The following is a 70,910-nucleotide window of genomic DNA, read 5'->3' as shown; positions in this document are numbered from 1 at the left end:
ATGGGATTCATGGTGTAGCACTCCTAGATTGAGTAGAAATTGTTATGTGTGGTTTAAAAATGCACTTAATGAACTCATGTACATCATTAACATCAACTTGGTTTGCTAATTGTTTGATTATTACATAATTAAGTCACATAGATTTTCTATAATAGTCTCTTTTAAGCAATTTTTAGTTAGTTTGCCTAGTATGGGATTCATATAATCAATATTATAGCACTTCAAGATTGAGTAGAAATTATTAGGTGTGGTTTCAAATCATCGTTTTACACTTCTTAACTATGTTTAATTTACATAGTTAACTTAATTATATTTTAGGTATGCCAGACATTAATCCAAGTCTTTTGTGCCGAATTCGAATCTTGGTCTTAACACATAATTAACTCTGCCTAAAGGCTAAACCTCACTTTTTAAAGTCGGATCATTGATAATCAACTTTATTTTAAACTATGCTTGTTGTTGTTTTTCAAAAAACTATGCTTGTTGTTGCTTATATCTTACAAGGAATCTCTTGCTAAATTTTCAACCAAGGATTTTCACAATCCAATCTACATCATAATTCGTATTAGATTGGACTAGACAAAGGAATTTCAAATTCAACCTCTAATCCTTGAAAATGTTGATTTCAACTTTCCGTTCTAGATCGGCCGGTCATCGACAGTGTGACCTAATTTCCTTAAAACTCTAAGTAAGGTTTATGTTTAGTATCTATATAATTTTGTAATACCCTTAGTTTTTCAAAAATAATTAATTAATATAATTATCTTAAATTGCATCCTAATTTGATTTTTTTTGTAATGTATATAGATTTCTTCATTCATAGAAAGTTAATATGATTTTCATATTGATCTAATCAGAATAGATTTATGTTAACCTACAATTATTGTCAAAATTAAATCTAAGTTAGTTAAGTTATACTTGTAGTTTTCTTCCATACTTTATATTGCGATTAAAAGTGGTAAAAAATTAACTAAAAATGAGTGAAATAATACAAAGAATTTCTTTATTATATTTCTTTTTAAAAACATTGAGCAAAATATTTTAAGCTTCACCCTTCACCTATTTTTGAGCTATTGAATTAGAGCAAGATTAGTCTTAGGTATTAAGATTATACATGACATCATCAAATCACTTTTAAATTGTCTTAAGACAAAACTTCACAAAATTTATGCATTTATGAAGCAAATTCTTAACAAAGTTTTGAATGGAGTCTTGAAAATTCAAGACCCAACTTAAAAAACTCATCTTAATAATTTATATTGTATTTTTCCTATATACGAAAAAAAAGTTAAGTGTAAATATAATTGCAATTGACTGTTGTATTTATTTTTATTTATAAAATTGTTTGTTGTATTTTAATATAAAGTATTACTTTATTTGCTTTTTTTTACTGTATTTATTTTAATCTAAAGTATTCTATTATTTTCATCAACAAATTTAAATTATAAAAAAAATGTTAATTTTGTAGCAATGGTATTATGTGTGTGTATATATATATATATCACAATATTCATGTAATTTCATTATTATTTATAATTTTGTATCTAGTGGTTTGATATTATTTTTCAGCTATGTAAGATATATATGTAACTTACGACACCATTGCAAATATACTATTAGATATCTCATCTCCAATGGTGAGACTTGAGGGAGTTTTTTTTAGGAGAGAATATTTTTTGCAAATGATACCAATAATTTGGTATCTAAAAAACAACTTTCTTGTTGCTAATTTGAGTCTCGTTTAACAAAAAGTGTAGGCCCTTTATCAATATTATAATATACTTACGACACCATTGCAAATTATACTATTAGATATCTCATCTCCAATTGTGAGACTTGAGGGAGTTTTTTTTAGGAGAGAGTATTTTTTGCAAATGATACCAATAGTTTGATATCTAAAAAACAACTTTCTTGTTGCTAAGTTTAGATACTCAACTTTGAGTCTCATTTAACAAAAAGTATAGGCCCTTTATCAATATTATAATATATTCTGTAATTTATTTAAGTTTTACTTTTTTTTTAGGAAAAACTTACAATATGGATTTGGTGGGCCATAAATTGAAAGTAATATTAGTATATTTTTAGAGAGTCTCACCATTGAAAAATTAGACTTCACATGAGTTGTTCAATTCACTAGTAGAAAAATACAATAAGGCACCCCCAAAAAGGCACCGGTTCAGGCCAAACCGGTGCCCTAAACCGGCCCAAAATTGGGCGCAATTTTACACAAATAGAAAAGGCACCGGTTCAGCCCAAACTGGTGCCAAAAATAAAAAGGGCACCGGTTTGAACCGGTGCTTTTACGAACCGGTTCATTTAAATATTAAAAAAGAACCGCCCTTATAACTACCCCCAACCCTAATAAATTTCGGTCGTTCTCTCTCCTCTCCTCTCCTCGTTCTCTCTCCTCCTCCTCCTCTTTCTCTCTCCTCTCCTCCTCTTTCGCCGATCTCCTTCAATCCTTCATTCTTTATCTTTCTGGATCTCCTCCTCCTTTCTATCATCACTCGAAAACCACCAACAATTCGAAGACAACAACATGCAACACGGATTTTGAGGTTTTTCAATCGATTTTGAGGTTTTTCAATCGAATTTAATAGTTTTTTCTTCGATTTTGATTTTTTAAATTTCAAACTCTTCTTTCAATTGATTTTTGATTTTTTTTTTCAGCGATTTCTCGGGTTTTTTTTTTACGATTTCAATTTTTTTTCTGGGTTTATGATTTTTTTTTCGATTTCAATTTTTTTTTTTCGATTTCAACTATTTCGATTTCTGGGTGTTTTCGATTTGTGGATTTTTCTGGGTTAATTTTTTTGATTTCGATTTTGATTTTTTTTTTCTATTTCTGGGTTTTTTTTTTTTCGATTTCGATTGTTTTTTTTTCGATTTTGATTTTGTTTTTCGATTTTTGGGTTAATTTTCGGTTACAATAATCGATTTTGGTTTAATGCATGCGTTTTTGGGTTTGTTCTAGGTTTGTTGATTTTTTTTACTTGATTTCGATCCGTTAAAGATGCAAGATTTGTTCTGGATTTGTTGTTCTGGGTTTGTTATGGGGTTTTCTTTTTATTTTTCGATTTAAATTCGAATTTTTTTTATTTTCTGAATTTTTTTTTCCTGATTTTCGATTTTGGTTTTTAATATCTGGGTTCAATTTTGGTTTTTAAATGATGTTCTGGGTTTTTTTTTTTCTTATCAACTTATTTTCTTTTTTATTTTTCGATTTTTTTTATTTTATTCGATTTAAATTTGAAATTCTTTAATTTTCTGGGTTTTTTTTTTCCTGATTTTCGATTTTGGTTTTTATTTTTTGGGTTCAATTTTGGTTTTTAACTGATCTTCTGGTTTTTTTTTCTTTTCAACTGATTTTGTTTTTTATTTTTCGATTTTCTAGTTTTTTTTTTTAAAATTTTTTCGTAGCTTTATTAAATCACTTTAATTGATTTATTTTGGTTGTTTTATTTGGTGCAGGTACACTTAAATCAAAGAATCAAGATGCAAGTATATTGATTTAGATGTTGTATGGTTTTTTTTTTTTATTGTGAAGTTGTATTTTTTTTTTTTGATTTATATTGTAATTTTTTTTTATTTATATGTTGTAATTTTTTTTATTGTTCTATACTGTAAATTTTTGTTGATGATTATATATTGAATAGAGTATATTATATTGATTGTGATGTTTGATTTTTTTTTATTCTCATTTTATTTTAGTTTATTTAATTTATAAGTAAAAATAAATAAATAAATAAATTATTTTTGGCACTTTTGGCATCGGTTAACCGGTGCCAAAAGCAATGAATTAAATTTTATTGGGATTTTTTGGCACCGGTTAACCGGTGTCAATTAACAGTTTTGGCACCGGTTTGAACCGCTGCCTTTTTAAACCACTTTTTGGCACCCCTCACATTGGCACTAGTTCAAACCGGTGCCTTAGGCCGGGTTTGAATCGGTGCCAATTTTATTTTTTCACGTAGTGATTGGAGGTAAAAAAAACAACTCATTTTTGCATTTTAATACTCAAAGTTGAGTCTTAGTAATGGAGATAGTCTCAATACTGGTTTGATTTTATTAAGAAATTAGATTTCACATGAATTGCTAAATTGAGAAGTAGGTTGGGTATCACCATTGAAGGTTAAAAAAAAAAAAATCGCTCTATATTTCAATACTCAAAGTTGAGTCTCATCAATGGATATGGTCTTAGAATTTAAGGGAGGCTTAGCTATTTCAACCCTCAATTCAGCAACTAATCAATTATCATGATATTATACCATAATAAGTTAAGCAAAATCACATATTCAACTCCTCAAAACTTCCAACTAACCATAGTATAGTATCATGGTTAAGTTGGAGTGTTTTGACAATTGATCATGCATTAGCCTCCCTTGACCTCATTTGCACCCAACCACTACAATTTCCAATCTTTACTTCGCCGAATCCCCACAGCCGTACCACCCACTCCGCCACCGCCAATCCAAGGAGTCGCCGCCACCGCAGCCACACATCAATCTTTTCTTCCATGCTTGTTTTGTACCCCTGCTGCTGCTTAGATTTTCCAAAGTCAACCTTTCCTTTTACATGCGTTGACCTATTATAATTACTTGTAATGAGCACTTCGATTTCATTTCTTTTAATCGCTTTCATACAAAATGATACTGAAATATTAGGAAAATTTGCAAATTGCAGCCATTTAAAATTCGTATTTTGCAAATTGCAGCCATTTAAATAAAAAATTGCAAATTGCAACCCAAAAGTTCATATAAATTGTAAATTGTAGCCCGATTCAACTTTTTCATCGGTTTACAAGTTGAAAAATCTTCGACTAAGGTTTTAGGGGCCATTTTAGGGCTTAGGGAACCGAATTGAGCTCGGAATTAGCAAAAAAATAACGCAAGTATCTCGTTTTGCGTAACAAAAATGTATCGATTTGTGGGAAACTGTAAATATGAGACACTTACGTTAATTTTTTTATAATTTCGAGCTCAATTCGGGCTCTTAAGGGCTAAAATGACCCCTAAAGCCTTAACCAAAGATTTTTCAACATGTAAACCGATGAAAAAATTGAATCAGGCTGCAATTTACAATTTTTACGAACTTTTGGGCTGCAATTTGCAAAAAAAAATTTAAATGGCTGCAATTTGCAAAATACGAACTTTAAATGGCTGCAATTTGCAAATTTTCCGAAATATTATTTGATTTCTTAAGTACCTTGTTTTAACAAATACTTCATAAAGCATGTAAATTAATTTTTTTTTTAAGGCATTAAGGGCATGTTCTGATTTACTGAAATGAGTTGAACTGAACTTAACTGATTGGATTTGAACTGAACTGAATGTTTTATGAGAGAAGGAAATTAGGAAATAAACTAAATTAAATTGATTGAAGCAGAACTGAACTGAACTGAAATTAAGTTGAAGCGAACAAACCCTAAAACTCTATGACATGAACTTCAATAGCAGTTCATTCTAGTAACCCACTAATTGAATTAGCTATTCATTATGTTATAGGAGCAATTCAACCAAAAATATAAAGTTGATGGTGAAAGTCTAGGATTAGTTTATATGCTAAATTAATTTTTTTTTTTCCAAGTGATTATAGTGAAAAGTTAATTGCCATGTGACATGCATGTCTTTCGTAATTGAGTTACAATTTTATCTTTGGTAAAATCCGTAAAATTTACTAGTGGTCTTGTGACATTAATTAATCAATTAATCAATCAAAGCCTTAATCTCATAAGTGAAATCGACAGAGTGGTTTTATTGCATAATTAAAACATACGGCTTTTTCACCAAATGCCATTGAGAACTTTAAAAATTCATGACCAAATACCATCGGACTTTTTAGAATTCACCAAATGACACTCAGTTTTAAAATAATTCACTGAGTGCCATTAATGACTAACGACTGTTAACTCTGTTAGTCATTAAGTTTTAATCATGACACATGTCATGATATGATTGGTTTATTTATTTTAATTCATAAACTTTAATTGAAAAACAAAAAATTAAATAAAAAAACCAAAAAAAAACCCCAAAATTTTCCCAGCCATCTTCCCACCACCGTCAAACCCTAGCCCCTCCCCTTATCTCGCCGGAAAACGGCCGGTCACCCCCTAACCACCAAAAAACGGCCGATCGACCCTTTAGCACCACACCTGACCCACCGCCGACCCCCAAAACCACCCACACAACCTGCCCCGACACTAAATACCACCAAAAAGAGCTTTGATTTAAACACCCAGCGTTTTCCAACTACCGTGCAAAACCACTGCTCCTGTCCTCCACCCTTGAAACGTCGAAATCGACCATAGAATCGACCATTCTAGATTTCCACGGTTGATTTCGGCCGTTAGAGGGTGAAGGGTTTCCACAGTCAGGTTCTATTATGGGTTTCCATGGTCGGTTGTGGTGGCTATGGTGATGCATCGTGTTGGTTGCAGGGGCTGGGGTGGGGATCAGCGCAGGGGTCGTCGGCTAAACGAAGTTTTGTGGGTCAGCGTATGGGTTCTGGAGTCGGGTAGCAGAGTTTTGGCGTGAGATGGTTGTGGTGGTTTTTCGGGAGGAGGAAAGCGGGATTAAGTGGAGTCGACGGTTTTGATGGGGTCAAGGGGTTTCAGCGGGAGGTCAGGGGGTTCCGGCGGGTTTCGAAGGAAGGTTAGGGGAATCTGGCAGGAGGTCAAGGAGTTCCGGCGGTTGGCTTTGGGTTGTCGGTTGGCTTTGGCAGGTGGTTACGGTGGTGGGGCTAGGTTGGTTAGGATTTAGAGTATTTTTAATTTTAATTTTATTTATATTTTTTAAACCAATAACCGATTGACACGTGTCCACATGTGTCATGATTAAGCCTTATTAATGGCACTCATTGAATTATTTAAAATCTGAGTGGCATTTGGTGAATTCTGAAAATTCCGATGGCATTTGGTGAATTTTTAAAGTTCTCAGTGACATTTGATGAAATAGTCGTAAAACATATTACCTAGACATGCTGACATGGGTAGTGATAGATAGTCTATAACACAAATTATGAAAGGAGCTTACTAGGGTTTTGGCCATCTTTTAGCTAGTATAATAAGGAAAATGATTCTTTCTTTTATGAAAGGTTTTATAGAGGTGTTAATGCTCTCAAATCTCACTCTCAGTTTAAATGGAAATAAAGTTAATTAACATGAATTTACATTGTTATTATGGAGTTATGATGCTGCTTTTGATTCTAGGTACTAATAAGGAGACAAACAAGATTAATAGAATTGATTAACCCACTTTTAACTATCAAAATCACAAATTCTACTTTGTTTTAAACAAGTGTGAAAAGGTGGAAGTCACAAAAAGATCAGAAAGTACAAGGGAAAAAAAGACTAGAATTATTACTATTTCCGATTTTTTTAGTTGCAACTTTGGGGTATTTTTTGTGAGACATAAAATATTCTAAAGCTGCAACTAAAAAAAATCGGATGTAGTATTATAATATATAGGGTACTTTTACTATCTCCATACCAAAGTAATTGACAATTTGACTTTAGCCATGATACATGAACTTTATTTTGACTAACTTTTGTAAATTATATTTAAGAAGTAAAGTCATATGGAACTTGTTAGATCATTCTCAATATATATCTTCAAACTATCAACTTTCTACTCCATGATTAGAGTTATTTACATAATGACAAACGCAACAAAAAAAACGTGTCAACAAATTTCGAATAGAGAAAGTGCCTCTAGCTTCCTTATACGACCCTCAACGCGATGTTTGGAACTCATTTGGTGAGGAGTCAAAAGACAACAACACATTAGCCATTTGGCCATATAAGGAATAAAGTGTTTTGCTATATAGATAAATTAGCGAAATATAATTCCGGTTGAAACTAAAAGTGCAAGGAAAGGATGTATAGTACTTCGTATATGATGAGCTAAAAAAAAGTGCGAAACTTGTTAGATTCTACACTACACTTTTCTCCTACATAGTCCCCCACAAATCCAAAATATAAGTAGTACTCACTCAATAACATAAAACTAGATGCTACTAATCTATTTTTTTCTTCTTCATAAAGGTAAGAAAAAGAATGAAAACACCAAGGGACCCTCCTAACGAGGGAATTCTTAATACCTCAAGAAAAAACGAATATTAACTAGACTGTTGTTACATGAAATATTATTCAATTTGTGTGAAACTAAGGGCTTGTTCTCATTGACTGAACTCACCTGAGCTGAACTGAACTGAACAGAACATTTTATAAGAGAAGGAAATTAGGAGATGAACTGAACTGGACTGAATTGAATTGAATATCAACGTATGAGAACAGACCCTTAAATGCTTGACATCAACAATTATGCTAGTAGCTCTATTAACTTTTCTATAGATGTAACAAATCGCCTATTATTGATCTAGTAGAGAAAGATAAGTTGTTTAATATGAAACTCTACCTTTGGTTAAATGTTTTTCCAAAACCAAATATTCAAAAAGCTCATAATAACCAAATATATATGTATTGGCTTGGAAATCAAATTATAACACTCTAAATTAATATAATCTACTGTAATTTTACATTATCACAAAGTTCAAAATAACTAGAGGCCAAGCATAGTTTTTATTTATTTTTATTTTTTTATAGGCCTTGACAAGTTGACAATCAATCCAATATACTACCTCCATTACACATTATTTGCAACGATTCGGCATAAAGTAGAGAGGGAAAATGTCTAATCGTTGCAAATAATATGTAACGGAGGTACTAACATCTATCAAGTTTGTAAAAAAACAAAAAAAAAAAAACATCTATCAAAGTGAAAGTTAAAAAGTGCAAGAGGCTTTTGTAAAAGGTATCTAGCTAAGTGTTTAAAATATTGAAGTGATAACTTTGCTGCATGAAGAAGTTACGTAATATTGAGGTTTATGATGTAGACTCCATTGTTCTTTGATGACCATTCACAATGATGCAATTAATTTTCTTGAAATGATGACCCTCAATTAAAATCAAGTAGCAAATCACACAACTTTAGGGTTTTGAGAAGAAGATATAGTCGCTTCCTTGGTAATTGCATGCCTCTAATTCCATTGCATATGTTTGTATATTTTAATACTTTATGCACCCTGCATTTTTTTAATTAGTGTTCTATTAGCACTTTTTGCATTTTTACTTGACATACTTTGACTAATGTTCGCATTTTTTTTCCTTGGATGTTCTCACGATATTTTAACTCACGATATTTTTTCTTGTTTCCTCCTTTCATGTTTCCGCTCTTCCAATCCCTTCATTGATGGGCTCTTGTAGTTTAATTGAAGGCTAATTTGGACAATTTTTATTACTTCTTTGTCGACGTATATTTTGAGTAGCTAAATTTCACTGTACATTCGAAGTTAACATCATTTTTATGTAATTGCTTATTGATTGGTTTTGCAATATTGTTCATGAGAAGGTTAATAGTGGAGGTTTTATGACGTAACAATGGCCGTTATGCACAAACGCTTGTAGCTTAAGAGCCTGAACTGAACTGAAATGAAATGAACTGAATATTTTATAAGAGAAGGAAATTAGGAGCTGAACTGAACTGAGCTGAGCTGAATTGAATTTCAACGTATGAGAACATGCCCTAACTCTATTGCATTTAGGATCAGTCGTACCTTTTAATAATGTGTACAACTGTACAAGTGTATTACTAATATACCATCCTTCAAGGCTCTATGTGTTTTAACGGAAAACAATAATTTGGAAAAATGATTCTACATGTAAAATAATTTCAAGGGAAAACATAAACGTAAAAATAGTTTTCGAGAAAAGGGAGTTATGCAGAAGGGAGAAGATGGACGAGAGAGGAGGTAAAGGATGTAATGAGTAGGGAGGAAAATGTGACATACCTTCTATTAAAAGGAAAAATTTCCAACTCTCTTGTACCAGGTCATTACAATGGTACTAATGGGACATACCTTAATTGGCAATTACCAAGACTACCAGTTAATTATGCCACTAAAAACCCCATAATTAGGATTAGTAAAGAATTAATTGCTTTTCTGCAAAGCCGCGCTACCAAACCTGGCCTAACATGCCTTAGATTCAAATTAAAATATCTAACACCACATCATTTTGATTAAGGTTATCAACCATCAAGTAATGACAAGTACTAACCTAAAAAAACAAAATTCAAATATTAATAATAATCTTTAAGGAAAAAAGACATAACAGTGACACTAATTAAATAATTAATTATACAGTAAATAAATCAAAAAGTAAATCCAACACCTGTAAACCTACTTCACGTTTAGCCAATGGCAATGGAGTCAAATATTCTTATTAAATTCATTATAAATATAATAATCATTAAATAATATTATATCACAACTAGATTCAAAGAACAAATTTTCATTATTTTTTTCTTCTTTTGAATAGATATTTTGACAAAAATAATATTCTAATGTTGTCCCCTTCAAACTTCAATAGTTTAGCAAACCAAAATAATCAGGTCTGATGTATCCTACTAGCTGGTTCCAGGAATTTATTTTAAGTAATATCTGCTTCATATATTAATTTATTACTAACTATACATTGTTTGCAAAAAAATGATCACTAACCTAGACAATGTGGTATAGAAAATTATCTAATAGGATTTAAGCTGCAGCAGATTGATCGTCTTCATGATCATCGAGATTCAAAGCGTGCAGCAACTTTGGCCAGGATTCTGGAATTCCACCAGGAAGATCAAACTGCAACAGTTTGCCCCGCATGCGATAAAATTCCTCCACAGGTCGAGTCTGCACATATATATCAAGCTCACGTGTTAATCTTGCTTAAACATGCCAAAAATACAAGATTCATCTCCAGCATTCACCGGCATCACAGCCTACTTCAAGATTATTATTTTGTTTTATTGATATTTTAAGAAGACAAGAAACAACCATAAAAAAAATTGCCTTTCTGAGATGGGATGCAGGAATGGAGACAAGAAACAAAAAATTATCAGAGCACTTGAGATTGAATAGTAGTACCAATTCATCGTATATCCGGAGTCTCTCCCTCACAACTTCTTCTTTATCATCAGCGCGACTGATAAGCTTTGAGGCACATTCAGCTGGAGGGAGAAGAGGAGCCATGTACATTCCAGGGCTTTCATCATCACCCTTGATGTCAATGCATGCAACATTGTAATTTCCACCACACTGACTACAGATTCTTCTACCAAGGCATTTTGCAAGTAAGGCTTCTTCACGGAGCTTAAGATTCACCACCAAGTCAATATCAATAACCCCCTCCAAAATTTCCTGTCACAAACAGCAAATAAAATGAAACAAGCATGTATATCAATAAACAAGCATGTATAGGAGAAGGAACTTACCTCTTGCAGAAAGAATATAAATAAATAAACAATTAATTACACCCTTATAAATTACATCTTGCAAGAAGAATATTAAATTTTGACTTGAAAACCTAATCAGTACAATGTATACTACCAAATACAGATCAAACTTACCTATTGCAGAAGCCTTGCATGCTTTCAGATGCTGTAATCATAAACTCTTGATGTGGCTGAACAGAAGATGTGTCCAGCAACATTGAGAAATGACAGGCTTACAGCCTAGTATTTGACCTTCCATACAATGATGTATACTTCTCATTTAGCAATTGCATATCATGGAGTAGTTCATTCATCATTACTTCATAGTAGGGTTTAATAAGAAAAACAGGGTCAAAATTGGCGATGAAAAAGAAAGATGTGCTTGGACCAGGAAGATAGCCAAATATGGAGAGATACTGAAACTTTGAAGGGTAAAAACAGTAGTATTGTACAATGTTCTATATCTCCTCTTGTGCATCATAAATTAAGCACATATATTTACCTGTCCTCAAAGGAAAATATATTTTGGATGCTCTGTCTCTCATTTCAAACGCACCAAAGTTAGATGTTAGAAATAATTAGCTAGCTCAACATGCAACAGCCATCCATAAGAAGATGAGATGTATCATCACCAGAAAATTCAGGGAGGGTGCATCTCCTCTGCATACCAGTCAAATCGAGCCTAATGAAGTAATGAACTAATGTATAACACATAGATAGTAGGTTAGCCTGGTGTTACAGTTCTTATATTCCACATGTCAATCAGATCAGTACTACTTGGGATGTGGTAGAACAGGTTCAAGAATGTGTTTACCTATTCTTTGCAAAACATGTCCAAAACTGTATTGACTTACCATGTATTAATTCCAAATTGTTGAGAATCATGGTCACGCTTTGGGGAGGGGATTAGCAAATAGGTAACAGTGGTCCAATTGTATCATTAGACATTTGTTATTACTCCCAAAATAGTATCATCTAATGTAACTACGTCTCTTATCAAAATAACAATCCTGTGAATAAAATTTCCCTGAAGGACACCATTTTATGTGATTTAGCATTTCCTCCATAGTCCATAACGTTGTTACCTACAGGCTACTGCAGCAGTTTCAGCAAGTGAACATATAATGAGCATGCAATTCGTTTCTCACAAGTCACAACGAATTCCATTTGATAGAATATTATAGATCTGGCAAATGGGTCATTCCGGTTGGGTATGGGTCGGGTCATTTCGGGTCGGGTCAAGTTCGGGTCAAAAGGTTATCGGGTCAAGTTCGGGTCGGGTATCGGGTCAACACTTTGGTTCGGGTCAATTTTCGGGTCGGGTCAGTTCGGGTCGGGTCAACTTCGGGTGATTCATTTGGTTAAATTCAACTCTTTATATTTATTTATTTATTTATTGACGAAAAACTCACTATATTTATTGAGGCTATTTTTTTCGTGGAACATAGTAATTGTTTGACTTATATTAAGCTCTTTTTTTTTTTTTTTTTTTTGTGTGTGTTTAGATTGAGAATCACTTTCAGTATCTCCTGAAACTAAAAGGGATGCTCTAACTAATTGAGTTATACCTCACTCTCTTATTGATCTTAGTTTTAATACGTACTCATATTATCATTGTCATTGTTGTAATAATTTCTTTGAATTATTCTTATACTCTCTCCGTCCCAAATTACTCTTAACGATTTGACATTATGCACTATTTACACATCTCACTTTGACCGTCTTTTTAGCTATTATATGAAAGCCAATGTAGTCATGTAAGATGTTGTTGGGTCTATTTTAATGTATAATTTCCTAATATAAACTTTTTATAACTTATACAATTATTTACTAAAAGAAGTTAAAGGTCGGGTCATTTTCGGGTCTCGGGTCAATTTCGGGTCGGGTCATCTCGGGTCGGGTCGTTTCGGGTTGGGTCATTTCGGGTTTTGGGTCAAGGTCAGGACAGTTCCACTTCGGGTCGGGTATGGGTCGGGTCGGGTTAATTCGGATTTTGGGTCAATTTCGGGTCACTGAATTCGGGTCGGTTTCGGGTCATGGGTCGGGTCATTCGGGTCGGGTCATTGGGTCTGGGTCAAGATTGCCAGGTCTAGAATATTACACACATGATTTATTATTGCACCAGTAAAAAAGAGGGACTGATTAGCATAAGAAAACCTCTGGGGTGCTTGGTTCATTTAGGTATGAAGTATGGGTTTTACCTTGCGTTTATTTGAGAAAATTCTTAAACCCACAAGGTATGGGGTTTAGAAACCCAGTAGAGGAGGTGGGTATGGATCATACAATACCTTCCAGAGTTTCAGGTATCAAATAAAAGAAAGATGTTCATTCCCGAACAACACCAAACACATGGTATTAACTATTAAGTATCAAGTTCCAACCCAATACCGCCTTAATCTCATTCTTGATTCTAAATCCGTACCACTACGCAAATCGTTTTGACCCGCTTCACAAGTCCATCAAAACAATATTGTGCAGCTATAAAGCCTCGTCCCTTTGCCAACTTATCATTTTATATTAGAGGAGACAATAGAGGATATCTCTTAGGCCTTGGCCCAAAACTCTAGTTAATAAGCAATCCGAATAGAAAGAGAAAGGACTAAGAGCGAGAGAGGGGCAGCTCATAAATAATGGATTAATGGTAAAGGTTATCTTGCTATGAGGCAATAGATAACCCAATATCTAGAATCGCAATCTAGCAAGAAGAGGCAGGCTGTTATGATGCTTTGCTTTCTTCCACCATAGCATCTCAATTCTCACCACAAAGAGTTAAGAATTTGTAGCACAGCTTACTTTTTAACCAGCCATTTCGTTCTTTGATCTGTTTTCTCACTCTTCCATCATCACTTTGAGAGTTTGAGAATACTAGATAGCATGCTGACTTGATTTGGCACACCAGCAAATTTAGAACACATGATTCTTTAAAATGAATAGAAGTTAGAACACTGTTCACCTGGAGGGGCAAGAGGTTTGGCGAGTTTATTAACTCTCACCCCAGGGTTTGCAGTTGGTGGTAAATCAGTAAACAAAAGTACATTTGAAAAGTCTCTGATAATCCAAAGCAACTGAAAACTATATAAGCATAGCAAAGGGTGTTTGGTCTTGGGCCTCAGAATCTTTAAAGAAACAGAAAAAATGAGTTGACAACTCCCAATTATTGAGTGTTAAATATGACATACTTTCAGATCCTTACCTAGAGCTCAAGGAATTTTTAAATAATTAATTCAAGAAGGGTCTATTGAATAATTAGGTAAAAAGTATAAAGATAATTATATTAACAAAAGTCTACAACTGCAGTTGTAAGAAGTTTTCAGAGGTAGATAAATCAACTGTTCCAAAATGTTAACCCATTAATTAACTACATCCAGGATTCTCAAAGATAACATCACATTTTTCATTTTTGTCACTAAAAATTCTGTCTTCACATTCACTACTATGTAGCAGGTAAATACTTGCTTTCACATTTTGCTCAAAAGCTTCAATAATCTTGGGCCTCAAGGCAAAGCATATAGTAAGAATTTGTAGTTGATATGAAAAATTTTAACTCTTTTCTACAATCAGTGGACAAGAGCAAAATTGCTTAATGTCAAGATACTACAAAAGACTACATGAAACTCTACAAGAATCACGAGGCCAGCAATGAGAGAATAAGAGGAAAGAACATAGCTAACACCTCCACCCCAAAGAAAAAGCAAACTCAATGCTTGAAAAGTGTCAAATCCTGCCACTTGCTTCCAAGAACATGCTCAGATGGATTATGGCTAGACTGCTAGAGACAAGGGGCGAGTAAATACTGGTCTAAGAGGGGTAAAATGTACCTAGTTGCTCCGCCATAGAGCCTCTCAAATGTAATTAAAAAGGGGGGGGGGGTGGGCAATATAAAATGGGTCGTTGAATCGAACCCACTCCATTTGGAATAGTGACGGTTCAATTACAGTAAAATAATATATACTCTGCCAGCCTCCACTAACTGTAACAAGTGAGATGAAATCAAAACTAAGAGATGACAAAAACCCAAATGCCAAGAGTAAAAAACAAAGTTCTACAAGATAAGATTTAAAAAGTTAATTGCATAGCCCTAGTCATTAGTGAGACATAAATGTCACTTTTCCACACATCATTATTCACTCACAGTGACTAATTGACAGCAGAAACCCAATTCATTCTCACAATATTTTAAATTGGGCTGGCAAGAAATTCTAGTAATTTGGAAATTGGACATTGTAATTATCAAATGAAAAATCAAGATTGCTTTGTCACTACAACATTGAATTTTTTTTGTCAGTATCCCTACAAAAAGTGTAACGAGCGGGAGTTGGTGACAGAATTGAAAGGTTTAAGAAATTGAGTTTGATTGATGTAAGGAAAATTACAGGAAATGAAAAGATAGTACAAGCTTTCAAGAGGCTTTTTCTCAGCCAACTAACAAACCAAATCAATCTTTACAGTTTTCTAAATACCCCCTCTACCTCTCATCTCTATGGTATACATTGTAGTTCCCCGTTCGGCCATTCTTCCATTCTAACTAACTTGCTTCCTCTGAATCCTCTCTAAGCTAATCCAAATAGAATTTTTAAGCACTACCAATATTACCCCTTTTCTTACCTTTCCCATGTCGCTTTGAAGGTACATCCAAATCATCCTTTTGGGAGGGAAAAATGAATTTCTTCAATATTAAAGGACTTATTGGTATACCCTTTAATCAAGGTAGTTTAACAGGCGATCATCCCTCCAACAAGTTGGTATAATCACTAAGAAGCCTAATCAAGCACATTTGACTTAAAGTTGATTGGGACTGAGCTGCAAAGATGAAGAAAGATATGGTGTATGTGTACGCTTAGTCTAAATAGAGGAAAATATGGAAAGTCCATAGAAACACTTCTCCAGCAGTTTTGAACTCTTGAAATCAACTACAGCAAGTTCAGCATTTAAAGGGTTTAAAATTTTTAAAAAGAGAGGGTGACAGCTATCGAAGCTACAGAAATTAGTAAGTCAGACAAAAGATAGAAAAACCAATCATAAACATAGCCTTTAGTTTTGACAGTTTTCTATAAACCAAAGACCAAAAACAGAAGCTTCAACACCTTGGCTATTAAGGTAACTATTCATGCATATTCAGCATTCATTATGGCATTATATGAAAAAAAATATATAACTAAAAGTTGCAAGCCAATAGAGCATTATTATCATATCTGATGAAGACTTTAGTAGGGGAATTGAACATTAGTGCCATCTTGATTTTTGTCAAACAATAAATAGGCTGTGTCTATGTACTCAAAATTGAGCCTAAAACCTTGTCACTGAACACATGTTTTTGTCCCTCTCTCTACATATACAGCATACGTAAGCATGTGTATTAAAAAAGGTACATATTCTGATGTTTATCTAGATGACAAGATCTGACTATCAGCTTCCCTTAACATAGAAATTATAACATTCAATATAAGCATATATAATACTTCCTTTATTCTTATATAGATGACTTGTTCCATTTAAACACGCTTGCCAATGCGGTTTTTTAGCATTTAATATTTCTAACGATGCATTTGTGATAATTATTAAATTTAGAAATATTGAGACAAATCTAAGAAGACCCCACATGATTATATTTTTTAATTTAAGTATAAATCAAAATGAAATGGACAAAGTAGCTTATGTGAATTGTGAATAGTGAATAGTTTTAAAAGCCAAACAGTCCATCTAAAAAAGTGCAAAGTAAGTATCATATTAAATATTTAATGTAAGTGCTCACCGCCTGTCTAACTGTACGAGGAAAACCATCAAGAATAAATCCGGATTCACCCTTGGCTTCTCCAGCTTTAAGACGCTTGGACAACAGATCCACTATAATTTCATCTGACAACAGCTTCCCCGAGTTGACTATCTCTGCAATCTATAGTACTTACAATGTTAGAACTCATTATTTTTACATCATGCAGCCATTGTATTGAACACTAATCATAACACAAGCAGAGAGTTGAAATTTGGAATCAACAAATTACATATCTCTGCATAAAATTTCAGGACATCAAGAATCAACACTGAATTAATGCTGATGTAGTGGTAGATTGTTTAAATAATTCAGTCTCAGATCATTGCCCTCTGTTGATTAAATGTGATTAATTAATTGCGTGTGGGAGTAGGCTTTCAAATTCTATCCCAGTAGAGCATAAATGGTTTATGGATGTTAATAGTGAGCTGTGACACAACCTACTATTGGGACAACTAAAGGGTATCAAAACTTCTTTGAAGAGCCTTCACAGAGAAGAAGATCCCAGAGTTGGAGAAAAGGTTGAAAAAACTGAAAATGAGCCAGATAACATTCAATCTCAGTTACGTCTAGTGGTCCAGCTTACACATGCTCAGAAGTAGGAATTGGTGCTGCAATTAAGGAAATGACTATTTATTGAAGAAATTATTTTTTTGTGATAAATCCAGAATAAATTGGTTTGCCCTAGGTGACTCTAACTCTCACCACTTTGATGCTACCGTAAAAGAAAGATACGCCAGGAACAGAATTCAGTTTTGTACTCTGACAAAAGCTAGGTGGTCCTATTGCATCCAAGATGAAGTTAAGGGATTTACCAGAAACTGCTGGAAATACTGTCTCTATTTCTCCCTCAATCGATCATCCTGTAATTAGAACGGGTACAGATCTCAGTAATGAAGCAAAGGCTTTATTGTGTCAACCTATGACAATTACTTAGATAGACCAGACTCTTGAAACAATTGATGATTCCAAGGAATAGATGGTTAATGTTTGTTTCATGAATGCAACAAATACATTAATCAAATTGGTTTTGACTGCTTTTCAGAATTGCAAAATGGCCAAGGCAATCAAATGTAATTCACTAAAGCTCTTGATCCTTAGGTATCTCCATGTACTCCATCCAATATTAAGCAATTTCACCCTATTGCTTGATGCATTGTACTATATCAGCTTATAATTTAAGTCCTTGCTTCTAGGCTTTAAACAGTTGCGGAGGAAGTTGATGGGGTCTGGGGACACATAGTGGATGAAATCATATTGAGTATTTAAGTTCTGAACTTATCAAAACGAATTCAAGGGCTAATATGTCTCCAAGGTTCTTATTGAAATTGGATTTTTAAAAAGCCTATGACTCTATTAAACAGAGCTTTCTTTCATAGCTTGACATTTCTCTATGGATTTTATTACGGAATTTGTTAGTTCAGGGTCTTATCTCACTCATACAAATGAAAGAACTTTGACTCCACTAAATGCTGAAAAAGGATGAGACAAGATGAACCTCTCTCCCCCTTTCTTTTTTTCCATAGGTTGAAAGTTAAATACCCCCTCCTTCCTCCACCACCACATTCATAAGTGGAATACCCCCTCCTCTATCCACCACCTCCTAACTCCAACCCACTGCCAAATAAAAAACAATATTAAAAAAATAAACACGGGTTCATCTACACTTGTTTTTGATGACAAATTCCAAGGAGTTAAGAGATCAATATGTATGGAAACAAATATCAAGTAAATCTCGCCAACAAGGGTCTTTCTTTTGGTTGGGGTCCTTGGGGATAATCATGACATAATTCTCAGCCCTCATCCATAACAAATATGTAACATGTTTATTCAGAATTAAGATAGTGTTTCCTTGGAGGAAAAAAAGAATAAGAGAGTGTTAATATATAGTTCAAACTCAATCATATCTATTTCGGAAAGAGCACATCCATTTTGAAAAGGGAGTATTTTTTTTATGTTGGTCGTTGAGTGGTTCTAGTTATAATCCCTTTGACCCTTAATATTTGCCCCATTTTCCTTTTTAGTCAGTTCCTTTGAGTTTGCTCCATACTATTTTAGGTTGTAAGGATCACACCTTCACTCTCACAACCACTACATTAACCCCATCACTTTTCTCTCTCATCAAATCTTTTCAACCAAAACTTTATACAGTAATTTCACGGGCAAAATTAAAAGGGATGGAAGGAGTAATTATGTGATGTCAAAGGTTTATACTACGTATTACATTAAAAAAATCTTAAGTTCCAACCTTCCATTTATACTTTCTATCTATTTTCACCGATTAGATGTTGGACGTTCAATACCTGCCTATTGTGCATTCAAGACTCGCTATTTCCCTAGAGTTTCACACCTTAGCAGTCACTACACGATCATCCTAGCACCTCGTCTGAGGCTACCACCAACGGTGGGATTAAAGATACCAGTTGTCTGTAAGAATGTAACTTTTACTAAGCAAACACATCCTCTGATTATCTTAACTATACAAAACACCCATCAAACAATCCTGCTGCTCCACATTCCACAACGAAGCACGATTAACCAATACCTCTAATTAGAGCTTAAAGAAGACGCAACCCTAAACCCTAACACCTCTACAACACAAATCAACAGCTAAAACTGGAAACATTATCTTAATTCATCGAAGAGGTTGATGCATCAATCACTACTTAATCAATAATGCAGAATTCAGTACCCAAATATCATCATTCATCAAAACACATAAAATTAAGATTACCATCAAAAACCCAAAATCAAATTCGAATTACCAAATTCAAAAAACAATCAATGAATTCAGCAATAACCCAAATGCATAAAATCAGGGAAAAGATGGAAATTGACCTTAGGAGAGAGAGAACCAGAGGAAGCGAGCTCATCACGAACCAAATCACCAGTAGAAATATGAGGAACATCGAGAAGCTTCGAAAGACGAGTAGCATAAGTGCCTTTACCAACACCAGGACAACCCAGAAAAACCCAGTGAACATCCTTACCTTTACCAAATTTCAAGGGATTTCCACCATTGATACCATTATTATTAGAAGTATCATTCCACGAAGAAGAAGAAGAATGAAGGGTAGTTTCGGAAGAAAGAGATGATGATGTAAATTTACGAGATAATATGGTTGGAATTAGAGATGAAACTTTGAATGTAGTTGATGATCTTGCAAGGCGGCTGATTACCGCCATTGATGAAGAGTGAAGAGGAGAGAGAAGAAGATGAGAGTTCTGGAAGAAGAAGGATGATGATGGAGGTGGGAGTTTGAAATTTTCAGTTGCTTTTGCAGGGAAAGTAGTAATTAACTCTAATTAATGTAGCTTCAAAAAAAAAAAAACTCTAATTAATGTAATTTCATGTTTATTCTTGGTGTTTTTTTACCTTGCTTCGTTGCTTGTTTAATACCACTTGTCTAGTTGAGCGACCATCAGTAATTCATTACGGAGTGCTACCCGTGGAAAGAGATGTCCAGAATGCAATTCACGTTGTTTAGCGGTTTGATTTCATATTGAAAGTTACCGAATAGCCAAAAACTGTTTGCTGATACTCGGGACATAATTAGTTGAGATGATCATAGGGCGGACTGGAATTTGAAAAAAAAAAAAAAGTCAATATTGGGCCAAAAGGCGTGCCCAAACCCGGTATTTAGGGCCCAAAATCAGGCTTTTTAGGCCAAAATTTAGGTTTGCCAATTTTTTTTTAATAAAAATAAGCTTTTTAGGCTATCCAAATCCATTTATTTGTTTTATAAATTGGGTTGAGCCTGAATTTCAAGCCTAAAAATTCTACCGAAATTTGGGTATTTTCTAGGCTAGGTTTGACATGATCGAGTCTATAATTAGTGCTTGTTTGGTTGCAAACAAGGGGAAGTCAAGAGTGAGACTGTTGAGGAATTGAAAAGTGATGTTTGGTTGGCATAAAATAGAAGAGATAATAGGACTTTCATGGAAAGTTGAAATTCTAATAAGATGTGGAAGATGACTTGCCACCCTTCTTGAGTACGTCAAATTTTCAATACAATTTGTGTATGTCTTTGTGCTACTCAAACAAGGTCTTAAAATAAATGCATCACTTTGACTGACACATATGTCAATACTTTTGATTATCAACAAAAATAAATTATAATAGAAAGTTGATAGTTGAAAACTATACATTGAGATGATTCTAGCAAATACTTACGCGCCTTTATTTAATATTATGTAATGCACAAATGTAGGTCAAATAATTGTGTAAATAGTGCAAAATTCAAAATTGAACATTTATTTTGAAACAGAGGGAGTAAGTCATTTTTAAAAAGTTCACAAGAATACTAACTTTCCATGAACATAATCTTCCTATGGGAATTTTATTCATGTGTGAACCAAACAAATACTTATTTACATTGCATCATACAACAACCAAAATTTCTTTTCTCATAATGACCATAACTTAACCCATAAGACCATAACCTTCCATCGATACATCAATCCCACTAATATCTCTAACTGGCTTACTTCCTCCCCTCACTTCACTCAACCACCATCTGCCGGTCACCGCTACCGTTACCGGTCCACCACGTTTCTTCTCACTCAGCAACATTGAAAAAAGTGGGAAAAAAACACTTCCACACTGGCAGAGTTTACGTTCTGAATCGCCTCCATGGTGGAGGGATCTACAATAGGTGCTTCTTTCATGTAAGAGGTAGCCAATGCAAATGTTGTGTTAAGGATGAAATCAGAGGGAGATTTCAACCCAGAAAATACAGAGTTTCCTTGAGATGAATTAATTGAAAACAAGAGAAAAGAAGGGATAACAGAATAGAGAGAGAAAGAAGAGAGATAGAGGGGTAAGATTCAGTGTATTAATTCCTTACCACAACTTAATACATTGCATGATTTATATAGCCAGCTAATTAAGCTTAAAACAAAAGCTAAAAGGAATCTTATAACCACCAGGAAAAAGACGAAAATCGAGTAACATTCATATAGTAACTAATTTTCCCGCCAAAACAAAACCAAATATTATTTGAGCTGTAACATACCCTCCCCCTTTAAGCAGACTTGTCCTCAAGTCAAGAGATGGGTAGACCCTGGGAACTGAGCCACAAAACCAGAACGGTTCTCCCAGGAAGCATCATGCCTTGGTTTATCACACCACTGCACCAACACTTGGTTAACAGACAGACCATTAACCAAAACAGACCTGGTATCCAAAATAGCAGCAGGAACCTGAGCTTGCACAACAGGCTTATCCATAGCAGCAGGGAGAATAGCCACAACAGGCAACTCACCTTGAAACTGCTTTAGCTGAGAAACATGGAACACATCATGAATTCTTGCTGAGCTAGGGAGATGTAGTTTGTAAGCAACCTTACCCACAACTGCAAGTACTTTAAAGGGGCCAAAATACTTAGCAGAGAGTTTATTATTGCTTCTAAATTGAACAGTCTGCTGTCTATAGCCCTGTAACTTGAGCCAAACCCAATCTCCCACAACAAAACTTCTCTCAGAACGTTTCTTGTCAGCTTGAACCTTCATTCTACGCTGAGCTTTAGTCAAGTTATCCTTCAGAACCTTCATTACAGCTTCCCTTTTTTGCATGCTTCTGTCAACCACTTCATTACTAGACTCACCGGGAAGGTAAGGTAAATGAATGGAGGGTGCTTGGCAATAGACAGCTTCATATGGTGTCATGCCAGCTGCAGTGTGGAAGTGAGTGTTATACCACCACTCAGCCACAGGCAAATATTTACACCACTCATTAGGCTTAGCACTAGTTACACATCTGAGGTAGGTTTCCAGACACCTATTTACTACCTCAGTTTGACCATCAGTCTCAGGATGGTATGCTGAAGATAATAAAAACTCAGTGTCATATAAAGAGAACAACCCTCTCCAAAATTGACTAAGAAAAATGGAGTCTCTGTCACTCACAATACTCCTAGGCCAGCCATGAAGCCTAAAAACATTATCCAAGTATGCTTGAGCTACCTCAACAGCAGTGAAAGGGTGCTTAAGAGCAATAAAATGAGCATATTTACTCATTCTGTCTACAACAACAAAGATCACATTTCTATGCATAGACATAGGAAGACCAGTAATAAAGTACATTGAGATGTCTGTCCAGATTTGCTCAGGAATTGGCAAAGGCTGTAATGCTCCTGGTTTTGCTGAAGTATCATACTTTGAAGCTTGACAGATGATGCATTTTCTGACAAACTGACTCACATCCTTAGATATGCCCTTCCAATAAAAGATATTTTTCACTCTTTTAAGGGTTTGATCTCTCCCAGAATGCCCTGCCTCCAGTGAAGCATGTTTCTAAGCTATCAATTTCTTTCTTAAATTGGCATCTGGACCCACCACTAGCTTGCCAAATCTTCTTAGCAAATTGTCCTGTAAGCTGAAGCTAGATACAGTCCCACCCTGACTCAGATTAGCTTGAGTGTTATCATCCAAAGCATAACTGCTAGTAATATGCTGAACTAGGTCTGAATCTATAACAGAAATGGCCAATAACAAACACTCGGATCCTTGCACCCTAGAAAGAGCATCAGCTACACTGTTTTCATGCCCAGCTTTGTATTGGATCTCATAGTCAAAGCCTATAAGCTTAGACAACCAAAACTGCTGAAAAGGTGTTGATATTTTCTGCTGTAAAAGCCATTTTAAGCTTTTCTGGTCTGTCTTGACAATAAAATGGGATCCCATCAAGTATCGTTCCCACTTTTGAACTGCAAAAACCATAGCCAAAAGCTCTTTCTCATAAACTAAAAGTTTCTGCCATTTTACACCAAGAGATCTGCTAATAAAAGCTAAAGGATGCTGATTCTGCATCAAGACTGCACCAATTCCTGTCTTGGATGCATCTGTCTCAACTGTAAACTGTTTAGAGAAGTCTGGGATAGCTAACATAGGAGCAGAAACAATAGCTTTCTTTAGATTAACAAAAGCAGCCTGAGAATCTTCATTCCAGTCAAATGCTCCCTTTTTCAGTAAATCAGTCAAGGGTTTGCTAACCACAACATAGTTCCTGATAAATCTCCTGTAATACCCAGCAAGCCCCAAAAAACTTCTCAACTCCTTGACATAAGCTGGAACAGGCCAAGACTCAATCACAACAACTTTACTAGGATCAGTTTCCACACCTTTTCCAGAGATAAAATGTCCCAAGTATTCCACCTTTTCAGTGACAAATGAGCACTTGCTGTCTTTAACATATAAAGCATTCTGAGACATTATATCAAACACTTGAGTAAGGTGATGCCAATGCTCATCCAGACTTCTACTGTAAACTAGAATGTCATCAAAAAAACCAGAACACATTTTCTCAACAAAGGTTTGAATACAGCATTCATCCAACTCTGGAAAGAGGAAGGGGCATTTGTTAAGCCAAATGGCATAACTAAGAATTCATAATGCCCTTCATGGGTTTTAAATGTTGTTTCGAACACATCATTTGGATGTATTCTTAATTGGTGATAGCCTGCCCTTAAGTCCAATTTGCTGAAAACAACAGCTCCAGATAACTCATCAATAAGCTCATCAAGGACTGGTATGGAAAACTTGTTCTTAATATTTCTTTTGTTCAACTTCTTGTAATCTACACACAGTCTCCATGTGCCATCTTTCTTCCCTATCAAAACAACAGGGGAAGCAAATGGACTGGTGCTTGACTGTATAATTCCCCTATCCATCATTTCCTGCACCAATTGTTCTATATTATCCTTTTGTTTTAATGGATACCTATATGGTCTAATATTCGCTCCAACACCTTGTTCAAGGTGAATTCTATGATAAAAAAACACCTCTGCTGGGAGGTAACCCTTCAAGTTCCTCAAAAATAGCAGAAAATCTTTGTTTCAACTTCTGCAACTCATGGTGTTCTCTGTCTCATCCACACAATTGTATCATACAAGAACTTGCAAAAATAGAACTGTCAGACACCTGTATTAAACAAATCTGAGCAGCATCAGACATTAACTTCTAAGAGGGACCAGTTGCTAACACCTTGAGTTTCTTAGGAGGAATTCCCTGTAATTCAATATCCTCACCATTTATGTGAAATTTCATGGTTAACAGTTTGAAATTCCAAGAGATAGAACCCAAAGTTCTTAACCATTGAATTCCAAGAACCATATCACAGCTGCCCAGAGGAATTAGCATATCACATCTGTAACATATTCCTTACCTCCAACACACCAAGTAAACTATCTGCAAATAGAGTGACAAACTAACTGATTACCATCTGCAATCATGACAACTTGACCTTCAATGGGTTCAGCTTTACACCCCAATTTACTAGTCATATGAATATCCAGGAAGTTGTGTGTGCTCCCTGAATCAATCAAGGTATGCAGAAGGGTGTCACCTACCGTAGTTGTTACTCTCATGGTATGGTAACTTTGTGCACCAGTTAAGGCACTGCAAGAAATTCTAGGATCAAGCTGCTCAATCTCTTCCTCAACCACTTGCTCTTCCAACTGTACTACAGCAGAATCCACTTCATCCAACCCAGGGATCTCAATAGTGAACAGCTGAGGTTCCTTGAATTGACATTTGTGATTCCTATCATATGGAGCATCACGGTAATAACACAATCCCTTGGCTATTTTCTCAGCTCTAACATCTGCAGGGACATATTTGGGTTTTTGGTAAGGTATTGAAGTAATTTTGGGTAAATTTAAGGGTGGGGTGGAAGGAGTAGGTAGTAAGGGTGGCTGTTTAGAATTGTAGCTAGGAGATTGGTAAGGTTTTTGGTATGAAATGGTCTGTTTGTAAGTTTTTTGTGAGTTGGCAAGGATGGATTCATCTTGCAGTCTAGCATACTCTACAGCAGCTGCAATAGTCTGAGGTTTGAAAGCCCTAACAAATGGTCTGAGCCCAGGCTTAAGACCACCAATGAAACTTTCCAGCAAATATTTTTCAGGTAAGCATATATTATTTTGCAGCATGATGGATCTCAGATTCTCAAATTCATCAACAAATGATTCAATACTACCAATCTGCTGTAACTTGTTAAACTCTTCTACCACATTAATTCCTTTTTCATCCTTAAAACGTGCAGTAAGATCAATGACAAAGTCACTCCAATCAACCCTAACACGATTAGCCATATAACTAGAAATCCAGTTTTCAGCCTTACCAGACATATTCAAAGATGCTAGATCAACTTTTTGATCCTCAGGAATTTTACATAAATCAAAATACTTACAACATTTCTTAATCCAGATCCTAGGGTTACTACCATCGAATTTTGGAAACTCTAGTTTAGGATTATACCCCAGTTTAGGCTGAACAGTTCGATCATCAGGTTTTGATTGTGCTATTTGATCCTTCATGAGATGCAGCATTCCCAAGAGTTCTTCGATCTTCTGAGCAGAAGCAGCTGAAGCAGTAGTCTGAGCTTCCAGCTTCTTTTCCAGCGCTGCAAGCTGAGCTTCCATTTTGCCAACTCGCGTAGTGAGAGTTGGTGCCAGACTGGTAGAGAACAGAGAAATACAGCGGAGGCTCTGATACCACTGTAAAGGATGAAATCAGAAGGAGATTTCAACCCAGAAAATACAGGGTTTCCTTGAGATGAATTAATTGAAAACAAGAGAAAAGAAGGGATAACAGAATAGAGAGAGAAAGAAGAGAGATAGAGGGGTAAGATTCAGTGTATTAATTCCTTACCACAACTTAATACATTGCATGACTTATATAACCAGCTAATTAAGCTTAAAACAAAAGCTAAAAGGAATCTTATAACCACCAGGAAAAAGACAAAAACCGAGTAACATTCATAACAAATTGTAGATTTGTAGTAACTAATTTTCCCGCTAAAACCAAGCCAAATATTATTTGAGCTGTAACATGTTGCCCTCGTGGTGAAACACAATGCAGACACTAGTATTACATTGGAAGCTCGAAATGCAAACACTGTTGCCTAGTGAGGTATCTACGCATTACAGCCCCTATCACAATGAAAAAAACACTGCAGCCTAGTGAAGGCATATACGGTTTGAGCCCCTAATCACAATGGCAGTATCTAACATAAACACCTTCACAATGGAGTAAGCCAACCAACGGAAAACTCAGTAGTGAAAATGTGCAAACTAATGCAGGTTGAAATAAAGGTATAATTGATTATGTATTATGTGATTTTGAATCTTATTGTACATGTCGGAACGGAGGCTATTTACTTAGTTTAAATAAAAGTTGAAATTCATTAAGTATTCGTTAAATCTTGTCTTGACTTCTGGTCAAACGTTGGTTGTTTCCACACCAGACTGAAGTTACCAATTGTGGCAAAAGGGACTGATGGTTCACTTGAGAGTGAGGGGGTAACAAAGGGTCGCCGAAATGGGGTATATCAGCAATTCGGCATAATCAAATGCATATAATAATCTATACCCTATACCCTATCAAATGCATATAATAGATGAAGCTCAAATCATTCATACAATAATCACGAGCTCAACTCTCGCAAGAAAATAACCCGCAGACAAGGAGCTACAATAAATTCAAAGGCAGAGGGCCACCACACATTCTGAATTAGATTGGAAAAACACACTAGAAAGGAATGAATTACATTGCAGATTCACCATATATAAGATCATAAAACTCACTACCTCAATAAACTAATCACAATGGTACTCGCATATGGAGCGCAAAGATAGACATAAACTACAAGTAAAGTGGTACAGGTTACATGTGATCTACTCCATCATCCTCAGAGATTCCATCCCCACCATGCCTGCGACAAAATTAGGAATTCAAAAATGAGATCATTCCAAGTATATGGATTATCAATATATTCAATGGTTTTACGGATCAGGAAGGGCAAAAAAGAGAAATGTAAAACTAATACAGCCTATACGGTAATCTAAACACATGGCAATATAAACGTTAAATGCAGTGGGAAATAAACCAAATCCAAAGGTGCATCAGAAGCATTATGCATATTATAACAAATCATAATTTCACAGATTCACTTCAGTCAAGTGGTCCTTTATGAAGTTTCCTAGGAAAAGTATGTTGATAACAATTATTAGTATACAAACGTATTCAAATCATATAAAAGGAACTGATACAGCCACAGAAAACCTCAAGAATCACCACCCCTTTTATATGTGTCAATAGGGGTGTCAGTGGGGCGGGTCAAGTAGGAGACCCGCCCCATCCCCGTCCCAATGGGGCAGGGATGGGTCTCGATTTGGCGGGTGGTGGGGCGGGGATGGAGATAAAAACCATACCCGCCATGGGTGATGGGGCGGGTTGGATTTTAAGTTGCACCCGCCCCGCCCCACCCGCCCCACTTCATACCCGCCCCATCCCCACCTCATACCCACAACTATATATTTTTTAAAGCAAAATTACATACTTTTATTTTATAAAATAATTACATAAAATAAAATATTAATTATAATACTTTGTACGACACTTATATTATAACACAAAAATGTGTATAGAATGTTTTATTTTATAATTCGTATTAATTATGTAAGATTGTGTATTTGAGATACGGATATTAGGTGGATCTTGGGTGGGGATTAGGCGGGTCTTTGGTGGGGATTAGGTGGGGATGGATATCCAAGTGGGGGGTGGGGCGGGGATGGTTTTGGAGTTGTACCCGGTGGGACGGGGATGGGAATGAAAATTGGACCCGCCGCGGGGATGGGGATGGGGATGGAGATGAAAATATTAGGTGGGGATGGGGATGGGGATGGGAAGGCCAACATCCGCCCCGCCCCGCCCCATTGACATCCCTATGTGTCAATTTGGCAACTGAACGTCACTATACCAAAAATATTACATCCTTTTTTGCCGAACTATAGAGAGAAACTAATGGAGGTGTTCAGGAAGGAGTGAGGAGAGTGGTAGATTCCATGGGGTGGAGTAGTTATCAAACCTCATGGGCAAGGTGTTAAAGCGATAACAATTTCACAGATTAGGGAAATGATTGTGGTCTTGTTGGTGGATGAAGGATAAAGAGTGAGGGTAGGCAAATAAAGGAGATCAGGTAGGAATAATGAGATAACAGATGAGCTCAAATCTTAAGTCCGGTTCGGTATCATATTTGGCTTTTATTTTTTGAACTGGAAACTAATAAAGCTACATCACTAATACTTTGAAATTTATACAGGCACAAGGAGGTCCAGATACAAATCAAAGAACAGGGAAAATTTACAACTAACAAAATTCATTATAATGAAAAATGGAATAGGTTTTATATTTCTGCAAAAGCCACTTATTTGGACCGATGGCAAGAATACCACTACAGTGTTGCTTTAGGCCATTTTATTTAATTGAATCAATTGGAAAGATTGAATAATTCTATACGCTTGCACTATTAAATGAATTATAAATTCAAGGTTGGAAGAAGAGAAAAGTGAGAAAGAGAGTAATAGAGCGAGAGTGAATAGAAAAAGGCAGCAGCTGCAACAACCTGGCCATGGTGTTGATTTTGGCAGTTTGCATACATATAAAAGAGGTGGAAAGGGGCATTAACAGGTAACGGGATACTGCAAAGGATCCTGGGCTGCCTCACTGGCCCTTGCTTGAGTTGCTACACCACCACAAGGTCCACAACTAACTGTCATGAAACTGAATAGAGAGAACAGCAAAAGGGGGTTGAGTTCTAAAAGAGAAAAAAGAGATAAGAGGCTTTGACAGATAAGGGAGATAGTTTGTGAGGTCTAAGAGGTTGAAGGTTTGTTATCCTTCAAAGTTAAAACATTTATTAATTTATGAGATTTGCTGGGGGGGGGGGGATGAATCTACAACAATGCCGAATGGACCCTTACTTTTTTCAGCAGTAGAGAAAGCACCATAAAAGTTGCATATGTGGAATTGGGAAATATGACCCATGACAAGGATACTACAAGGTGTTCTCTCACTCAATTCAGCTATATTACACAAAATTCGAGTACTGTAGGACATGAACACATGCTCAGGTCTCAGATGACATTAGGAAAATTCACACTTAATTTCCAAAATTGTGTGTCAAGTGTCCATACCTATATTAGATTGCAGAGTAACCAACATGACAATATTGGTACTATAGGTGAAATGAAATATGAAGGGCTCGGGTAATATAGCTCTCTAAAAATTAAAAAACACCCAAATAGAGATAGGCTAGCCGTTAGCAGCATGGAGCCATAAATGAATGCTACACATGTATACAACCTATTCCGAACACACATAAAGTAACCTGGTTCATATCTTAATTGTATTTGGGTAGCCTGTGAAGGTGTTACCATATTACTCAACTGTTTAAATTCTAGACTTCGGGAAAAACAAACGAAACTTCTCAGATCACAAACCCGACAATTAAGTAAGCTTAATTATCGCAAGGTTATTAGGGTTAGTCTGTGAAGGACTGAAGGTGTTACCATGTTACTCAGCTGTTAATATTCTAGACTTGCAACTAAATGATAAAGAAAAAAGAAAACACACAGCTTCTCAAATTCCAATCACTCAAGAAAAAAGATAAGCTCTAGAGGTAAAAAAAAAAAAAAAAAAAAAAAAAAAAAAAAAAAAAAAAAAAAAAAAAAAAAAAAACTAGAGAGGAGGGGAGATAGACCTCCATGAAGAAGTTAGATTCCGAGTTTTCCTATCCAATTGTAAGTTTTCCAGGGCAGCTGAAGCACGCATCACATCCTCTGGCAATTCTTCACCATCATATCTCCAGTTGTAATCATCTTTCCTGTAGCTAGATGTAGAAGACCCTGCTCTCCTCTCTGACATGCATTATATATCATCATTTCAGGTAATTAAAACACCAAAACTCTCAACGGATTCCAGAAAAAGGTACAGCTTATTCCTTACCAGATGCCTGAGACCCCGGATGCGATCTGTTATGAGTATGTACAATAATTAGAACTTAAAGAGGTGAAGACCTTGTAAAAAACACAACATGCATCAGTGGGGTTTCAAGTATAAGTACCTCACTAACGGAGGTAAGCCTCCAGCAACAGATGATGATGATGGTCTTCGAACGTTGCGTGGCTCAACATTTGACGAAGACTCGTTTTCAGTATTCAATCTCCTTCCACCGCCTCTCACTTGGGCTAAATTCTACACAAGTCAACCAGTAGCATGCAGTTAGTATAATAGAGTACTAGCAAGAAAGAAGACCAGACATGATCCTAATATTTGGAAAGCTTAGCAACTATACAATCAATCTACCTATCTATACGTAGTAAATTAAAACACAAAGCTTTAGGGACACAAGTTGCCTCCCCTTTTATCTTCTTTTTTCCTTCTATAATTATTCATGCCTCTTTTCCCTAGTCTCCACCCCTCTTCCCCTTCATCTTTCAACAATTAACGTTCAGAATTAATCCCTCACTTAATCCTTAAATTCTTTCAACCTAAACTGAATCTCTCATATAATTAATACTAGTATCAATTCTCATATACCCCACCCCTCCCAACTTTTATTCAACCATTTTACGAATTCAAACTAAACCATTGGATCCAATGATGTATCAATAACTGAAAGAGAAGAAATTAACACGATAGGAATTTTATCATTGATGATTTATAATTAGATAAATCAATGGTACATCCATTGTGCACGTACATCTTAGGGCGTGTTTGGTATCCCTGTCATTCAGCTTTTGGGTTTTAGATTTTTATAAATTATACGATATAACTTGTATAATGAATTAAAAATTAGTCAGCCTTCAGATAATCATTAATTTTGAAAATTGACAACAAAAAAGTGAAAATTACTCTTTTTTTTTATTTTATTTTTTTGTCATTCTTTTTATTTCCATGTTTTTGGTTTTTGTTTTCAAAAAAAACTGAAAACTGGAAACAAAAAAACGACAATAAATGAGCCCTTAGTTTTTCTCCTGTAGCAAATTCTTAAACCTATTTTGTGATAACTTTTTTCTAGACAATATTGAGCCCTATGAAGGCTATGATTACATAATCATACATCTTTCCAGATTTTTATCCGTTCTAGGTACATATGTTATGTGCATACCAAACACTGCCACCTCTGATATTTGAAATTTGTAACTCTTAACTATTCCCATATTGTTGTAAATTTACCTCTGTTACCAAGCAACTCTTACTTTCGAAGTCAATACAAAAAGAAGATGAAAAGAGGTACTTAGCAAGATTAGCATGATGTGAGGTTAAGTGGCCAAAGGTTCCAACGATAAGTAATCAACAATCACCCAATAAAATTCATATGTATGGCCCTCAACAAATATGCCCTAGTGAAAATCCAGCAAAGTGTGACAACTCAAGACCCTAATCATTTATTCACTTGGCAGCTACAACTGTGAGACTCAATTATTCAAGACTTCAGTATCCAGCTCACAATACACATAAAATGAACGATCTATTAGAATTTATGCGTGATCTATTAGAAGATCATGCGGCTACTCAATGAAACCAGCTCTGCTATGACATTCAATAGACACTCAGCACAGCTAAGCTTTTGTGGAACCTCTCCAGCAACCCCCCCCCCCCCCAGTATATAAATGCTACCTAGTGACATCAGCCCACTTATGACCTTCAACAGAGACATTCAGCACATATTAAGCATCATAAATACCGCCTTAAATATGTTCCTTTTCTTTAAATTACCCTCGAAAACATAAGTACACAGCCCCTCCGAAGTGAACCCACATAGAATATATACCAATACTTAGCATCAACCACATAAATACATAACACATATAAGACATGGACAGCAATTAATGAAACTAAGACTAAAGAAAAAGGTTAATGGGATACATAGCCTGTATATTTTTATCAGCAGTTATATAGACCTTATATCCTACGATCCAAATTATCATTGCTACACATTACAAAAATAATAGGAAACCACATTAAATTCCAATATAACTATAAGTATTACCACGAGAATAATTATACTTAAAGGTAAAAACTTAGGAAAGAAGTCAAATTTTTGCATTAACTACGATGAAACTCCTTCTGAATTTTAAAAACAATAAAGTTACAATGACAATATTGTTAAAAGATGGAAATTTAAAACCATACTGAAAATATTGGCCTACTAGAAATTTTGTTTTCTAAACCAACACGAGGTAAATTCTTTAAGAAAGAGAACCCCATCATTTTTAACATGTTCCAAAGCATGATAGTGTATGTCATTAATCATACCTCAAACTTTAAAAATCCTTCAAGAACATCTAAAAGCACAGGACCACTTTCTCCATTCCTGCTAAGATCATATCCATTTTTGCTGCTAAATTCTTTCAACTCAGCTTTCCAGAAATCTTTCGGCTGCAAAACAAAACAGCAAAGATACATAAAGAATGAGTATTTTGACCAGAGGTAGTGGTACTATGACTACTATCATCTTTTAATGGATTCTGCAACAAAAATTGGTTCTAGATACCAAGTTACACTCTGGAAGATAAACTTTAAGCGTGTGATTTAGCTGTGCCCAGTCCATGTATTCACATATTAGAGCAGTAAGAAGCCTCCCTGCATTTGAAAAAAAGATTCAACTAAAGTTACACACTAAAGAAAGAGTTAGAACTGGAAATTTGAGGTTCTGTATCAAAAACAAATAAGCCACATTCAAATAATACAATTTAACTGCCAGGATCAAAGAACCACATAAAGATATTTTCACACAACCAAGGCAAGCCCCCAAACCCTAATTTCAATTGGGAGATGAGATCTTCTAACCATAGCTTTCTGAATCAGAGACAGGGATGGGGTGACAGCATAGAAGCAGTTCATCAATTCCCTCTGATAATACATAATTGTCCATCATGTCAATAAGTCCATTAAATCTTATCAAAAGCTACCTTTGAATAAGACATTATTCTAATGTATGTTAGCTAGCTGGGGTCATCCCAGTTTGTTTATCATGCCCTTCTGCCTCCTCAAACAAACAACATTCTAATTTCTAAATTTGAACACACCATGAATTATGATTAACAGTTCTAAATCAGCTACACATTAACTGTGATAGCTCACTAAAGTGCAGAAAATAAACAGCAAACCAGTAACTTCTAAAACTAAAAAGTCCATTAAGGGAAAAAATTTATCAGTATATGAATTAGAAAATGTCAGAAAAATAAAATTTTCTGAAGTAAGCAATATACGAAGTATGAAATTGAAAATGTCAGAAAAATAAAATGTTCTGAAGGAAAAACTTAAAATGGAGAAATAACTGTAATTCCTCCATTCCAAAAAGAATTTCACACTTTCCATTTTGCAGTATCCCAAAAAGAAGGTTACGTTTTCCCTTTGCTCTCCGCCCCCAGCAATTTTTTTTCTCTCTTTTACAACACTTTCTCTTACTTATGTACTGTGTACCCACTATAATTCAACAGTTAATCTTATTTTCAATTTCAATCCCACGCCTGAAGATCATCGGGAGGGATGAAGTAATTGAGATGTTGTACGGTTGTACCCTTAACACTAACACATATTGCACCAAGAACCTGCAAGGATATGATAACATCAACAATGCTACTCATAATACTTCATCTAAGCACATGAATCCTTCAGTTCCACAATCCATGAGTTGAGAACAATAGTCTATATGCTTTCATTTCTGTCCCAAAGAAAGGCATGGAAGACGGGAAGACTACATATATTAAAATATACAATATGGAGTTATTAACAGCACCAAAGCTCTATATGATACCTCATTCTACCCCAACTTCCACAATGTTCCAGGAAAGATGTCAAAGGGTGATCTACAAAACTAACAACACTCCAGTACGCTTACAGAAGCTCATATTTTCAAAATAACAGAAACATGAGGAAAAAGTTAAACCCTTTCACATAGTCCAAACAGCAAAGTCTTCTAATACAAACCTAGATAAATATATCAATTGACAGCAATTTGACCTGAATCCAATCCACGTCTGACCCAATCCAAAATAAAAAGTCTGACCTGAGTACGAAAAAGAAAATTCGAGCCTGAATCCGATAAAACTCCTAATCCTAATAGGAGTCGGATAGGACTGCACTGCATTCAACCGAGTCCAACCCATACGTTCTACCATGTTTGATAGTATAAATTAAGCCTAGCCTGAAACTTCACTTTTTCCTCCATCACTTTTCTAACTCTATTTTCCCTATCTTTCTCTCTCCTCACCAGTTTTCCTCCTATCCGTTCCCCAGCCTCTGCCAAAATTTATTTGGAGTTGTACTGTTGTAGAATTCTGTCAACATTACAGCAACTTCAACTTCTTCTCCTCTTAAATCTCTCACGAACATCTCACTTGTTCAAACATTTATCAATCAATCAGCAGCCTAAAAATTAAAATTTAAATAGGAACAACAATAAACGCATAATCTCTCTCTTCCTCGTCTATTGAATTTGGAATGGTTTCTCACACTACTGTTTGTATATGTAAATTTGTCATGATTTGAAGCATGAAGCCTAAAGCAACCAAGGTTTTGATATTGAAGTTCATCTCAAAAACAACGAGCGCATTGTGCCATGGGGCTTTCCTCTCTGGAAACAATATTAAGAAATGTTTTTTTTTTAGATAGGATTTTTTTACTCTTATAATTGTTCAAGTAATAATTATCATTATTTAACTGTGTAAGTGTTGGGGATTAGGAGTATCAATTTCACTGTTTGACTGCTACTAGCTTTTAGGCATTTAAATGAAATTTGGAATTTCATATGTAAATCTGAAAAGGGGTAATAGAAAATCTATTTATTAAACCGATTTGGAGTTGGGGGTCAAACATGGCCATGTCCATCAGATTTGGAGTCCAATCAGTGAATCAGGCATATTCGGAGTCAGACTCAAATTTCAGCTCATTTATTATACAGTTCAGATTTTAGACCTTGCATACTTTGACCTGAGTCCAATTCACCGCCATAGCTAAGAGCAATGGCGTCCACAACATTGGGCACTAATGAACAAGAATTTAAATGCATGGTCATGTTATTCCATCCTGATAAGGAGAATTATCTTAAAGTGGCTCCATGTGAACATTGGACCAGACAGACCACCAAGAAAAAAGTGATTCACATCAGCATAATTACATGACTACATAAGAACTACTGCAGTATTTAGTATATCACTCAAACATAGCAAATGCACAAACCAATCAATTGCTTTGTTGCCCCTACAATGTATGGTCAATAAATATGTTCTAAATTTTCTAAGCAACTCCCTTAATCAATTATAACAAAATTAGTTTTCCATCAACCTAAAGTTACTCTCGGATGTCTGAGTTATAATTAAGTATAATGTCCTTAGATTCTCCTATGAACACTTTTTGAGAATAAGAAACTTGTTCATTAAACTAGCAGGCGGGTCACCCAAATGCCAAGCCTTTTCCGCCACCAACTCGACGTCGTCAAATATAAAACTATCCAGAATTTCACTTATCTTATCAAATTTTAACTTACTTACCTAGAACTTATATTATTAGAACTTATTAGACCCGGAATAAGTGAAAATATAGTCCCCGGCTAATTTGAACTTATTAGTCCTCAACTAGGGTGTGTTCAATTCACATGAACTTGTCTAAACTTAACTTATTAGACCTTATTCCCCTAATTTTTATGTTATATTTATATGTACACCTAATAAGCTTATTAAACCTAATTAGCCCTAAAACTATTTTTTTTAGGAGAACAAAGCACACCCTTATATAGTCTAAACTTATTAGCCCTAAACTTTAAAGCCAAAACTTTGTGCATTATTTAAACGTAAATTAACTGTTTGTACTTGAAGTTAAATGTAAATATGGTGAGGAGAACAGGACCTTAACCTACAAGATGATAGCAAAGTGACTTTGTACCAAGTAGGTCAAAGGCAATACCTAAACTCCGAAGAATATTATTCTCCTTAGCCGTTTCAACACCACCAAACTAAATTTGTAATCAATCTTCATTACTCAGAGTCTCAGAGGACAAGCCCAAATCTCCTTAAACATTGTAAAAAGACTTTTCAAAAGATTAAGACAATATCATTATTTTTAAAACTTAGTTGTCCATTTCAAAGTATTCCATAAATTAAATAAGCAGCCGATTGGAAAACTACTAAAAAGCCAGAATATTTATTTCTAGAGGTCAATTGTTCATTTATTTCTAAGTATTCCAAAAATAAAATAAGCAAACACTAATATTGTCTGTTCCACTACATTACTATTGCTTCTTCGTCTACCATTTCCTGAAATAGAATTATCTAAAATAGTACAATCACACCTCAAAACTTGATGAGCCAATTCATAATAGTCTCATAAGAAAGTAACTAATAAGCCACACTAGTTCCTCAAATAACTAAAGTTGCACTCACCATCACCACCTCCTCTTCCCCCCCCCCCAAAAAAAAAAAAAAAAAAAAAAAAAAAAAAATAAAAAAAATTGCTTCTTGAGAGTAGAAGTGAATCTTCCACGACTATTAATCATCTATTACTCTTGTGACCAGCACTAAAGCACAATGATAGCTCGAAAATACCATGATATTAACAAACCAAACCAGAAACCAAAAGGAGAAATGATAAGGCTAAACCGCTAAATAAATAAAACTGTAAAAGTAGGGGGGATCATAAGCCACCTGAAGGAGAAGCATGAAGTTGTTTGGCACGATCATTGCAGCTACCCAGTAGTGCTGGAGGCAATTCTTCTTCTTTCTCAACAACTCGATCCTCTTCCTCGATCGCTTCAAAAACACTAGCTCTAAGCTCGGCCTAGGGAAAACAATGAAATCGATTAGCCACGTATTTACCAAGGAAGTGCCACACCCAGATTAACCATAAGAATGATCTAAATAGAAGTGAACAAATTCAAAACAATAAACAGTTGCCAAATTAAATAAATAAATTGCGATAAATTAGGAGTAAGTTGTGAAATTACAGATGCTAATTTTACATCGGTAACTGATCAATCTAACTGAACTACACATTAGCAAACTCTGCTTCAAACAAACAGAAATGTTACGTTACCCAAATTCAACATCCCAGAAAAATCTTTCAATTTTAGCTACAACCTTGAACATTTAGGCAATAACCCAAATCAAAATCCCCAATTTTGAAAAGAAAAAAGCCCTAATTTCAAAAAAACAAAAAAAAAAAAAAAAAAAAAAAAAAAAAAAAACCATTACATGGATGATGAAATCAATTGGATTCTGCAAAATTTTCAAACCCTAAATTGTAAAATTCATAAATGGCATTGGAAAATGGCAACAAATTCCCAGCTCATAACTACATTTAAATGTTAAACCAAACAGAAACTACAAGAACAAATTAAAAAGGGGAAATGAACAAAAAAAAAGGGGGGGAAATTGAAGAAAAATTACTCGGATCTTAGCGAGAACCCCTTTCTTCTCAAGAGTACGGGTGACAAGGGTTTTAAGGTCCATCATTTCTCTGGTGTAATCATCCATTTTTGAGTGATTGAAGGTTTCGTCGTCGTGTAGTTTCTCCTCTCAAACCAGGTCTTGGAACTCTGGATTTGCTTTGCTTCCGAAGTGAGAGAAGAAAGGGAAGGTGGGACAAATTGTTGGAAAATACTTTTTTTTTTTTTTTTTTTTTTTTGAAAAACTTGTTGGAAAAATACTTCAATATTTCCAATTCAAATTACCAACGTATGTTGTTTTGTACGTACTAAGAACTTCTTTGGTTGAACGGAGAAAGTAGAAATTCCCGTGAAAACTCAATGCCCATGAAATTATAATTTTTAGAAATTGTCAAAATTTGTTTGGTTGAATGTGGGAATTCCCATGGGAAGTTTAACTTATCTAAGGGGGACTAGGTAAGTTAATTCCTCCATTTTGTGGGAAGTAGAAGTCCCACTTCCTACATCATTGTCAACCAAACAAGTATATAGAAATCTATTTCCTAGGAAAATAAACTTCCCATGAATTTATTAGGCAACCAAACAAGTCCTAAGTATTTTCAATTTAACTTACCTTTAATACTTCCTCCGTTTCTTTTTAGTTGACACGTTTGTCATTTTGTCAATGCACTTATTCAAGCATTAATATCTTTAATTATCGATGAGTAAAAATTTTGAAAAGTTGATATTTTGAAAGTATATAACGTTACGAATCTAACAAAATCCCACATGACTATATTTTTTCATTACGTATAAAGCACAAAATACGGTCAAAGGGAGGTGGATGAGTAGTGCTAAAGTCAAAACGTGTCAACTAAAAAGAAACAGAGGTAGTATTAGGAAAATTTATTAAAAATAAGTCAATCTTTAGTCGGTTTGCTCAAAATAAGTTAAGCTTTTAATTAACTCAAAATAAGTCGACCTTTTCTACCCTTTTACTTTAAATGCGTTTTTTTACCAGTGACCTGCACAACTATTGACCATTGAGGTTGGTTAATGGGGAAGAGAAAGTGAAAAAATAAAAAATGAAGAGAGAGAAAGTTTTGGGAAAATTTTGCAATAACCAGGTTGTAGAAATAATCGGTTATTTGCATGGGGTTATAGAATAAAATATTCCAACTTGATGGGTTTTCATGTCTACCCATGATGACATGACACAAGAAGATTGTGACTCCTATGTATTTGATCAATGACTAAGATTTATTCTGAATTTATAACCATTTTAATTTTTGTAACGGCCATAATTTTTAAAATATAATTCTAAAAACAAAATTACCAACGACTCTATTTTTTTTCCTCTATAAAATGACTAAATGAGCCCAATATTGAGGTACTTTGAAACACTTTTTGTGAAAGTGAATATTATTGTCTTGTAAACCAAATTGTGTAGAGATGAATATTCCAAAATCCAATTGGAAAAAAAAAAAAAAAAAAAACCCTATAAATCTCAAAACTGATCACAACCCTAAAATAATCCAAATCTTAAACCTTACTATTATAACCTTCCAATTGATCTCAACTCGGATTTAGATACAAATTTTCAAAAAATTTTGAATTATAGTTCACAAAATCTCAATTTCTCAAATCCAAGTACTTTCACTTCTTTTCCTTTTCAACCACCATAAAATTCTAATTATTCATATTCTCAAAATGTTACCCCATCTTTTGAGAATATTCAAATCTCTCAAGGTGATTCAACATTTCCTATGTCCCAATTTCCTATGTTACAAGGTGATGTGCATTTTCGAGTTTCGATTGCTCATACACATCGAATGCATCAGATGAAGACAATGAACCAAAAGTAGAAGAAGTCGAATTCAATGAAAGAGGTCATGAAGGAGGCAATCAAAATGGAAAAACAAAGTTTCGGTCAAAAGATGAAGAAGTAGTTCTTATAAAGGCTTGATTTGAGGTTAGTCAAAATTGTAAAAAATCTAACACTAACCAAAAGGGCGATGTTTTTTGGAGGAAAATTGAGGAAATGTATAAAAATGTTAGACTATACAAACAAAAGTGTTTCGAAGAAGGTACTAACGGGGTAACACGAGAAGATTTGTTGAAAATGAGGGGTTCGGAGCAACTTAGAAACCGTTGCAGAAGGATCAATGCTTCATGTTCTAAATTTTGTGGTTCACATGCTCATGCTCAATCAAGAAGGGGAGGTGGTATAATGATGAAGATGTTATGAAGACAACATATAACATATATGCTAATGACAAAACAAAGACATCATTGATGTCTAAAAACCTTCTAAGACAAGCATGTTTGGGACATTCTGATACAACATGATGTGTGGAAACCAAGTGAAGATATTGTTTAAAAATGCAAGCAAAAAACATCTACTCAAGGAAGTGACTCAAAGAGATCATGTATCAATGAAGCTGGCAACTACTCATCTTCATCAAACCCAAAAACACCAACAAGTGATGATATTGGGTATTCAGGCTTCCCTTCCAGCAATAAATCTAGCAAAAATAAAGGAAAGAGCAAGATGACAAACATGCCACTTGGAGTATGGCAGCAATGGTTCGACACTGCCAGAATATGAACCTTAAGGCAATCTGAAAATCAACAGGAACTTACAAGGTTGCAACTAGAAAGGGTGAAAGAAGCAAGGAAGCAAAGAAAAATTAACATGGAGTTATTTAAACACCTCAATTCAAAGCCAAACTTATTTCGAAAGATCAAGAACTAAGGAGCAATTTGTTGAAGAAGGTGTTCCCCTCAGACTGATGTATTAGTGTATGGTTAATTATAGTTTGAATGTTGCTTAATTTCAAATAATTTCTTTTTTAGTTTTCCAGTTTTATGTACTAAGGTCCGATTTTTTATTTTGGCAAGTTTTAATGTGTTGTTGATTTAGGATATGAATGAATGTTACACTGTAATTCCATTATTTAATAAAAAAAACAAGTTAATAACATATCCCTTATTAAAATCGTATTATATGCTTTATATGTACATAAATTATTAGAATAAACCCAGCAATTCACTTTGATATATCACTGCAGAAGATGTACATTGATTTACATTACACTGAAAAAGAATTAATGTACCCAACACTGAAAAGAAAATATTAGATACTAGACATTGATGTACTTAACAGTTAACACTAAAAAAAGTAATAGTGAATAATGTTGTACACTGATGTACTTAACACTAAAAAGAAAATAGTGACATTTCATTACTTTTATGTACATAACAATGCTAAGGTGATAGTGACAATACAAATGCATGCATCTACATTACTAAAAAAAATTATTAACTTCTTTCTGAATCAATGCATGCATGCAAGACTTCAAATTTATCATATAAGACAAAAAATATGACTACATACCAAACACATTTGTTCTATAAAATGGATGAGATGCATTTCCGTCGATCAATCATCAATTTTTTTCCCCTAATAATCTTCTACCTTCCATCTCATATCAACTTGGTTTTAATAACATGTCATCCGACGAAAACTCCAACTCTTCTAATTCCTCTTCAATTCATAAAATAGCCAAACACAACGATATGAAAGATGAAGGCAAGCGAATTGTCTTGTTAATCGAATGATGAATGAAGTTTTTATGTCCAATCCAATCGAAGTATATCAAATGTAAAATCAAGTTCCAAGGGCACCAAGGATCCCTGTTCCAAAGGATCGTGAGGATGGACACAATCGTTTATGAAATGACTACTTTGCTGACCATCCTGTTCCATAGTTATTTCGTCGGAGATTTCACATGAACAAACATATATTTCTCCAAATAAAGCAAACTTTAGAAGAACGTCATCCCTTCTTTCAGCAAAGACAAGATGCTACAGGAAGATTTGGTGCCTCCGTATTGCAAAAATACACTGCTGCTATGAGGCTAATAGCTTATGGCACCTCTGCTGATTCTGTTCCATGGATGACTACATTCGAATTAGTGCATCTCTTGCAAGAGATTCACTACAACATTTTATGGAAGGAATTGTCTCTCACTTTAGTGATGAATACCTTAGAAAGCCCAATGAACAAGATCTGATAAGACTATTAAGACTTGGTGAACGTCGAGGATTTCCAAGCATGCTATTGTAGACTCCTAAAAATGTCTCCCCAAAACCAAACTCGATGATGAACAACCTTTCACCGCCATTATTGGTCAGGTTGAGTATTTAATCTTGGAGTGCTTAAATCCATATTTCCATTTCATAAACCAACCCAATTCATAGACCATTTCCCAAACCATAACTTATTTTCCTCTGTTCGTGCCTTTAAACCCAAAAGAATTCAATTCGTGTCCTTTAAAATCATTCATTTCGTGTCCTTTTTATAAAAACGTTTTGTTTAGTTTATTTTGGTCCATAATCTGGGTCCAATGATTTAATAATTGGATGGGGCTTAAAAAGAGCTTTCCAGCTATATATAGTAAGCCCAAATCCGAGTTATAACAAATAAGTTATGACCAAAATATTAAACTAAGACCAAACCGAACTTAACCCCACCTTACCTACGACCCAATGATCATGTTGAGGGTCCAAAGGATTTAATCCCATTCCTAAACAAATTAGGATTGATTAAAATCTTCTATAAGTTTCTAAAAGATCTTAATTATTCCTTTTGAAAAGATAAGATTAAAGAGTTTGAAATTTAATAAAACTTTTCTTTTTGAAAGTCCTAATTCTATTCGAATTGAGAGACTTTCAAAGATAGTCAGATATTATTTTCGTGCCTCATAGTTTTTATCCAAATCTTAGATGGTTAGTGTAGGCGTCGCTCGAAGTGCGCCTACATTAAAGCATGTGTGAATATGCTTGGCACTCATAGAAAGTGGGAATTGACATAATACAATTAGGGACAAGGAAAGTAGGGAGCCGCCAACAAGTTTTTAAGGAACTTGTAAACCGTTCACAGATCATTTAAGGCAACCACGAATAAAGGGACAACGATAGGCAACAACGATTGACCCGTGAAGGTTACACCCCATTCATAATCCATGAGATTACTAACTCCATATGGTTCGGAACCACGAAAAGAGGATCGGGGATGATGGTACTGATGTGTCTATCTTATATAGTATTTTACCCCCGTCCCTTGGTCATAATTAGTAGTGTTTTTGGCTCTTTAGAGCCACTAATTGGTGTTTTCTAGTGTTTTCGTAGATTTGGTTGACTTTTCCAGGGATTTATGCTTTTGGAGTATTTTCCTGAGATATTTCGGAGCAATCACGAACATTGGAGAAGCACGACCATATTCCATAGCCCAGGGCCGGTTAGAGCCATCGAACCGGTGATTAAGGGCTCGGTATAGGTGATACCGGGGCATTTGGACCGAGTATTCAAGACCGGAAGAGGAAATTCAGATTGGCCCGAAGAGTTGGAGCCCAATCGAAGTCCAAATAGTGGCCCAAATGAGCCGCCCGGCCAAAAAGGTTGGCGCCCGGAGGCGCGCCCGGCCGGGCGGGAGAAGCTTAGGTTGGCGCCCGGTGACGCGCCCGGCCGGGCGCGAGATTAGTTGTAGGGCTAAAAAGGCGCGCCCGATCGGGCGATGCCTCGCCTGATCGGGCGCGTGTATTTCTTAGGAGACGTTTAACGTAGTTTTAATTTGTTTTAATTTAGGATTTTGTACGGAGTATAAATACTCCTCCGTAATACGATTTTAGTATCTCTTCTTCTTCTTTTTACTCTTTCTTTACTCTCTTAATTATTCTCTTAGATTTCTTTTCTCTTAAACCTTTGTTCTTAATTCCAGATTTATTTTGGTAACGATTTCTCTTCTCTTAATCTTAGTTATTTACTTTATTCTTTTTATCATGTCTTGCTTTATTACTTTGATTAGTTTAGTTTTTAATATGTGTGAGTAGTTTTATTTCTAGGGTTTATGGGGATCTATAAATAATATGAAGGGGTAAATTGTTGTTGTTAATTATCAATGCTAGATTAATTTCCTATTGATTGATTTAATGCTCTATGACTAGATTAGGCCTATCTTTTATGCATGAGTTTGACAACATTGATTCGAGATTCGACAGATGAGAGTTAATGTTTAGGTCTAGTTTCAATAGGCAGATTAATTTATAAATGGTTAAGTCGAGATTCGAGAGATGAGATTTAATACCGGTAAATTAATTGTGTGATTGTAATACGTAGCGAAAGCCCTTTACAATCTGGTTAATTGATGCATTGATGATTGACTATTATTGATTATTGGTATTGCATGATAATTTCTTATTGAATTGTTTTAACATTTTACAATTGCGGCTTGTAAAAGTATGGCAATATTGAATTGATGAATCGAGCAGATGTTAATTTGATATTAAAGGCTATTTTCAATAAGAACTTAGATCTAGTAAATTGCGAGGGCCTGTTAGATCTATGTTGATTAATAAATTGCGAGAGCATGTTAATCATGTTATTTATGCAATGTCAATGATTGATTACTATGTTTTACCCTTGAGTATTATTTATTGGTGAACCTATGCCCTAGATCCTTTTATATATTGTTTTCCCTCTACTCCTATTCTTTGTAGTTTAGTTTCATACTCAAATATAAATATTGGTTATTTAGATAATTTAGATTTTAATAATTAATTAGGAGTAAAAAGGCTTGTTTCCCCGTGGAGATCGACCTTACTTCCCTATCTACTTTAGTTAGAGGATTTAGGTATTTACTTTTGATTAGGGGATACGACTTTACCCTGTCAAAATTTGGCGCCGTTGCCGGGGAAACGGTTTTATTTTTATTTCTGATTGTTTTTGTAGTCTAGATTATTTCCCTTTTGTCTCATAGAGCGTTAGTTCTCTGAGACAAATATCATATTTGCTTCTAGTTTTTGTTTATGCCCAGGTTTTCCAGATCAGGTTACATCCCATTCGATCTTGAGATCGAACGTTCCTTCCATAGACAGAAAAATTTCTACAAGCAAATCCTAGCGGATTCTGGTGATAATAACAATAATCACCGAGATCCTCCAACTGGTTCTAGCAATTCAGAGACATCATCAGACGCAGAATCAGAGATGAAGGCTCCAAAGAAGCTTAGTGATTATTCACAACCAAAGCTTACGGATTTTCCACATCTCACCCCTACTCCGGCTCTTGATGGGGTTCAATTTGAAATTAAACCTCAATTTATAACGATGATAGAGAGGAAGCAATTCAGTGGAGCCAAGGGTGAAGACCCGAATCTTCACATTGCCGACTATTGTCAATATTGCAACACCATCAGGCAAGCCGGGGTCACTCAAGACCAAATCAGGGAGATTCTCTTTCCCTTCTCTTTAACTGGAAAAGCTAAATTGTGGTTTAATGGCTTAAATAGAACTACACTTGGTATAACTGACTGGAGAACTCTTGTTTTGAATTTATATAACAAGTATTATCCTGCAGAGAGAACAGCAGTACTACGAAGTGCGATCTAGAACTTTTCCCAAGAAGCCGATGAATCTTTATATGAGGCTTAGGAGAGGTTCAAGGACTTACAAAGAGAATGCCCTCACCATAATTTAGCGCAATGGCAGTTAATCCAAGCCTTTTATAACGACATTGGAAATTCCTCTAGAATAATTTTAGACTCTGCAGCTAGCGGGAGATTATGAATCTTAATGTTGATGATGCAGGTCGGGTTATTGAAGACATGGCGATACACAATTCCCAATATGGGAATCCCTGAGGATTTACTAACAAGGGGAAGCATAGTGTCGACTCTGTATCCTTTTTGCAAGCTCAACTAACCTTTATTTGCCAAAAATTAGATAATCTGAGCACTGCTAATATAGCTAATGTTTCTGCAATTAATAATAATTCTAATGAGGCCTTCTGTGAAAATTGTGGTATTGTAGGTCATTGGGAGCAAGATTGCAGGAGTTCCGTGGAGCAAGTTAATGCCTTCCAAGCTTATAGGCAGAATAACCCATACTCCAACACCTACAATCCTGGGTATCAGAATCATCCGTACCTTTCCTACCGGAGCACTAATGTTCAAAATCCACCACCACAAGAACCACAGGCGCCACAGCAGCAGAAATATTATCATCCCAATGCTAGCCAGAAGAACCAACCACAACAAACCCCCTCATCTTCCGACCCTTCTCTGGCGGAAATTAGAGCAATGTTGGTTAATATGCAAAAGCACATGGAGAGTAGAGATGCGACAATTGATCAAATTCTAGCGCACAATGAAATTGTAGATAATCAAATTGCGCAACTCTCCGCTACTCTACAAGCCCGCCAACAGGGAGCTCTGCCGGCGCAACCAACCCGACCTACGGATCAAGCATTTGCAATTACTTTAAGGAGTGGTTCAAACTACGAAGGGCCCTCTATGTCCAGAGTTGATGAACCTGTTTTATTAAATAATGCTAATCTTAATTACGTTAAACCAAACAATGTAGTTGATAGCCCTGCAGGGCTAAAAAATAATACTAACATATCTAATTCTACATTGCAGGGTACAACTCCAGAGAAGGTGGCTACTCCAGACAAGAGTAATAATGCTCCAAAGCCAATTATCAAACTTCCATTCCCCAATCGTCAATCGAAGACAAACTTGGATAAGCAGTTTGGTAAGTTCCTAGAGGTGGTAAAAGATTTGAAGGTAACAGTTCCCTTTACTGAATTGATCACACAAATCCCCTCGTATGCAAAATTTATGAAAGAAATATTGACGAGGAAAAGGTCTATTAGTGAGGTAGAGATAGTAGCTTTCACTGCAGAGTGTATTGCCGTACTTCAAAATAAGTCTCCACCTAAATTAAAAGATCCGGGTAGTTTTTCTATCCCTTGTCATATTGGCAATCTCTTGATTGATAATGCATTATGTGATTTAGGTGCAAGTGTTAGCGTCATGCCATTATCTGTGTGTTCTAAGTTGAATATGGGTAAATTAAAAGCTACCAATATAACTCTACAAATGGCCAACCGTTCTTTCAAATACCCCTTAGGTGTTTTAGAGGATGTCCCCGTTAGAGTAGGTAAATTTTATATACCTGTAGATTTTGTTGTTCTTGATATGGCTGAGGATATGCAAACCCCAATTATTCTGGGTAGACCATTCCTTAACACTGCAGGAGCAGTCATAGATGTAAGAAGTGGTAAGTTAACATTATCAGTAGGGGATGATAAAGTTGTTTTTAATTTGAATAATGCCCCTAAAAGCTCCATGACTGAGGAGAAATGTTTTAGTGTTAATGTGGTTGTAAATTATTCTAACAAGCCCCAAGCTCTTGAAAAAGATCCCTTGGAGGCGGTATCTTGTGTTGCATCCTTTTCAGATGAAATAGACAAATGGCAGAAGGAAGTCGATGCAATAGAAAGAGCACTCTACAATTTTGGTCTTGGTTTCGATGATGAACAAGTGGAACCGATCGAGCAAGTTGTGCAAATTGAGCCTATGGTAAGTGTTCCGCCAGATCGAGTTGCAAGAGTTGAACGCAATGACAATTTGAAGCTACATTCGATCAAAGAAGGATTTTTAGTGCGTAGCATTAAAGATCCCCCAGTCCAAGTCAAGGAGGATCCACCAGATAAGGTGATTTGGCGTCCCACAGGGTATGTCAGGAAGCCCCATCGCAGCCTTAACACCGCTAGACCGGGTGAAAAACCACCCAATCAAGCGTTAGGCCAAGGGTCCTAGATATTGTACTTGGTAAGAAAGTCGTGCGGGACCTAGATAAACCAGCGCTTTGCGGGAGGCAACCCGTATTTTTAATGCTTTTTAGACTAGTCTTTATTTCCTTTTTCCTTATGAGAGGAGAGATGAGGGAATTTAATGAGTTTTATGAGTGTTTGTACAGGTTTGAAGAAAAGAGTTGGCCAAATTTTGGAGATAAGAAGAAGAATGATAATTAGACGATTTAGCCTCGGGCCCGATCGGGCGAAGCTCGCCCGACCGGGCGCGAGATCAAGGTCTAAAAATAGAGTAATACCGCCCGATCGGGCGCGAAACTTGTCGTTTACGGACTTAATTGTCCGCCCGATCAGGCAAGCCTCGCCCGACCGGGCGCGAGAAGGGCGAAGTTTTTGGACCTATAGATCGCCCGATCCGGCGACGCGCGCCCGACCGGGCGCGAAACAATGAAGAAATCGGATCATTCGATCGCCCGATCGGGCGAACGCCGCCCGACCGGGCGCGAGATAAAGCATACGAAAATATCCCAGATCGCCCGACCGGGCGACCCACCGCTCGACCAGGCGCGAGCGACATCCGTTTTCTTTTTCTTCTTTCTCTTCTTCTTTCTTCCTCCTTTTCTTCTTTCTCCATTACTTTCTCTCTCTAAAACTCCAAATCTCTCTACCTTCTCTCTAAGATTTCTCCTCCATTTCTTACCTAAATTCAAAACTCTTTACATATTTGTGAACCTCTCTTCATCCTCTACACTTTCATATAAAATTTTTTCAGTTTTAATTCAATAAATTTTCAAACCCATTTCTTAAACATGGCTTCAAAGAGGGCTAGGTCCATATTCGGTAGGAGCTCCAGTTCGAGGGAGGAATACGACCCAGACTTGCAACTCCCGTATTGGCCGACGATCCGGATTGTGAGCCGAGAGCAAAATGGACGGCTAGAGCACTTAATCGGTCGTGAGGTAGTTCCTTCTCGGTGGTTACACCGCCCTACCCTAGAATCATTTGGTTTGTATGATTTTGTTAAACGATTTTTGAATGACATTGGCATGAGAAAATTTGTTGATATGCACTATCCTACATACCGAGAACTTACTTGTGAATTCCTGTCCACTTTCCATGTTGTTAGTAGTAGAAATGGGCCAAATTTATTTTTCAGGTTAAATAATAGAAATATTAGTTTAACTTTTTTAGAATTTTGTAAAATTTTTGAATTAAATTCTGAATTATCTCACCAGTGGCATGCGGACTATAAAATGGGTGACTTATATTATGCTTTGACTGGTTTGCCTACCCCCGACCCCCAACATGCTAGTACCAAACCTATTCACCACCCTGTCCCAAAAATCTGGCAAAGATTTGCGGGTTTGTGTTTTTTAGGTAGGGCCGAGCCTCATAACGCTCAATCTAACGAACTAGCTGTCATAGGACATTATGTGTACGGGTACGGGAAATTGAACATAGGTAGGTTTATAGTTCACCATTTGAGTAGGCATGCCACAGCCAGCACCACTTCCAAGACCCCTATCCGTCTAGGTGGCCTTATCACTCGAATAGCAGTGAAAAAGGCCGGTTTTGTAGTAGACGGACCCCACCAGCTGACCAATTGTGGACCAGATACCTACATGAATGCTAGGTATTTTGAGGATGTGGGGTGGATTAGACCGGATAGCGAGCATACACCCTTTTGGTGTATTCGGACTGGGAGCGAGCAACCTTTGCCCATTTTTCCCTTATCCAGTCCTGACTTGACCGCCTTTCCCCCAGGGCAACCTTCTTACACTTATGATGTTTTAGTTGCCAACGCTAGGGGGCAGGCACCACCACCACCAATTCCACCACCCCAGCCTCAGCCCGAGGTGGTTTTCTCTCCACCTTGTATGTCCCACTCCGTCCCTCATGTTGACTTTGACCTAGTTTGGGATCTTCAGAGTATAGGTCAGGCCCTAGGACGTATCGAGAATTCACATACTGACCTTAGGAGGATGGTAGGCTCCCTAGACCAGAGGTTAGGGTACCTAGAGAGGAACTAGGGTAGAGCCCTCTACCCTATGTACGATGATTATGCTCGTTGGGGCAACATTCCCGATGACGCTATTCACCCTGACTGGTTTCAGCCTCCACCCCAGGGATACGATATGTATCCCACTGCCCGTGGTATTTACACTGACTATTCTTCTTTCTTCGGGTACGGCCAGGACATTCCTTTCAGGGGAACGGCAGAGGGGAGTTTTCACGCTGATTATTTTGGTGGTAGCTCTTCTGGTGCAGGTGGTGCAGGTGGTAGTGGAGGTGCGGATTTCAGCTCGATGGATGAGGATGATCAGGACTAGCTATGTTGGGCTAGTTCCCGAGCCAATGAGGACATTGTCTGATTCTGGCTTGGGGGAGATTTTGGTTTGGTATATTTCTTTTTATCTTTTCTTTTGTTTTTGATGGTTTTCTTAGGGTAGATTTCCTGCTTTTTAGGTTAGTTTTATTGCTTTCTTATATATACAAAAATACAAAAAAATAGAAAAATAAAAAAATTCAAAAATACGTTCCAATGAATTATAAATTATGCTTCCCTGTGCCCTTTACTTGAGAAAATTGTTTTGATTCTTGGTATTTGATGATAGGCATTATGGATTAGTTGATCATGATTTGATGTTTGGTTGCCTTGAAACCTTTACATGCGTCAATTTTGTCCAACTACTTGTGAATATAGTGCTTGACTAGTTGATTTGGTAAGGAATGTGTGATAGTTCCATAATTCCTGGTATGTCAATGAATTTGAGTATTGGTTTGCTACTATTAGTAATATTTATATGATTCATTATTATGCACATTGTGGAGGACGAAGGCATTTGTTCTTTTAGGTAGCCTCCATATATTGTAGATACATTTGTTCCCTTCTTGCTACCCATATTGTTGCCTTGACCTTTTGTTGTTTATTAGCCGCATTACAAGCCTATTTTGCCCCATTGGTTACTAGTCCCAAGCTTGGCTTGGGGGAACTATTAGTGAGTGAGGTGAGGGAGTTTGTGGTGTGCTTATTATTAGCACAATTTGGGTGGGATTTGAGAAGTTGTTTTGTTGTTATTCATGTTTATTTTTGATGAGTTTGAGAGTCATATTTTCTTGAAAAAATAAAGCATGATATTATGAAAAAAAGAAAAGTTCAAGGGAAAAAAAATGTGAAAAAAAATAAGTGAACTTCAAAGGAAAAAAAAGTGTTCAAATGTTCTAGTTTGAGGTTGATCAAAAGAAAAATGATAGAGCTTCAATGAAAAAAATTCAAGTTTGGAACATAAAGTTTGTTTATTCACTCTACTTCTTCATTATTATATCTTATGAGTGAAATTGTAAGAGTTGGGTTTATTTATTATGATTGGAGTATATTTGGTTGATGTTAGAGTTGGTTATGTAGGAGATGTATGATCACTATTTATTTTGATCATGGGTTTTATTAGGATATGGCTCCTTTAAGCATAGCTTTTCTCTCAATTATTCCCAAATTTATCCTACCCTTTAACCTAGCCTTACATTACAAGCTTTAAAGACCTTCCGACCTTTGTGCATAGAATTGTATGAATGTGAAAGTGTTGCTTATCAATGCAAGTTATGATTTGACATATTTCGAGTAGACTAGTAGGATTGAGCATTCATTGTTTTATACACGCGAGAGTGTGAGTTGGGAGGGCATTGTTCACATAAAGGGGTTGGATGGAGAGCGATCGAGTACATCTTTTACTCGCCACGTAAATGAGAGTTGAGTGCGTGAGCACTAGTCTTGAATTCTATATGCTTTTGTGGTTCGCTCTGTTTGACAATTGTTAGGGAAGATTGGTAATTAGATGGATTTGATTGGTTGACTTTGAAGCATGTTTATTTGATTTACCCTGAATCGTTTGTGCTTGATTTTTACTTTTTGGGGTGAAGTATATTTATTGATTCGTTGATGAGATCTTTGCTTAGGGACAAGCAAAGGTTTGGCTTGGAGGAGTTTGATGTGTCTATCTTATATAGTATTTTACCCCCGTCCCTTGGTCATAATTAGTAGTGTTTTTGGCTCTTTAGAGCCACTTTTATTACTAATTGGTGTTTTCTAGTGTTTTCGTAGATTTGGTTGACTTTTCCAGGGATTTATGCTTTTGGAGTATTTTCCCGAGATATTTTGGAACAATCACGAACATTGGAGAAGCACGACCAGATTCCATAGCCCAGGGCCGGTTAGAGCCATCGAACCGTTGATTAAGGGCTTGGTATAGGTGATACCGGGGCATTTGGACCGAGTATTCAAGACCAGAAGAGGAAATTCAGATTGGCCCGAAGAGTTGGAGCCCAATCGAAGTCCAAATAGTGGCCCAAATGAGCCGCCCGGCCAAAAAGGCTGGCGCCCGGAGGCGCCCCCGGCCGGGCGGGAGAAGCTTAGGCTGGCGCCCGGTGACGCGCCCGGCCGGGCGCGAGATTAGTTGTAGGGCTAAAAAGGCGCGCCCGATCGGGCGGTGCCTCGCCCGATCGGGCGCGTGTATTTCTTAGGAGACGTTTAACGTAGTTTTAATTTGTTCTAATTTAGGATTTTGTACGAAATATAAATTCTCCTCCGTAATACGATTTTAGTATCTCTTCTTCTTCTTTTTACTCTTTTTTTACTCTCTTAATTATTCTCTTAGATTTCTTTTCTCTTAAACCTTTGTTCTTAATTCCAGATTTATTTTGGTAACGATTTCTCTTCTCTTAATCTTAGTTATTTACTTTATTCTTTTTATCATGTCTTGCTTTATTACTTTGATTAGCTTAGTTTTTAATATGTGTGAGTAGTTTTATTTCTAGGGTTTATGGGGATCCATAAATAATATGAAGGGGTAAATTGTTGTTGTTAATTATCAATGCTAGATTAATTTCCTATTGATTGATTTAATGCTCTGTGACTAGATTAGGCCTATCTTTTATGCACGAGTTTGACAACATTTATTCGAGATTCGACAGATGAGAGTTAATGTTTAGGTCTAGTTTCAATAGGCAGATTAATTTATAAATGGTTAAGTCGAGATTCGAGTGATGAGATTTAATACCGGTAAATTAATTGTGTGATTGTAATACGTAGCGAAAGCCCTTTACAATCTGGTTAATTGATGCATTGATGATTGACTATTATTGATTATTGGCATTGCATGATAATTTCTTATTGAATTGTTTTAAAGTTTTACAATTGCGGCTTGTAAAAGTATGGCAATATTGAATTGATGAATCGAGCATATGTTAATTTGATATTAAAGGCTATTTTCAATAAGAACTTAGATCTAGTAAATTGCGAGGGCCTGTTAGATCTATGTTGATTAATAAATTGCGAGAGCCTGTTAATCATGTTATTTATGCAATGTCAATGATTGATTACTATGTTTTACCCTGGAGTATTATTTATTGGTGAACCTATGCCCTAGATCCTTTTATATATTGTTTTCCCTCTATTCCTATTCTTTGTAGTTTAGTTTCATACTCAAATATAAATATTGGTTACTTAGATAATTTAGATTATAATACTTAATTAGGAGTAAAAAGACTTGTTTCCCTATGGAGATCGACCTTACTTCCCTATCTACTTTAGTTAGAGGATTTAGGTATTTACTTTTGATTAGGGGATACGACTTTACCCTGTCAGGTACGAAGTGAGTCATGGAGTCACATTCGCCGTATTGGCCTCTACTCGATTTTTATAGTGAAAAGTAATTTCTGCGATCTCAAAGGCATGCAAACAAAGATTCAATTTGCTCCAAACTACTATTAAGCTAAATTGGTTAAATATTAATGCAACATATAATTCTAAAATACTTGTGATCACTTGATTAAACAATAAGATTAAAAAGGAACCTAAACCGGTCGTCCAAATTATCTTATTAGGCGTGGTTTTCAATTACATATTAATCCAACAATATAAAATCGTTTGAAAATAATAGAAATAAAAGGAACATAATTCTTACTTTGATTCTATTTGCTTGCAACTATAGAATAATAAACGAGTTAGTAACTTTAAGGAAATATAATAAAACAATAATTAAATTAAATTAAATTAAATAGAGTTGATTTGGGGCCAAACCCTCAAACAGTTCTACCTTTCACGCCTTGGCTTAAGGACAAAACCACAAGTAAAGTATGGACTCCTTGGAGTGCTTGAAGAGGGAATTTTGAAAGAAGAAGGGTAGGCTAGTGTTTTAGGCTAAAGCATAGAGGAGAGAAAAAGAGAGAATTAATTCATGCCCGTACATCAGAAATGAGGGGGTATTTATAGAAAAAATGTGCTGAGGGAACACACGGAACCCTAAAAGGATTAAAACCCTAAAAAATTGTACCGCGACATGGCAGATGGCACAGTGATACGGTGCATGGCACCGTCAGACGGGGTAAATTCCTGTGACACGGTGGACAGCTGTGTGATGCGGGAAATATTTAGGGTACTGATGTATCTATTTTATATAGTATTTTACCCCCGTCCCTTGGTCTTAATTAGTAGTGTTTTTGGCTCTTTAGAGCCACTTTTATTACTAATTGGTGTTTTCTAGTGTTTTCGTAGATTTGGTTGACTTTTGCAGGGATTTGCACTTTTGGAGCATTTTCCCGAGATATTATGGAGCAATTACGAGCACCGGAGAAGCACGACCAGTTTTTATAGCCCAGGGCCGGTAAGAGGCATCGAACCGGTGATTAAGGGCTCGGTATATGTGATACCGAGGCATTTGGACCGAGTATTTAAGACCCGAAGAGGAAACCCAGATTGGCTCGAAGAATTGGAGCCCAATCGTAGTCCAAATAGTGGCCCAAGAGAGCCGCCCGGCCAAAGAGGCTGGCGCCCAGAGGCGCGCCCGGCCGGGCGAGAGAAGCAAAGGTCGGCGCCCGAAGACGCGCCTGGCCGGGTGCGAGAATTATACCTGATAGAGAAAAGGTGCGCCCAATCGGGCAGTATCTCGCCCAATCGGGCGCGTGTTATTGTTAGGGCACGATTAGCGTCGTTTAAGTTTGTTTTAGTTTAGGATTTTTACGGAGTATAAATACTTCTCCGTAAAACGAGTTTAGCATCTTCTTACTCTCTCTTCTTTACTCTCTTAATTATTTTTCTTAGATTTTCTCTCTCTACTTAACTTTTAGATTAGTTTTCTCTCTCTTATACTTTGTTCTTACTCTTTTCTTAATTCCAGATTTATTTGGTAAGGATTTCTCTTCTCTTAATCTTAGTTGTTTATTTTATTCCTTTGATCATGTCTTGTTTTATTGCTTTGATTAGTTTAGTTTTTATTATGTGTGAGTAGTTCTATTTCTAGGGTTTATGGGGATCCATAAATAATATGAATGAAGGGGTAATTTATTGTTGTTAATTGTCAAAGCTATATTAATTTCCTATTGATTGATTTAATGCTCTGTGACTAGATTATATTAATTAATTAGGAATAGAAAGACTCGTTTCTCTGTGGATTCGACCCTACTTCCCTATCTACATTAGTTAGAGGATTTAGGAATTACTTTTGATTAGGGGATACGACTTTACCCTGTCAAAATTTGGCCCCGTTGCCGGGGAAACGGTTTTATTTTTGTTTCTGATTATTTTTGTAGTCTAGGTTATTTCTTTTTGTCTCAGAGAACGTCAGTTATTTGAGGCAAATCTCATATTTGCTTTTAGTTTTTTTTTTTTTTTTGTTTATGCCCAGGTATTCCAGATCAGGGTACATCCCATTTGATCCTGAGATCGAACGATCCTTTCATAGACAGAAGAACCTTTACAAGAAAATTCTGGCGGATTCTGGTGATAATAATAATCACCGAGATACTCCAACTGGTTCTAGCGATTCAGAGGTATCATCAGATCCAGAATCAGAGATGACGGCTCCAAAGAAGCTTAGTGATTACTCACAACCAAAGCTTATAGATTTTCAACATCTCACTTCCACTCTGGCTCTTGATGTGGTATAATTTTAGATTAAACCCCAATTTATAACGATGATAGAGAGGAAGCAATTTAGTGGAGCTAAGGGTGAAGACCCAAATCTTCACATTGCAGACTATTGTGAATATTGTAATACCATCAGGCAAGCCGGGGTCACACAAGACCAAATCAAGGAGATTCTCTTTCCTTTCTCTTTAACTGGAAAAGCCAAATTATGGTTTAATGGTTTAAATAGAACTGCACTTGGTATAACTAACTAGGAAACTCTTGTTTTGAATTTTTATAACAAGTATTATCCTGCAGAGAGAACAGCCGTACTACGGAGTGCAATTCAGAACTTTGCCCAAGAAGCCGATGAAACCTTATATGAGGCTTGGGAGAGGTTCAAGGACCTACAAAGAGAATGGCCTCACCATAATTTGGCACAATGGCAGTTAATCCAAGCCTTTTACAATGGCATTGGAAATTCATCTAGAATAATTTTAGATTCTGCAGCTAGTGGGAGGTTTATGAATCTTAATATTGATGATGGAGGTCAGGTTATTGAAGATATGACGATACATAACTCCCAATATGGGAATCCTAGAGGCTTTGCTAACAAGGGGAAGCATAGTGTTGACTCTGTATCCTTTTTGCAAGCTCAATTAACTTCTATTTGCCAGAAATTAGATAATCTTAGCACTACTAATATAGCTAATGTTTCTGCAATTAATAATAATGCTAATGAGGCTTTCTGTGAAAATTGTGGAATTATAGGTCATTGGGAACAAGATTGCAGGAGTTCCGTGGAGCAAGTTAATGCCTTTCAAGCTTATAGGCAAAATAACCCATACTCCAACACCTACAATCCTGGGTACCGAAATCATCCGTACCTTTCCTACCAAAGTAATAATGTTCAAAATCCACCACCACAAGAACCACAGGCGCCACAACAACAGCAGCAGAAATATTACCATCCCAATGCTGGCCAGAAAAACCAACCACAACAATCCTCCTCATCTTCCGACCCTGCTTTAGTAGAAATTAGAGCGATGTTGGTTAATATGCAGAAGCACATGGAGAGTAGAGATGCACAAATTGATTCAATTTTAGCACATAATAAAATTGTAGATAATCAAATGGCGCAACTTTCCGCTACTCTACAAGCCCGCCAACAGGGAGCTCTGCCAGCACAGCCGACCAGGCCTACGGATCAAGCCTATGCAATTACTCTAAAGAGTGGTTCAAACTATGAAGGGCCCCCTATGCCCAGAGTTGATGAACCTGTTTTAATAAATAACGCTAATTTTGATTCTGTTAAACCAGACAATGTAGCTAAAAGCCCTGCAGGGCTAAAGCATAGTACTAATATATCTAATTCTACATTGCTGGGTACGACTCCAGAGAAGGTGGCCACTCCAGATAAGAGCAATAATGCTCCAAAGCCAATTATCAAACTTCCATTCCCCAATCGTCAACTGAAAACAAATTTGGATAAGTAGTTTGGTAAGTTCCTGGAGATGGTAAAAGATTTGAAGGTAACAGTTCCCTTCACTGAATTAATCACACAAATTCCTTCAAATGCAAAATTTATGAAAGAAATATTGACAAGAAAAAGGTCTATTAGTGAGGTAGAGACAGTAGCTTTCATTGCAGAGTGTAATGTCGTACTTCAAAATAAATCTCCACCTAAATTAAAAGATCCGGGTAGTTTTTCTATCCCTTGTCATATAGGCAACCTAATGATTGATAATTCATTGTGTGATTTGGGTGCTAGCGTTAGTGTTATACCATTATCTATGTGTTCCAAACTAAATATGGGTAAATTGAAAGCTACCAATATTACTCTACAAATGGCCGACCGTTCTTTCAAATACCCCTTAGGTATTTTAGAGGATGTTCCCGTTAGAGTAGGTAAATTTTATATACCTGTTGATTTTGTTGTTCTTGATATGGCTGAGGATATGCAAACCCCAATTATTTTGGGTAGACCATTCCTTAACACTGCAGGAGCAATCATAGATGTGAGAAGTGGTAAATTAACACTATCAGTAGGGGACGATAAAATTATTTTTAATCTTAATAATACCCCTAAAAGCCCCATGACAGAGGAGAAGTGTTATAGTTTTAATGTGGTTCATAATTATTCTAACAAGCCCCAAGCTCTTGAAAAAGATCCCTTGGAGGCGGTATCTTGTGTTGCATCCCTTTCATATGAGATAGACAAATGGCAGAAGGAAGTTGATGCAATAGAAAGAGCCCTCTACACTATCGGTCTTGGTTTTGAGGACGAAAAGGAGGAATCAATCAAGCAAGTTGTGGAAATTGAGCCTACGGTGAGTGTTCCGCTAGATCGAGTTGCAAGTGTTAAATGCAAGGACAATTTGAAGCAACCCTCGATCAAAGAGGGATCTTTAGTGCGCACCATTGAAGAACCCCCAATCCAAGTCAAGGAGGATCCACCAGATAAGGTGATGAATTGGCGTCCCACAGGGCATGTCAAGAAGCCGCGTCGTAGCCAAAACACCGCTCGACCGGGTGAGAAACCGCCCGATAAAGCGTTAGGCTAAGGGTCCTAGTTCTTGTAGTTGGTAAGAAGGTCGTGCGGGACCTAGATAAACCAGCGCTTTGCGGGAGGCAACCCGTATTTTTAACGTATTTTTAGACTAGTTTTTCTTTCTTTTCCTTATGAGAGGAGAGATGAGGGAACTTAATGAGTTTTATGAGTTTTTGTACAGTTTTGAAGGAAAAGAGTTAGCCAAAATTTGAAGAAAAGAAGAAAGCAACAAATTCGACAATTAGCCTCGGGCCCGACTGGGCGCGAGAGCTGGGTTAAAAAAAATCAGGGCTTTTCGCCCAACCGGGCGATAGGCGCCTGAACGGGCGCGAAAATCGTCGTTTACAGACATATTCGTCTGCCCGATCGGGCAAATCTTGCTCGACCGGGCGCGAGAAGAGACGGAAATTGCATCATTAGATCGCCCGACCGGGCGCGAGAGTATACGAAATCGGGTAATTTAGATCGCCCGATCGGGCGAGTTCCGCCCGACCGGGCGTGAGAGCACATCAAAAATTACAAATTAGATCGCCCGATCGGGCGAGCACCCGCCCGACCGGGCGCGACACAGCCGGCCTACTTCTTCTTCTTTCTTCGTTTTTTCTCATTTCAATCTCTTTCCTCCATAACTTTCTCTCTCTAAAAAAACTTAAATCCTCTACCTTCTCTCTAAGATTTCTTCTCCAATTCTCACCCAAATCCAAAACTTTTTACATATTATTAATCCTCTCTTCATCCTCTACATTTCTATATCAAAATTTTCGAATTCAATTCAAATAAATTTTCATACCCATTTTTACCATGGCTTCAAAGAGGGCTCGGTCTATTTTCGGTAGGAGTTCTAGTTAGAGGGAGGAATACGATCCAGATTTACAACTCCCGTACTGGCCGACGATCCGTATTGCTAGCTTGGAGCAAAAGGAGCGGCTAGAACACCTAGTCGGGCGCGAGGTAATTCCTTACACCGCCCTACTTTAGAATCGTATGGTTTGTATGATTTTGTGAAACGATTTTTAAATGACATAGGCATGAGAAAATTCGTTGATATGCACTATCCTACATACCGGAATTGACTTGTGAATTCTTGTCTTCTTTAAAAGTTGTAAATAGTAGAAATGGACAGAATTTAATTTTGAGGTTGAACAATAGGAATATTAGTTTATTTTATGTGGAATTTTGTAAATTGTTTGAATTAAATTCTGAATTACCACACCAATGGCATGCTGAATATAAAATGGGTGACATTTATTATGCTCTGACTGGTTTGCCTACTCCTGACCCCCAACATTCTAGTACCAAACCTATTCATCACCCTATCACCAGCTGGTAGTGGCGGCAACCACCAACAGGCTGACAGTGGCGCCACCTGCTGTCCGGCCACCTTGTTCTCGAAAAAAAAAATTAATTTTTTGTTTTTATTTTTGTTCAAACATTAGATCTAATTATAAATTAAGGGTTTTGTGTTAATTTTATGATGATTGATATTATGTGTGGTGAAAATAGAATTTCAGATTTTGATGCCAATTAAAAAGCCCCAATTTTGAAACCCTAGATTCATAAATAATTGATTATTAAAGGATAATGATTTAGGGTAGTTTAAACCTTTAACTTAAGTGTTTTAAAGCATAATTCAGCAAGTTTTTATTAATATATATTGCTGGAATTTTTGTAGTATGCTAAAAATCAAGTTTCTTTAAGGAATTTTAATTACCCATTAATTGGGATTAAAGTTTGAGGTTTTAAATAAAATTTCAGCTTGTTTTAATTAAATTATGAGTGGTTTAATAAGAGTATATATTGCTGGAAATTTGTGTAGAGTGGATTTTAAATGCTCTATTATGATTTTAATTTGTAGGAGACTTTGAAGTGAGTGATTTCTATTAGTTGTGGCGATATTAAGATCGTATTCAAGGTACATTCGCGTACTTAGCATTTTTTGGTGAAATAGTGGCATGCTTGATGCGATTTATTAATTCCAAATAGTATCACGCTAGATTATAATTGTAAATTGTGAATTGGTTATTATTGGTGATGGAATATTGATTTGGAAATAATAGTTTGGCATGTTGAATATGAACCACACTTTTATTTATGGCATGATAGAAAGCATGTTTAATTAAACTCAATGTTTAATCTGGTTTGGATTATTAAAGGGAATTTTATTATGATTCATATAATTTTTATTGATGCTATAAGCATGGGAAAGGAGCTATGTAAGCGTCTATGTACACGAGGAATAAATTGTATGTTGGTTCCTTAGTGCACTTAAGGTGTTTTTAATACCGAGCGATAGGATTTTTGGCGCATTAAGCGTTTAAGGTGTCTTTGACATCGAGGTAGATTTAAAAAGGGTTCAACATCAAATATTATGTGGTTACTAATTATTCAAGAGTTAAATTGGAATGTTTAATTGTTTGAATAATTATTATGATTGTATGATTATGGTTTGAAAGTCATCACCAAATTTAATAATATATAAATAACGTAAAGTGAAAGAGTTTACGCACCAAAACTCTTGGAACGTATACACCTTGAGTATGAACATATGGGGGGAGTTATGGGGTTTTATATTTAACCATAACTTCTACTGGGAGTACAGGACGTTGCATTTTCCTTTTATTATTATGCGCAGGAATTCCGCCACTTACGAGTGGTTCTTTTATACTGACACGGTTAACTCCCGTGTTAGTACCCCTTTATTGGGGTAGGTTAGGGGTGAAACCCGTTCGATGCGTAATCAAAACAAAATAAACTATTTAAATACTTAGTTGAGAAGTTTTGTTGTATGTTGTGTGCTTGAAAATAGGTGCAACAAGGTAAGTTGTGTGTTGATAGGTAACAACATGTTAGTGTGTTTAACTACACTTATGTACTCAGCTTTGCTGATTGTGTGTTTGTTGTTCTTGTCTTTACCTTGGCCCTATGATGACCTAATGATAACCCATATTGAATGAAGAGTAGTGGAAACAAGTAGAGAGAAGCTTTTTAGGTGATGAAGCATATTCATGATGGGCATGAGTGAAGAGCAAATCATGCTAGTTTCCATAAGTTTATGATGTGTTATTGCTTTAATTATATTATGATATTATTGTTGCGAGACTAACGTAAAGGTTTTGAATTTGGTTTGGTTTTGTTAAGGGCCTACAGTGGTTCCAAGTTGTAGGTTTGACTTTGTTTTACCTTGGTTGACTTTACTTTTGGTTGGTTAACTTTTTATGTTCAGTCATTTTAAATATTTTCAAGGAGAGTCTTCCGTTGTGTGTTTCTCTTTGATAGTTTCCTTGGCCGTTTTTACGGTTGCGGTAATGTCTTAGATTTTCCTATTTAAAATTTTAAACAGAGCAAAACATGTATTTTATAAGAAAGGAATTTCTAGGGTGTTACAATGCTTATATCAACGTTCCATACAAACAATTAATCCAATATAATTCAACATGCTTGCATCCATAATTCCATAAAAATATAATCAATTCACCAAAACATGTCTCATAAACATAAGCACATGAATTAATTCAATGCTTAACCAAACAATTTCCATCCAAGAGTTCTCAAATCATGAAACTAAGTTCTTTCCTTTTGTTACTTAAATATGATATTACTTACAACGAAGTATACATGTACTTACTTCGTTTAAACAACCCGTTGTGCCACTTTTAATCACTTAAAAGTCTTGTAGGGAATAATCACTTCCTAGAAAACAACCATCAATCATAAATTAATACACAAACAAATTTCCAGCAATATAACTTGATTTAAAACTCATTAAAACTTCATTAAAACCATCAATCTTAAATTAATACACAAACAAATTTCCAACAATAGGAACAAAAGCCCCAATTTAATTACTTGTTAAATTTTAAAATCCTAATTTCAATAAATTAAAACCTTAGGTTTCAAAATTCATAAAATCAGAAAATTAAAACAGTTATATAATTTGAAATTATTAGTTTAAAAATAAAAACATGATTTTGATACTAAATAAACTAATTTCAAACAATAAAATCAAACTTAAAACAATTTAATAAACATTGAACAAAAATAAAAATAAAACAATTAAAGGAGCAATTAGGGGAGGAAGACACGAGTGGCTGGGCTGGTGTTATCGAAGGTCGGAGGTCAATGGCGCCGGAATCTGGCGAGGTAGGTGGAGCAAGAAATGTGAGTAGCAAGTCTCACGTAAATAAGGAAGAAAAAGAAAGAAAAACAAAAAAGAAAACAAAATAAAGGGACTGATGATTATACTAAGACAGGTGAACTTAAGCAATCTGATGAAACAGAAGGAAAAAAAGAGCAAGAAGAATAATGTGAAGAATGTGGCAGCTAACATGTTTATGCAAGTAGGGGGTAGTGGAGTGAGCCACGCCCCCGAATAACAATGAAAATCCTGAGTCGGAATGTCCATGGGATTGACAACTCATGGACATGAAAATCTCTCCGGGATTTGTGCTGGAGAGAGAGGCCAAATTTTGTCTTTTTAATGGAAACAATGATTGATGTGAATAGCCTTTAAGGCTTTGTAATACTTGTGGGTATGTGGAAAGTGTTTGTCTTAGTAGTAATGGGAATTCGGGTGGAATTGGATTTTGGTGGAAGGATATCAATGCAAAAACAGTTTCGTACTCAGCTCACCATTTCATAATTGATGTTTGTGACCATAATAATATCCCGATTTGGAGGGCAGTAGGAATTTATGGATGGCCGGAGTAAGAAAATATTAATCTCACATGGGCTCTTATGTCAAGCATTAAGGCGAGTAGCTCTCTCCCATGTGTCATGTTTGGTGATTTCAATGAGGTGATTAGCAATAATAAGAAAGAAGGTGGGGTGCCTAGGAGTGAAATATTGATGGATGCCTTCAGAAATGCAATTGATGATTGACGATTGAGAGATTAGGGCTTCCGAGGTAGTATCTTCACATGGAATAGGGGGAATAATCCCTCTACCTTTAAAAGGGAACGCCTTGACCGCTTTTTGGGTGATACTAGATGGTGTGCGGCTTTCCCCTATTATGAGGTCAGACATTTCCCAATCCACAGCTCAGACCATGCTCCTATATTACTCACGGCCAACAGTGAACGAGAAAAGGAGAAACACAAGAAACAATTCAAGTTCGAGGCCCTATGGTTATCTAATGATGAATGCGGTAATGTAGTCAAGGATGCATGGGATAGTAGTATTGGTGAGACTTCTACAAAACAAATTTCCATCTGTTTGGAGATTCTGCCATCATCGGCTTCTAGAACATTTGGAAATTTAAAAAAGAAAATCAAATAGACCGACAAAAAATTGGGTGAAGTATAGCGTAGATTCCCTGATGTGGCAATGCTAGAGCTATGTAAGTTTCAGCCTACCGAACTTAATGATTTACATGGTCTTGAAGAATCATAGTGGCATGCAGGGGAAAGAGTGAATGAGATGCGAGATGGTGATACGAATGCATTACAATAGTATTAGAGGACTTTTTGATGAGGATGGGGAATGGAAGATTGGAAAAAATACTTGGAAAATATTGTGGCAGGATACTTTGGGACACTCTTCATGAGTGCACATTCGACTGAACTAGAGAATGCAATGGTGGGGATCGATAGTGTGGTGAAGGATGAAATGAACACCATATTGAATGCCAAACCGAGAGAAAAAGAAATTAGAGATGCTCTTTTTCAGATGCACCCAAATGAGGCCCCTGGACCCGACGGTATGCACGCTTTATTCTTTAAATCATTCTAGAATATTGTGGGTAATGGTGTTGTATGCTTTGTTAAATTAAAAATTGGTGGCGTTGTTCTTGTGACTTATTTGATGTAAACCAAACTTGTGCTATCTTGATTCCAAAATGTGCTATACAAGATAATCTCGAAGGTGATGGCAAACAAATTAAAACCTTTTCTAGATAAAATTATATCTATAAACCAAAGCGCTTTCATCCTGAAAAGGTTAATAACTGACAATGCTTTAATTGCCTTTGAAAATTTTCATGCAATGAAAAGAGGTAGGGAGGGAAAAACTGGATCCATTGCCATGAAATTGGATATAAGTAAGGCGAATGACAGGGTTGAATGGGTTTTTCTGGAAAAAGTTATGTATAAGATGGGTTTTGTTGATTGCTGGATTCGCAGAGTTATGGATTATCTATCGAGTGTGACTTTTTCCTTTAATATTAATGGGAATATTTCAGGTGTAGTTACTTGATAACTTGTTACTTGATAGGATTTTAGGGTTTTTTTAAATCTTAGCTTGTTTACTTGATAAATCAGTGTATTGGTTCACTTTTACTCTATTATTATGCAATTTTTGTGTATCCTATGCTTCACGGGTTGTTAGTGTTTTTGTTGAGATATTAGGTCCATTGACGACCAATTGAAGCCTATGGATAATAAACCGAGGTTATGAGCAAGAAGATGATGGAAAAAATCCAAGACAAAGGAGCCAAGTCAAAAAGAAAGAGAGATGTGCATTGGATAAACCTCTTTATAAAGTGGCGCAGCCTCTCCCTAGGCGCGACCTCTCTTGGTCCTTGGAGAGGCCTTTCTAAGCTCCACCAAAAGTTCCTGCCAAATTGTTGCAAAGGGAGAAAATAAGGAGGAGTGACCTCTCCTGATCTTGGCGCAGCCTCTCCACCTGGAGAGGCCTCTCTATCTCTCTATATCAGCGGAGAGGCCTCTCCACTTTGATACTGAACTTCCTACCTCTTTTTGTCATATTTGAAAGAAGAATGCGGAGAGCCCTCCCCAATATAGTGCGCGACCTCTCCACCCAAGGATTGGCCTCTCTACCTTTTTGGAGAGCCCTCTCCACCCTGCTACTGATATTCCTGCCCCGATTTCACCCAGTTTGGAATGGCCTCTCCATCACTCCATCCCAAGGCCTGCGTCAGGGTGACCCTATTTCCCCGTATCTGTTTTGTAGGGAATATTTCAAGCATTATCCCAAACTTGAACCCCACTGTGATCATACACTAAAGTACGGTGGCGTCCAAAGGGAAAGAAGATAGAGCAAAAGAGTCGCCAACAAGTTTTAGGAACTTGTAAACCGTTCACGAGGTGAAGGTTACACCCCTTAACGATCTAGGAGATCGTTAACTCCAATAGGTTTGGAACCATGACTGGTAGTTCGGGGATGAAGGTACAAATCCAACCTAAAAGAGATTGAACCTGCCCTAATAATAGGCCTCTACTTTATTCTGATCGTATTCATGTGCGCTTTCTAACTAACATACAACCAATAGGATTAACCCTAAACTTGTTTAATCTATGTTGGTTGAATATTAATGCACAAATAAATCTATTATTGGCGATCACTTGAATTATAGCCACATTAACCCTAAACAAGATTATTAATTATCTTATATAAGTGTAATTACAAGTACCAATTCTCTTTAAACATGCATAAAAGACATGATCAAGTAATAAATAAATATAATCAAGCAACATAATAATAATCAAAACAATTATAAAAATAAGGGAAATTCTCTTTGGTATACCTCTAATAATAAACATTCTCAGTGGTCAAATGCAAAAAAAGTTATTATCCTTGGTGAACCATGTTTTAAAAAGTTTTATCAATGGTAACATTAAGCAAGGTAATTAGGCATTTTAAGCGTAACTATGGATAACTAATGATGTAATGAATAATTTGACCCTATGGTTAATCCATTCTTAGATTTTTTTAAAGGAAAAAAAAACAAACCCCTCACCTAGCCACCAGCACCACTGTCGGCGGCTAACCCCTGGCCGGCTTGCCTTCCCACCACCCGCCCCACCTCCTCTCTTTCCCAGTTCCCCCACCACCGTTGGTCGAGCCCTTATTGCACCCAAAACCACCACGAAAACCAACACCCCTCCCCGACGAACTCCCTCCCCGACAAAACCACCACAAACCCTTGAAATCTACCCAAAACCACCAGAAAACCGAAACCCATTTCCTGGGTTTGGTTTCGAAACCCTAAACAGGTTTGGGTATTGTAGACACCCATTTGTGTCTCCCCAAAACCAAACCCAGTAATGAGTACCTTTCACGTCGAATCATAATCGAATGAAGCGAAAGTGTGGAAAGTTTAGTGTTGCGGATAGTTTTAATTTCTTTTCTCTTCTCTCTGTTTTTGAAAACTTATTTTAAGAAAACAGCCAATCCAGTTTGGTTGGTCCATGATATGGGTCCAATAGTAGCGCCAGACGACAGCCATGTCGCCAGGCGCTACAGCTAAATCCTGGCGCCAACCTCTGTTTGCTGGCGCCAAATTCTTCCAATACCGAGCCAGAAATATGCGTTCTAATTTCGACCAGTTTTTTGCATTGTTTGCTCGATCCTACTTCCTGATTGAGTTTTTCTCACTTTTCTGAAACCCATATGTGTTCTACATATGGACATAACCCTCTGGGAATTCATGCTCCATCTACCTGATTGAACGTTTTGAGAAACAAAGGGTACATCCGAGAATGTTGAATTCACCAAACCATGAAAGCGAGTTTTTCTTAACTCGCGGTGTCCCATCCACTCGCGCCAACCCTTCACGGTTAGGCTTCCGCGCGGTGCATCCGGACAATTAACCATGGACCCTCTATTGACTAAACCATATCCGGAACTTTAGAGAACTAGAGCCATGGTTAGGTTGCAAACTCATTGCATCATATTGTGCCTACTTGACTAATTGTGCATTATTTGTTGTGGATATATATGTTTTCTTAACCGTTTGTTTGACTTGTGCTGAGATTTAATAAATTAATGACTTAATGAACTTTGCCTAATTAATTAATTAATTAATTAATTAATTTGAATAAATAAAGTCTAATATTTTAATCAGAATTGACCTAGCTAGTACGACTTTAGGCATACCCCTGTTGATTAATAACACCGAAAACAGTCTCAGATTGAAGTTCCAGCATTAGCGCCAAAGTCTGAACTGTAGCGGTACTCTGTAGAGTGTGGCGCCTGGCGACATCTCTGTCGTCTGGCGCTACACTGCAAAGAGAGGCGCCAGTTCTGTCGTTTTGTCGACAGTTCGGATTATTGATCGAGTCATCACCTAGTGTCTAATTAACCAGTTTGCTAGTTAATTCATTTAAATTTATTGTCAATAATACTTTGTCGAATCATTAATTGAGTTTAGGCACTAAGTCCCATGGTCTTACACAAGAGTCCAAATATGTCACTTACACTCAACGCACACACCAATACACATACTTTGACCATGTCTAAGAGAGTCTTGTATGCGCGTTTTTTCCGTCATTTTTGTAGGGGGTAAGTCGGATATTAATCCTCCATTTCTTCTAAAAAAAATACTACACTTAGCTCTTAAAAATATACACATTATTTTTTCTTATTTTTGCCAAAAATATGCACCCATTTTTTTTATTTTTTCCTCTTCAATAAACCGTAAAGTCAAGTCTATTCGAGTCAAGTAATTAAAACGCAAAATGGTTTAAATTACAGCGCGTGGTCAAGAAAGGAAGGACGGTTAATCAAAGACAACCTTTTCGTACAAGTCCAACTTTTCGACAAACCCATAGCTCGTAAGAGGAAAGCTAGGACACTAATGGTTACACAAGAAGAAGTCAATGAGCTTAGGAACCAACTGGTTACCGTGACTGAGGCACTGAAGCTCCTCACACTTAAGATCGATGATCCCGTGAAACAACAACAGATGGACCTCATGCAAGAGAGTCTAAGCAAACTATCTAGCGACTACAAGTTTTAAGGGCTTACTTCACAAGGGGTCTCGGTGGACAAAGATCTTCTTCCGCAGAAGTTCAATGCCAATGACATCCGAAAATTCAAAGCAACTAATAACCCTTATTTTCATTTAAGAGCCTTGGAAACAATAATGAGCATTAAGGGTATCGATAAGAAGGTTTTCTCCTCTCTGTTCTCACTATCTCTTGAGACCGTTTGCCAACAATGGTTCTTATCTTTCGAGAAAGAAAAGACCTCTACCTGGGAGTCCATAGCAAATGCTTTCGTTGATAGATACAAGTGCGACATTCAAGTTGATACTGATCATAAAGAACTTGAAATTCTCAAGCAGAAAGAGAACGAAGGCTTCACCTCTTTCTTTAACAAATGGAGAGAAACCTCAGCTAAGATGATTGAGGTGCCAAGTGAAAAAGAGTCTGTAAGGTTGTTCATAAAAAACCTTCAAGAAAAATATTCCAAGCATCTCAAGTATCAAAATAATCTCCATACCTTCAAGGCCGTCTACGACATTGGAATCAATATTGAAGACGGCCTGGCTAAGTTAAAAGCTGCCAACAATAACTCCAACAGTGGCTGGAAAGGAAAGAAGAACGACAATCCTTCTTCTTCCAAAACCACCCACTCAAACAACGTTAGCACTTTTAATTTAGGTGAAGTCCTTGCTATGAACAATCAAGGACAAAAGAAACCATTTAGGAGAAACTTTACTCCTATTGGCATGAGTTATGACACCGCATTTGATCGATTAAATGCAAAAGGTCTTATAACTCCTATTGGACCATTTGGGGACCCACCAGTCGAAAAGAGGTCGGCTAATTGGAACCCCAATGCACACTGTAAGTATCACCAAGGTAGGGGCCATCTCACCGAAAACTGTTGGAAGCTTAAGGAAGCTATCCAAGACTTAATCGATAACAACAAGTTACCATTGCCCCCCTGCCAGTAAGAAGCCAAGCATTGATAATGCACCTCTCGCTCATGCCTTGGCTATCTCTGATGAGGAAAACGAGGTTGACCCCTCGTCTCTCATTAAACCTGTCAAAGAAATCCATGTCATTGAAGAAGACGAGGAGATATTCTTCGATGCCATGGATAGCCTTCCAGAACCGACAAGTAAAGAAGACATACAATCGCTCACACTGTCTATGATGGAAGGATCGCATTTACTACGTCAAACTCTCAAGGCTATAAAGGAACTTCAAAAGAAATATGACGAGGTTCCACTCCCGAAAGATGAACCTAAGAGAGAATTCACACCCATGAGAACGACTTATGAGGCAAAGTGTTTTCCTTTACAAGTCACTGAAAGACCCAAGAAGAGTAATAGAATTTACGCTCCAATTGGGATCCCATATGCACAAATGTTCAAAATGCTCTCCTAGATTGGCGAGGTCAAACCTCTCGAACCGAGACCATTCGAATTATTGAAAAGGACAGATAGATATTACTGTCAGTATCATCAATCAGGGGGTCACACTATTGGAAACTGTTTCAAATTCAAGGATTTAGTTCAGAAAATGATTGATGAAAAGAAACTAGTCCAAGTTCCACAAGAAGACGATGCAACCATTAATGGAGTTTGGGACAGCGATGAAGAAGACGTCTATTTAAAAGACATAGTAGGATCTCCACCTTCTCTGTCATACGCCATGGATGACTTTTGGGCTGAAGAAGACTCATCAATAGACGTCCTCACAAGATCCAGGAGAATGCAACCTCCCGTTTCAACAAAACCTATGCCGACCACACAACAAGTTCCCATACCTATCATTGAAGACAATGATATCGTTAAGCAGTTTAAGAAGACAAAAGTTGAGATGAACGTATGGAAACTTTTGGCAACATCTCGAGAACATAGGTTGGCTGTAATGAATGCCTTGGACAAAATAGGGATAGATTCTGACACTACTCCTGAGGGGTTAGCCAACTTCCTCACAAGTGATCTTCCTAGTCCAATCAATTTGATCACCTTTTCTGACAAGGATTTACCCCCAGAAGGTGACAAACATTACAAGGCATTAAATCTCACAGTAGTTTGCAAGAGAATGAATGTTCCTATGACTCTTGTAGACAATGGATTGGCCATCAACGTCTGTCCACTTAGAACTGCAAGGATGCTAGGCATAAGGGATGAAGATTTAACTCCGTCTACACAAGGAATAAGGGCCTACGATAACACTCGTCGTCAAGATCTTGGTAAAATCACCATGAACGTAACGGCGGGAGCAATAGAACATGCTACTACTTTCTAAGTAGTAGGCATTAAAGCTTCGTTCAATTTGCTGTTGGGGCGCCCTTGGCTCCTTGACCTAAAGGCCGTCCCCTCATCTCTCCACCAACAAGTAAAAGCTATAGTTGGTGGAATTCCTATCACCATCGATGCTTCACCTATGAGGATCAAGTCTATAGAAAATCCCATCATTAATGTGGAGAACGACGAGGATGATGAAGACTTATGGGGCTTTAACAAAGAGGTCTCCTTAACCCAGGAGGATGAAAGGACCCCTCTTTTCCATGACCCCCATTCCAACATGATTGTAAATGCTATTCTGAAGAAACAAGGACATTTTCCTGGGATGACCCTAGGAAAGAAGAAGGGAATAGCAAAATCGCTGGAGTCACCTGGCCTCCCTAAGTTAGACACTTTCGGACTTGGTTTCGAACCGGCTCGGAAAGATCTCAAGCGAGCCCAGGAAAAATCAAAGGCACGTAGAGACGCTCCCACTCAAAAGAAAGCAATCCCAATGGATCAGTACCCTCTCACGCTTAATGGTCAATTTATAAAAGAAGGAGAGAACTATCCATACCATGAATTT

The 70,910-nt window shown here is 36.5% G+C and overlaps 2 protein-coding genes across 2 annotated transcripts; both read right to left on the bottom strand.

Moving 5' to 3' along the window:
- Positions 1 to 10,336: 10,336 nt before the first annotated feature.
- Positions 10,337 to 20,457, bottom strand: LOC110699511 (probable adenylate kinase 6, chloroplastic). Its single transcript, XM_021877001.1, has 4 exons — positions 19,927 to 20,457; positions 17,071 to 17,211; positions 10,972 to 11,244; positions 10,337 to 10,737 (listed from the first exon to the last, which is right to left on the bottom strand). Exons 1-4 carry the CDS (start codon positions 20,272 to 20,274, stop codon positions 10,594 to 10,596), a joined length of 906 nt encoding a protein of 301 aa, XP_021732693.1. The 5' UTR covers positions 20,275 to 20,457; the 3' UTR covers positions 10,337 to 10,593.
- A 7,000-nt stretch (positions 20,458 to 27,457) lies between these two features.
- LOC110699509 (protein TONNEAU 1b-like) lies at positions 27,458 to 38,562 on the bottom strand. Its single transcript, XM_021877000.1, has 8 exons — positions 38,319 to 38,562; positions 37,578 to 37,710; positions 33,428 to 33,516; positions 33,190 to 33,312; positions 30,992 to 31,122; positions 30,874 to 30,899; positions 30,629 to 30,785; positions 27,458 to 27,799 (listed from the first exon to the last, which is right to left on the bottom strand). Exons 1-8 carry the CDS (start codon positions 38,403 to 38,405, stop codon positions 27,751 to 27,753), a joined length of 795 nt encoding a protein of 264 aa, XP_021732692.1. The 5' UTR covers positions 38,406 to 38,562; the 3' UTR covers positions 27,458 to 27,750.
- Between the last annotated feature and the right edge of the window lie 32,348 nt (positions 38,563 to 70,910).

This window comes from Chenopodium quinoa, unplaced genomic scaffold, assembly GCF_001683475.1.
Source record: "Chenopodium quinoa cultivar QQ74 unplaced genomic scaffold, ASM168347v1, whole genome shotgun sequence".
In the NCBI taxonomy this organism is placed as follows: domain Eukaryota; kingdom Viridiplantae; phylum Streptophyta; class Magnoliopsida; order Caryophyllales; family Amaranthaceae; genus Chenopodium; species Chenopodium quinoa.
Note: the sequence above shows the minus strand (reverse complement) of the source record. Positions and strands in the feature narration are given on the sequence as shown.

Excerpts from the sequence above, each read along its gene's own strand:
- LOC110699511 (XM_021877001.1), bottom strand. The coding sequence starts at position 20,274 with ATGGCGGTAATCAGCCGCCTTGCAAGATCATCAACTACATTCAAAGTT. Across the intron at positions 17,212-19,926 it reads CTGGTTCTCTCTCTCCTAAG|ATTGCAGAGATAGTCAACTC; the intron begins GTCAATTTCCAT and ends TAAGTACTATAG. Across the intron at positions 10,738-10,971 it reads TCCGGATATACGATGAATTG|ACTCGACCTGTGGAGGAATT; the intron begins GTACTACTATTC and ends ATATATGTGCAG.
- LOC110699509 (XM_021877000.1), bottom strand. The coding sequence starts at position 38,405 with ATGGATGATTACACCAGAGAAATGATGGACCTTAAAACCCTTGTCACC. Across the intron at positions 33,517-37,577 it reads ACTTCATGCTTCTCCTTCAG|GGAGGCTTCTTACTGCTCTA; the intron begins GTGGCTTATGAT and ends TTTCAAATGCAG. Across the intron at positions 30,900-30,991 it reads GGCTTACCTCCGTTAGTGAG|ATCGCATCCGGGGTCTCAGG; the intron begins GTACTTATACTT and ends TACTCATAACAG.